General features: G+C 46.2%; 1 protein-coding gene across 1 annotated transcript; it reads right to left on the reverse strand.

Moving 5' to 3' along the window:
* Positions 1–18706: 18706 nt before the first annotated feature.
* Positions 18707–52286, reverse strand: LOC146868686 (zinc finger BED domain-containing protein 5-like). The gene is made up of 2 exons (XM_085624145.1): positions 51408–52286; positions 18707–18790 (listed from the first exon to the last, which is right to left on the reverse strand). Exons 1-2 carry the CDS (start codon positions 52284–52286, stop codon positions 18707–18709), a joined length of 963 nt encoding a protein of 320 aa, XP_085480271.1.
* Between the last annotated feature and the right edge of the window lie 19803 nt (positions 52287–72089).

A 72089-nucleotide genomic window follows, 5' to 3' on the forward strand; every position in this document is an offset into this window, starting at 1 on the left:
CTTGAAGAAATTAATAAGGAAATGAACGAGACAAAAGACTACATTACTAACAACAAAATACAGAAATTAGGCAAAGACCTGAAACGCTTCTCCATGGAGAAGATGCATCCATATAGTAAAGACGATTATGAGATTCCGGACTATCAGTCTGACACCGACAACAGTGGAACTTCAAGTGATAACTCTGATTGGAATACCACTGACACCAGACAACCAAGAAGGAACCGTGGCCCTTATAGACGACAACAACTACGTAGACCCAACTTTTGGCGCACTCCCCAATTCGGGAATCAACATCCAATCCCGTTCCAAACATACACACCAAATTTCCAGGGTTGGATGAATCCCTACACTACAGGGCCCCTACCCATGGGACAATACATGGGACCCTACATGCAACAACCTTCTTTTTTAGGACGTGGCCAAACCAACCAGAGGGGACGACGAAAAGGAGTAACGTGGACAGACCCAGAGAGACAAGTCCAAACAAGGAGCATGTCCAACGTAACCAAGGAAAAGCCGGGAACGAGCATGAGTCGTTACTAATCAATCTGACAGAAACAACCCTCACACAGGCCCAAGAAAGAGTGCTGAACAAAGGATTAGGCTATGTACCAACCCCCAATCTGGATATTTTTAAGACAAAATGCGAAGTCTCAGAATTCTGCAGAAAATTAAAACTGAAAGCCTTTTTTTCTGGAAAAGAGACGGAAAATAAAGAAGGGGATACATCCCTACGCCTAAAGTCCACTTTTTGTCCACTAAACCATCAGGTCCCCATCGAACTTTTGGCCTTCGAACAAGCCATAATGAAAGAGATTGATGATTTAACAGTCTCAAAAAAACCATTCATGAATTTAACCAACACAGAAAAACAAGCTTTGGAGACATTGAAAAACAATGAAGAGATAATAATAAAACCGGCAGACAAGGGAGGAGGCATCGTTCTAATGAGCAGAGAAGGCTATAACCATCAATGCCTTGATCTACTGTCAGATGAGAAATTCTACAGCCCAATCACCACAGATCCAACCAAAAGACTCCAACAGACGATTAAGATTATGGTGGAAGAGGCCGAAACCAACAGATGGATATCACACAATGAAGCTGAGTTTTTGAAAACCATCTCACCCAGAACACCATATTTCTACTCCCTCCCCAAGATACACAAGGAGAAGAGACCACCTCCAGGCCGCCCCATTGTGTCGGGCATAGGATCGGTCCTGGAGCCGCTGTCACAATTTGCTGACCATTTTCTAAAACCGTTAGTCCAACAAACACCGACCTACTTAAAGGACACTCGCGACCTACTGAATCTCTTGCAAAATGTGAACTTCTCTCCTGAAACAATGCTTCTAGTAGGTTTCGATGTAGAGAGTTTATATACCAGCTTACCTCAACAAAAAACTCTCGAAACCTTAGAAACAATACTCTTTGGTCAAAATTGGACATACCAAACCCCCAGACATTTTATCCTACAATGCTGCACTTTGGCTCTCACAGAAAACTACTTCGAATATGAAGGGAGACTCTACCAACAGCGACACGGAACTTCGATGGGTAGTACCTTTGCGCCTAGCGTAGCTGGACTCTACGTTAGCGCATTTGAACAAATGTACATACAAAACCCCATAAACCCATACAATACCAACATCCGTTTCTGGAAACGATACATTGATGATATCATGGTGATTTGGGAAGGTAACCAGGAAAGCCTTAACAACTTTCATCAATGGATGAATGCCCAAGATGAATGTCTCAAATTCACCTACACAGCCAACAATCTACGGCTCGACTTTCTAGATCTAACCATCTATGTTGAAAATGACATCATCAAAACACGAACATTCTTCAAACCAACGGCAAAAAACAGTCTCCTCTCATTCAACAGCTTTCACCCACGCCCCCTGAAAGAAAATCTACCTTACAGCCAGTTCCTACGGCTCAAACGTAACTGCAGCGATCTAGCAGAATACAAAAAACAAGCTGACGACTTAAGCTCCAAACTGCTCAGAAGAGATTATCCGACCAAGATTATCTCCAAATGCAAAAAAAGAGCTAGAAACCAACCTAGAGAATGTCTACTCCAAACTACAACAAGGAACCCAACAGATGATACACCCACTTGTGTCACCACCTATAGCACAGCAAGTAATGCGGTCAAGAAAGTAATTAATAAAAACTGGCGTATCTTGACTTCTGGAAACCTGAAATGGCAGAAACCCAGATTTGCAAATAAGAGGACTAGAAACCTAAAAGACATCTTGGTACACACACGACCTGCGGCTCCACTCAAACTGAAGAACACCCTTTGGGACCTCCAACCAGTTACAGGTCACTATCCATGTGGACAGTGTTCGGTATGTCATCTAACAACACCTACAAAGACTATCCAATTGCTACCCAACCTGAAGTGGACCATAAAACAACACACCAACTGCAACACAGCCTTTGTAATCTATATGATTACCTGTCCGTGTAATCTCAGGTACATCGGAATGTCCTGCAGAAAAATAAAGGTGAGAATCTGTGAACACAGAAGCAATGTTAAGTGCAGACGTGAAACCACCAAAATGAGCCGTCACTATATTGAACAAAAACATTCAGTGGACGATCTCAAATGGATCATAATAGAAACACTAGTAGGGTGCAAGAACAATGCCGAGAAAATTCTCTTCGAAAGAGAACAGAGGTGGGTCCACCGCCTCAGTACAGACACGAAAGGCCTGAATGATAATATACCTTGGCTCAATTTCAAATAAGGCATGACCAATTTGGCCTTATGTTACATAGCACCAAACACGCTGAAAAGAGCCATCCTGATCCGTTCATAAAGCTCCCAGTTCTGAATCATATACATGCAATGACCTCTTTGATTTTTAAACGATCTTTAACCATTTAAAAACACACCAGGTCAATGCTAATTGTATTGAGTGGCTACACCCCCTTTCTAATAATTTTTTAATAATTCATCACCCCCTTTTCAGGAACAATGCGCAAGTCTTTTTTCAGTCTCTCTTCATACACGGAGCTATAAAACCGGCATCACACGGGATCTCGTTCTCCACGAGCCCTGCCCGTCAGCGTCAGCACAAGTCGTGCTCTGCCCGAAACTGAGGTACGGAAGGCTCATCCCGTCGGTGGTCAACAAAACCGCTTCGAAGCTCAACAAACTAACGGTATCTGTAATACCCTATCCCCCCACCTCCCTCCTCCTCCCCCTCGTCCCTCTTTCCTCTGCCCCACCTCCCCTCCCTATCTTCCCCGTTCTTTACCTGCACAGGCAAGATAGTGACGCTGCCACGGCAAAACCGCAACTCGGATGCGTCTCAAGGTAATCTGCCTCTGCCTATCTAACGTTGGGGTCTGCTTGTATTGTGATTGTCCAACTCAAAACACACAGATAACAGAATGACTGTAACGATTGTCCTGTTTATTTATCGAATCTACCGAGACCATCTCGCAACTTTCACGATATATATTTATATTCTTTCCAATGACTCGAGAAACCAAGGGAAACATATCGTAAAAACGTGAACGGCCAATCGTACCGCCCACTAAGATATATCTTTCCTTGGCCACTACAATCCCACAGTATATCAGAGATTTGCCATTATATAAGTTGCTTGACAGTATCAATAAGAATTGCCATTTTTTGCTTGTTCATTGTTTTAACTCACTTGTCTTTTTTAGCCCACTGCCACCCAAAAATTGGGGGTTTCTTTTCATTGATTGTCTCTTAGGTTTCATTTTCATTTCTCCACAGGTAACAATATTTCTGAGACGTAGCTATCTATCACATTGTTTGAAGACAGCATTTTTTCAATTGCTTGAACTGTACAACAACAGCTCACACCACTAACAGGTCCTGAAGAATGCCCCACGACCCCCTCCTGGGGCAATGAATGGGCAGAAACATGTCGACCTTGTGATATGGACACCTACAGTGCTTTGGTTACATAACCTAACCTTCAGCACCACCTCTCTTTTTTTAACAGTCTCCCCACACGCCCACCAGAATAAATCGTTATTTCTTCAAGGCAGTGTGGGTACGACACTTTTAACCTCACTATTATCACTTTTGCACAATTATTACTGATCACTACCAAAAAGCAGTGGTTCCCTCCAGGTGGAGGCAGCATGACAAAAGAGACCCAATGATAATGCTGATGCGTATTTATAAGGCGGAGAATCAAGATAAACCGCCAAGAACCGCCCATACCACTCAAAAAATACGCTATTGAGGGTTCTCATTAACACCTATCTAGGTGTTAATATTTTCAATTTCAGATTTACGAACCTCCACTTTTGGTTACAAGTGATCCATTCCCCCCTGATTTATGACATATGCTTTGGAAGATGAATGGATAACTATCTCTTCTAACTCCCCCCTCTCTTGATTGGATGTCGATTGCAATTATCAATAATAGGAAGAGGGAACATCATTAAGATGAATGTTCTTGCTAAGATCTTATATTTATTTTGGGGTATTCCACTGGAATTCCCATGTAAATATATACAGCAACTTCAGTTTATTTGTGGGAAATTTTTCTGGGCTCCGGGTAAAATTCGACGAGCTATGAAATGGCTGACGCTACCTGAAGAAAGAGGGGGACGTGGTGTACCCGATTTTTAAATTTATTACTATGCTTGTTTTTTACAAAGAATGAAGCTTATGTTGACAGGTGAGCCTCCGGAGGATGAAGCGGATGCCCCTTCAATCTTTTTTTTGTTATTAGGAGAACAGGCAAAAGGATGCTTATTAAAGGAGTTGGAGGGTAATTATTACAAGCACACCCGCTTCAAGGTATTAGCTTCAGCTTTTAAAGTATGGAGAAATGTCAGAAAATTGATCAATTTGGGTAAAATTACATATTATACCCCTTTTGACGCTGATAAAATACTTTCTTCTATTTTTTGGGACAATACTGCAAAGGTCTGGTCTAGAAACGGGGTTTGTAAAATTGGTGATTTATATGATGTTAATGCAATATTGGTTACATATGCAAAATTGGTCGATAAATATCAGTTGCCCCATTCATTGTTTTTCAAATATCTTCAAATTCGAGACTTTTGTTTAAAAAATCAGATTAAGGTTTCTCCTAATACTTTAGTAGAAGGGATTCGCCTTCAAAAAAGGATTGGTCCACTCTACCTGATTTTGATGGAGTTTAGACAGGATGACATTCAAAAATATAATCTTTATTGGCAAAATCAGTTAGGAGACTCTCAAGTCGATATTCTAGAAACCTTGTGTCTGGCTAAGGAGATATGTTTGGCTGCTAACTTAAAAGCTCAAGTTTATAAGTCAGTCTTTAGGTTATATTATACTCCTAAGCGGATGGCAACTTGGGGTGACAAATATGATGGGAAATGTTTTCGATGCGGGGATCCCGAGGCCGATATGGCGCATATTTTTTTTTTACTGTATTAAGTTGTCGCACTTTCTGAATAGCATTGAAGCATTTATAGTAATGGTGTTGCAGTGCCCTTATAAGATTTCTCCTACACTTATGTTATTGGGATTAGGCCAAAAAACATGCAACTATCCTATATTAACTGAGCATAAATAGTTTTTATTTCTTGCAATGACTGTAGCACGTTTATGCATCGCAACGGAATGGTTATCACCTGAGGCTCCGACTTTTGAATTTTGGAGAGCCAAGCTTTATAGTATTTATGAAATAGAATGGAGTTTGTATGCTCTGAAGGGGGTTCGGAAGAAGCGAATTGGATTGTCAATTTGGGGTGCGCTCACAAATTATTTTGAGGCAGGATGAGCTTAGAAGCCTCCGATATATTATTGTAATCGGTTAATGACCGAGGATTATTGAATAAGCATTAATATTTTTCTTTTTCTTATTTGTCTCCTTTATGATTGTCTCAATTGTATGAATTCAGTTGTCATATTCATTGTCTGCTGTAAGGGTATGTATGTAATTGATGCTGCCACTAGAATTGCCGTGGAAATAAAAAGATTTAAAAAAAAAAAAAAAAGAGGAACCAAAATACCAGTCCAATGGTGCACTATGAAAATAACAGAAATCTAGTTTATGTGGCTTATAGGCCACGCCCCTTTATGAGCAACACACACACTTTTTTCATCCCACTGAAAGCCTTCGTTCTTCCTTTGAAGAAAGTACGCCACAGGGAGGTGTATGTGAATTCTTACATGCTCTTTAATGTATATAGTCTTATGGCTCTTCCAGCTTGGGGCATGTGATGGACCTGCATAATACTGCACAACAGACATCTGTGCCTATTTTTAGGTTACGCATGCAGTCAACTCAGAAAGTCTCTGTGTTACGTAGTCAGCACATGAGCTGCAGAAACAGGCAACAGAGGCTGACTGTCCCTGTTGCAGAGCTCTTTCTTTCTAAAGCTCACGCACTTACTTGAAGAATTTCCCGAATAGGCGCGTGCACTGCAGAAAACGCGCCCACGTTCATGATATGGCTCTTGATGCTCATCATAGTGCCCTGATGGGGAGCTGCAGCAGCTGGCACTATGAGACAATATTCAGACTCTGTGCTGCAGTGTAAGTTTATCAGACGTCCATACATTTAATCGTACGTTCCTTCCAGAAGTGGCGTACCCTGTGCTCGGACCACGTTACCACCTGCGGGTAGGTGGGGAGAAAAAAGGGCTGGGATCTCAGTGATTGATAGGCTAAAACTTTGTAGAACAGCGCCTTTATCCACACGAAGCAAACCATACTGATTGAAGATTTAGACAGCACAACTATTTCTCAGGTAATGCATCTTTTAGGGGAGGCACAAGCATTTTTTTTTTGCAGCTTTACATAGTGAGTAATTGAGCCGAAGGTATTGGAGTGCTTTACATGAGCACCAGTTACATTACGCAAGGACACATTCATACATTCAGTTTTAGGTCTCGCCTGAGAGATCGCATGCGCTGTCTGCAAGTCTATTGTTCTTAGAAAAAGAGAAAACCTTAAAAAGGACTTGGAGTCCACCTGTTACTTACCATTGGTTTGCTTGAATGTCAGTCTAATTTCCTGGCTTGTCATTGGTCATTGCCTTCAAGGCACCTCCGGGTTTCACTTTCTCGTCTTTTCTCTTCTCCATGCCCTGGAACATGGCCCAACTACAACTTCCTGTGGTCAGTGTCCTTCTACTGGCCACACACTTCTAAAGGTTTTTCTTTCTACTACTTCATACGAGTGCATGTGTTTTAGTCAATCTGCCCCGTCTGTGTCTTCACCTTCCCAATCCACCCCATCCTGTGTCGTCATGCTATCTCCTCCAGAGTACCACCATCCCACGTCGTTTGCTGCACCCTCTTTCCTCCTGCATCGTTTGCCACCCTGTCCTTGCCCATTTTAATGCTCGTGAAAAAATTATCTAAGTTATAAACGCTACGCTATGGAACTGTTGATCGCAATGGACATAAGATGTCAGGGCAGTCATTGCCTGAATTAATTGCTCTAGGAGATGGAGTCTCACTGACCCCTTCATAAATGCTGGCTGATATGTGACGCCAGACCTTCCGTCAGAGCACTAGATTAGTCTAGCGCTCTGTCGGAAGATCTTGCAGGCGATTTCTATGCGGTGGAATAATTGTCTTACTCGCTTGCCTTAAAAGTCCTGGAGATTTACTCTCACTTGCGACATTTGTGTGGCCTATAGGCCAGTATATCCAGGATTTGTCGTGATTCGGGCATTCACAACACTGAGTCCTGATGATGGTCTTGCGGACCATTCCGGCTGCTAGAGACCAAAACGTCAACGGTTTGTTCTCTTTAACATCCCTCATTGTAGCACATGGTGCATCAGTCCACTTGATTGTTTAAAGGATAAACTGCAGGGGGCTGTGGATTCGTACGCCTACAGGGTTAAGAGGATATTACGCTTCCCCGGATCCTTGAATTGGATACATTCATCTAAGATTGGAGGGATCTTGCTGGGGCGTCAGTGTTGCCTTACTGACTAGTGCTTGGTTTGTACTGCATTCTTTTGATTCCATGTATTGTATTTTGAACAGTTGAATCTAAAAATAACCATGTGTTAAACAGTACGCCTTTTATGTAATTTTCACTGTTCACAGCTGAATCATTGCATTGACCTGCATATTGTTGATTAGAGTATAACTAATTCCTCCGAGAATACTTTCTTTGTACATTGTATTACCAATTTCCGTGGGGGAAGATTAGGTTGGCTTGTTGTGTAAGCTGAATGGATCAAAGGCACTTTTTTCCACAGATAAGGGAAGCAGGCACAGAAGACTTGCCTGAGTTGCCCAGCATCACAAGATGCGTTCCATTTAGTTTGTAAGCCGGGATTCAAACCTTAGGCAGTGTCCCCCTTGTGTGCACTTCTCCTAATAGATAAGAGCACATATATAGTGCTAGATACTGCAGAGGCTAGTAAGGAAGTGGCTGTGCGTGCTTCAGCGCAAATGGAGCTCACAGCACACAGGCTGCCAGAGAAAATAAGGCAGATGTAGCAGCTGAGGAGTGCCACCAGCCGCAGTGAGGCTGCCAGACCCTAGCAGACCAGCAGCCTAGAAATGAAGCATCCTCTTTCCTCTCCAGGCCACATCAGGATCTGTGCCTGTCAGCTCCTCTGCATTTAATACAGCAGTGCAGCAGTTTAATGTTTCTAAAGTTTATACAACAATTGCACCTTACCCACGTCATATTTCTCAAAACAGAGGTCAAGGTCTGTGAGAATCAGTACAGCACTTAAGAGAGGTGCAAGGGTTTCTACGGTTCTAGGCACAGTAATATTTTGCTGTGCCACCTACCCTGGTAATGGGGGTACATTTGCTGCTTTCAAGGGCAATGTAGTTCCAGTCTTGTGGAGGCGTCACAGTCGTGGTCACAAGAATTATGAGGTAGGAGAGAACCAAATTGTGTGTCAGGAATGAAAAAAATTATGGAACAAGAAAAGTTACGTTTATTTGGCACAATGCGGCACATACTGAAACAGCAGTACATCACTATCTTGTCATTTTCACCCATCTTAAAATTAAATGGGCAAATATTTTACCTCACTCATATCAGTTTTTCATTTTCAAAAGTATTTTATTGGTTGTTTCCAAATAAAGCAATACATACAATACATCAAATGAAAGGACTTAAGGAGTAGACATGCGAAAATAAACAAAGCAAAATAGAGACATAAAAACAGCAAATGCATTAAGTAATCAGTATATCACATTTTCATACACAAGTAGGGCTTGGCTTAGTGTCACCAAGCCACTAAGGAGATTAACAATATCATGAAGTGTAACTATATAATCAGCAAGGAGTATCATAGCTCAGGGATCACAACGACTTAGGTATCGGTGTGACTCAAAATTAATCAGTAACTCGCAGGTAGGATTCCTCAAGTATCGTATGTCTAATGACAATACTGGATTATTATGTCATATTCTGGAGAAAGCTAAAATTACTCCTTCCCCCTCTATCTCCATTACCCTTGACGCAGAAAAAGCGTTTGACAGAGTATCATGGTCATTCCTAAAACACTGCATGTTATCCTTTAATCTGGGAGACTCATCTATCAACATGGTGATGGCACTTTATTCAGACCCTACTGCCCGAATAGCAATTAATGGAACCCTCTCGGAGTCATTCCACCTAGAACAAGGCACCAGGCAGGGCTGCCCTCTTTCCCCTGCTCTGTTTCTCCTGGCCCTGGAACCACTAATTCAGGATATCAAATGCAACAATGAAATAAGCGGAGAAACGCATGTGAAATTAGCCGCATACGCGGATGATATCCTCATTGTTACAGAGAACCCGAGGGAATCCATCAAGGCCCTAATGACCAACATAGGAGTATAATCTAGACATTCCGGGTATAAATTAAACCGTGATAAGTCCGAGGTCAAGCCCCTGAACATTCACTGCTCACAGGAAATACTGGGTGACTCCGGCCTAAAATGCCTGGCTCTGTGCAAGATAACGTTGTTAATAACTTTTGAGCCAGAAACATTTTTTGGGGTACAATCTGCAAATTATGCAGGTCATGGATTATGTGGTAAGCACGCTTAACCATAATAGTATGGAAGGGGCTGCAGACACACGATTGTATTTAGTCAACAAACAGAGAGAAAGGGTTCTTTAGGAGGGGAACACTCCCAGTCCCCTTGAGATAAATCAATAAACAAATGAGGGAGTTTACCCCAAACAAAAGTAGATAAACCGAGATGCGCAAAAAAAGGAGAAAAGAGAAGAATTATTCCTTTTTTTAAAAAGACCCCTCACTCACCAACCTAGTTGGTGACATGCTTCATCATTGGGTTCCCACCCGAGCAGCCGAATGCCACTCGGGGGTGCTTCAACGCCTGATTACAGCGGAGCAGGTATTTAGGTGACACTAGTGCAAGTGACTGGAATGTGAAATAGTGGGTTAAAATTGTCTTTATTGTTTGCTACATTTTAATATGGAGCAATAAGGCAAGGTTAAAAACGCAGTGTGATACCTATGCAGGTTAAATTGGCCTAAGGTATCAGGGTTTTGAAAGTGATGATAAAAGAAACAGTCTACATGTTTCAGCCTTTTGATGACATTACTAGGCTTTCTTCAGGACCTATATAGTGACCCGAAGGGTATGCACACGCTAAGGTGCACCCGTCTCTGAGTCAAATATGAACCATGCTGTGTACTTACGGTATGATTGCCTTTCAGCCTTTTATGAAGGGTAAAATGAATTAAAGACTAAAATCTATCTTGTCCCATGGAAACCGTGGGGGGGGGTGTTGGTTGTTGTCAAACAGTCATCAAACCATACTGCCCGCCTTCCCACCTAGGGAAATGTCACATGGATCCTCAGTATACAATTGTATACTTCCTGTGGCACTGACGATAGAGTGCTACCTTGCCTTAACAGTCCCTTGCGCTACAGGACTGGACTATCTAATCAGGCAGGCACCTTTTCCTCAGTGTGTAGCAGGTTAGGGAGCTGCTTCTAGGGTTGGATGAGCAGCACTGGTCTTACTCTAAATGTGCCTACCAATCAATAGTGCAGCTGGTGCAGTTGTACCAAGGCCCTGGGCCAATTGAGACTGTCTTTTACTCCCAAATCATGAGATATGGGTTAGCGTGCATTTCCGATTAAGGTCTTGACAGACAGTGCATGCACTGTCCTTTCTTAGGTCTCACCTGAGACCACACATGCAATTTTGACAAGCTTTTAAAAAAATTAAAATAAAAATCTAAAATTGAGCTTTTAGTTACCATTGCTTACCATTGGTTGGCTTCATTCTCACTCTCATGTCCTTGTTTCTCCATGGTCAGTTCATGCCATTTTCACTTCCTCTTTGTTTGTTTGTTCCTTTGATGGATCATGGACCAAGTACTGATTAATGTATTTATTGATCTCCTTCCAGTGGGTCAAGCTCAAATTGAAGGGCTGTTTTTTCCCCTCCTGCTCTGTTGCTTGTTGCTGTAATTTCTCTCACACCACTCATGCAATATCTATTGGCTTTGTCATTTTTTTTTATATCAATGTTGAAAAATGTGCAGGTTGGTTGAAAGTAAATTTTTAAAAGCTCTATGACAAGGTTAATGCTGACTGCATCATAGTGCTTTTTAAAAAACTTTCAACCATGCTGCTATACAACATGGCTAAAAAAAATGTCAAAGCCAATTGATCTTCTATGGGCAAGACCTATTGGCGTTGCCAATGCTTGTTTTGTTAGCCACAGGGAGATAAACAGATATCCACAATAACCACATCCAGAGTTTACCTCAAATTTAAATCCACATGGGTTAATGATGACATCAAAATAATTAAATCACAATTCAACAAGCTACATCACAAATGGAGTAAATCAGGAGACAAAACAGATTATAGTGTGCTAAGGCACTGTAACAGAGCCTACAAAAGAGCCATCAGAACCACAAAAAGACACCCCTACTCCGTGTGCATAACTGAAGCAGACTGTCCTTCCAAAGATCTCCATATAGAGCAGAACACTGAAGTCCAGAGTGCCATAACACAGAAACACCACAATCAAAATACTTCTGTGACAACACCTCCAATGAATTGATCTTAGAAATAAAAAAGAGAAAAAATTACCTTAAGGAGAACACGGACAACACCACAACAACGCTTGACCTAACCACAACAGAGAGAGACACCAATAGTCATTCCTCAATGCTAACTTTCAATACCCTGTCACAAAAAGATTTCCTCAATATTATTGTTGCAACCAGACCATCAAGATCACCTTCAGACCCAGCACTGCCAAAAATCTATAAAGATATCCTTCACTCAACCTGTGCAGGGGAACTAGGTTAATTTCCACCTGAGCCGAAAACCTCCTAAATTAGACCTATCCTCAAAAAGAAAAACCTCGACCCCTCTGAACCAGCAAACTACAGGCCCATAACAAATAGAATATTCTTTAAAATTGTTTTTGAGGGAGTAGTGTTTACTCAACTCTCTAACTTTATTGAACATTATGGCAGAGGCACAGAGTCAGCCATCATCTCCACCTGGGATGATCTAAAACACAGAGTGGACAAAAACAGAGCAGCAGCTTTGTTACTTCTGGATTTATCAGCTACGTTCGACACTGCCAACCACCACACACTACTGCAAAGACTACGATCTTGGAATCCAAGAAAATGCTCTAAAATGGAATGCTTCTTATCTCACAGACTGACAAAGTTTAATGTACCTACCCCGTTGCACATCACCTCCTCACACCCAACACTGTGGTGTTCCTCAGGGGCCCATCATAATCCCTCTATTATTCAACATCTACCTAATCCCCTTGCCAAATTTGATTAAATCATACAACCTCACCTGTAGCAACTATGCAGAAGACACCTGAATCATTTAAGAAATGGATAGCCCCCAAAGACCTCAACAATTCACAATTCGATGGCTGCCTTCATGCTATAAACACATGAATGATGAATAACCCTCTAAAGATCAGCACTGCAAGGACAGGGATTATGGCCTACAGACAATAGCAGAAGCATCAGCCTATCGCCATACGCCCTAAGGAAATTCAATCCCCTCCAACAATATCAAAAGTAAGTTAAAAACCTAGGAGTAACCATGGATTCAATGTTATCCCTGATACTGCATGCTAACAATGTCACAAATAGTACCTTCTACACAATGAAAACACCATGGGGCTTATTCACAAGAACGTGTGATAACTATCGCAAGAGTAGCTTAACGCAACTCTCAACATCGCAGCCCATCACGGGAAAATAACCCTGTGTCAACGTGGAATTCACAACAAGGCGGTACCATGCGATAGTCCTCCGAAAACGTGGCCTATGTCCGCGATACAACCACGCCGACGGAGATAAAAACACAAACCACAACACCAGAAAACATGCGATAAGCCCATCCGCGATGAGGAAAGCAGGGATAAGCACCGCCAGGACCGCGAAACACACGGCAGGCGGGAATAAGCACTACAAAAGCCTGAAAAGGTAAGACAGACTAAACAGAAAAAAACAGCCAACCACAATGGAGGCAACCCGAGCCAGCAGACAACCCCACCATACCCATTGGCAACAAAACATTGTACATGGCAGGTAAACTTGGACAAGATGAATGCAACCTGAGGGTGGAGGAGGACAATGGCACAAAACCAGAACTCCAGCAATGATGTGAAAGGCACTTACAAGCAGAAACACGCCAACAACAAGAAGGCAGCAATGCACACCGGAGGTGGGAATCCAGCGCCACACCAGGAGCTGGATGACATGGAGGAAATGGGGTCCACCACATCAGTCTGGAGATGGAGGCAGGACTCGGGGACCGCAAACTGCACCAAAGAACAGACACAACAGCAACAGAGAGAGGAACCAGCAGGGACTGGGGGATGGGGGAGATGGGCACAATGGCACACATGCACAACTAAGCACAGCACAACAGCAGACTAACCATGCCCACGAGCAACAACACCAACCAGGTGCACAAGTCATACAACCCAGCAATGTCTCACCACTGAACAGGCACAGAAGTGAACACAACACCGCCTGAAAGGGAGAAGGGTGAGCCAAATCAGAGCTGAAGGGACATCTCACACACAATGCAGCACACACACATAGGAAGCAGAGCACCCCAACATCCAGCACAATGTGGTACAAACACCAACTTGAGCACAACCAAACACAGGACACAAGTGCACCCACCTGTGGCTGGTAAACGGCCATACGCATCTGGCAAAACACAAAACAGGGACATGATAATGCACATGTACAAACACACAGTCCTGATGGGGTAGCAATGCACGGATGGCAGGGAGCCAGAGAGTCCGTGAGACACATTGGCATACAAATCAAGACACTAAACAGTTGGAGACAAGTGAAAGTGCGGAACCTTTATCAACAAGTGCGAGTCAGTACGGACAAAATAAGTGCCACGATATGCAGACCAATGCAGCAGCATGTCTGAATGAGGAACGTAGGAAAGCACCCATGTCCATCTCGGGGGAGTCACTCACCAATAGGCCTGGGCCAAAATTCCATTCCGTTCGCGGAAATTGCGATAATTTGGCATTTTCGCGTTCCGCGGAAAGCGCGAGAATGTCAAAATTTACGCATTCCGCAGCTTAGCGATAATTTGTTTCTTGCTCGTGCTGTAAAATAATACATTCTCGCGTGCGAACGATCGCCTTACCTGAATCCCCGCGTTCACCGACAAGTTTTCCCGATCCGGTCGCGTTCTCCACGAGATGTTGGATTGTTGGTAGCCATTTGCGCTGTTTCGCGACAGTTCACGCCCGCAGTAACGTCATGCGTCGCGCGATTACGTCTTTCTTCTCGCGATCATGCACCGCGAGACAATTGAAAACAAGATGGCCATGCCCACGAGCAACCGCATGGGTAAGTTGGCGAGCCGCGACCAAGCAGAAAATACCGCGAACGGGCGGGAAAAAACTTCTGCATCTTCGCGATATTTCCGCGTGTTTGCGGAGATTTTTAACATTTTCGCGATAATTTGCGAAAGTGAATTTCGCAAATTCCGCCCACCCCTACAGTCACCAACACAAGTCAGTGCCAACCCGCATTGGTTGTCCGCGCCTGGAACATGAGTCCTGGCCAATGTAGCCATGTCCACTGTCATCTCTGGACTTGTGACCATCTCCACAACATGCAACCATGTGTCGTGACAAGTGCAATGGCTCACATCCAGTTGTGGCTGCAGGTACCTTGTCACTCGTCCATGAACGCGAGTGCAGCTGCGTAGGCCAACATCTCCAATGAGCGATCGTCGGCCACCACATCTGACATGTCGTCGACGTAATCCATCAGCTGACCAGGACAGATGTGCTGACTCCAACCAGTGGACCCAATGTGCACCAAAACCCAATCGGGTAGTGGCTCAATGTGCTCACTGCACACGACGATTCGTGCAATCTCCCAGGTCCAGTTTCCAGCCTGCATGCCGAACATCCATGCATGCCATAAGCGGTCATCCTGGTGACACTCCTGGTCGTGGTCAAATAAGGGGTGCACACACACGTCTAAATCCAGGTCAGCTATCGTTATGTTGGAGAGGCAGACATCCATGGACCACTCGAATATGCACGAGTGACAATGCAACACAGGTTGCATGCAGGTGACGTGTGCAAGGCGGAAGCCCACCCGGTAACTGATCCGCAGCACTGCCGACGGCAGTGCCCCCAGTACATGCAGCAGATGTGCACGGTACAGCTCCACGTGACTGGAGTAGACCATGTGTCCAGGATGGTCTGAAGCAGCACTGGCTTGCCCTGAGACAGTCCGGAGGATGAAATGGCATAGCTCGGTGCAATGAGCAGTGTCTGTGTGCAACGGGTGCAGGCCTTGGGTGGGGTGGTAGTATGTGCGAAGGCCATATCACGCACATCAACTATGACCAAGGATCACTGCGTGTGGGATGTGTACACGTTGGTCTCACGCCGGGCAGTGCGTAGTGTGGGATTAGCTCGCAAATACCATCGTACCTGTCAGGGGGTGCTGGGTACATGCAAGTTCCTGCTCGGAGCTGCAGATGTGCTTCCGCCTAATAGTACAGACAAAGGACCTTTCATCCCTACCTTAACTTCGCCAGCTGCATGCATACAGGAGACGTACAGAGGACGGTGGTGGGACGTCTGAGACCCTGGGAATCATGGATGATATGCCCAGCACGATGCACATGAGCGGACTCACTGTGTGTCATGTTGCCACACAGCTGCTCCGCCCTGCCACGGGCACCCACACTTGTGTGTGCTGCACGTTTGCATCACGTGCACTCCTACGGGACACTATTCTAATGCATGTCCGCGCATGTCCAGTGCCATGCCAACAACACCGCGACGCTGGCCTTAGAAGGTGTGCGCCCACTTGGGTATAGGCCAATGGTCCGGACAGGGCGGACACAGGTGTCCAGCCCATGGCTGGCTGGGACCACGCAGCGAATGAGGACAGGCAACAGACTCACGCATCCGCAAGACTGATACACATCACACCTGGCATGCATGTGCCAAGACCCCGAGCATCCTAGCGCTCCTACATGTCCCCGTACCTGCGGGCCCGCCCTCCTGGTACATGCCACATTGCAACATCGTGTACTGTGGCCCTGGTGGTGACAACACCCCAATACAGAGGCACAATTACCGCACTTCCTGCACCGGGCCACATCTGGACCACGCCCTGCCCCCCTGCCGAACCAGCACACGCAGCCTGTGCATGCCGGGGGCAGGTGCGGGGCTACATGTCCAGGGTCACTGCCAACGCTGAGGTGACATGGCAACGTCCGCAGAAGACAGCACACTGTGATGTTGCAGGGCCCGTGCACATCAAGCTGACACAATGAACACACGGACACACTTGCTCAGATGGTGTGAATGGCTACAGGCACGTGCGCACAGCCACATTTATCAGCAGGCACACTTACTGAGTGACACCTGTGTTGGATGTGTGAGGGGTGTGTGCACACCAGCCGGCAAGGGCTGCCTGGTGCAGTCAGAAATCGACAACTATGTACATCGTAAAGGACACAACCATACAACCATAAAAGCCCCATGATTTGTGCTGCGGAGAGTTAGTGGCCCGGATGCACAATGTCCTGCACGGGCCTGCCGCCACGGGCCGCTGACTTGCGGTGCACTCGGGCATGGTCACGGGTGCAGAGCAGGTCCACGGGATGACAAGAGGCCTTGTCGGGGAGTGTCTCTAGGGACAGTGGAAGGTGTACCCCAGGGCAGGATGCAGAGGTCAGGCCCATTCTGATACATTCACTATTGTGGAGATGAATGGAACAGACACATGTCGCACACCAAGTCCGGTCCAGCCAGAAGAAGATGCAGAAAACCACCAGGCCATGGGATCTGACGCCACCAGGGTCCAAACAGATGGTGCCCATGACTCATTCGGCACAGAGTTAGTGGCACCGGTGCAGTTAGGGTATGCCGCCTGCGATGAGGCGTGTCCAGTGGTGTGGATTCCTCTACATCTTACCCAAAACACAGTTCCACATGTGTGACCTAATGGACTGCAGTGTAGTTCCTGAGGTAGCGCCATCCTGGGGACGCTGGTTGCTGATGGACTTTCGGAGGTTGGAGGAATCGTGCACAGTGGCTGGCAATTTGGAGGCGAGATTGGTGGAGGTTCCACGGTGTTCGGTTGTTGTCTGCACATTGCTGTGAGACGTGTGCTTTCTGTTGTGGTGATTGTGTGCTGTGTCGGCAGGGGGCACAGGTATGACATGTGTGCTGTGGATTGCCCCCGACACGTGCGTGCATCCAGCTATGGCGTATGGTCCTTGCTTGGTGTCCAGCGGATCCTGCGCATTGTGTTGGACGTATAGGGACTGGGATGACAGGTTGATGGTGTTGTCGAGGTCAGGTGTGAGGGACTTGGATGTTTCTGGCTGTGTGACTCCTCTGACTGTGGCGGGTGTTGGTCAGGGGGTTCCAGGGGCCAACAGGTGCAGCACAGCCAGCAGCTTTGGGTGGGGTGGGATGTTGGTTGTCCACTGTGTTTGTGCCGTCGGCCTGTTGGGCGTTGTTGGTCAGGATGAGTAGGATGGTAGTCCTTTTGGGCCTGTATTGGGCAATGACATTGTCAGGTGTTGGGTCTGTGAGGTTGGTGCGTTTCCTGGGGGTCCGCTGTCTTTGTCTGCACTGCCTCTGTGGTGGTCCGGGGGGGTGTTCTGGGTGGGGTTTAGGGTCCTGGGGTGGTGGCGGTGGATGTTGTGGCCCTCTTGGGTGTCTGGGCCGCAGTGGCTCCATGGCATCTGTTGCCCTTCCGATGTAGCTGTGGGCTGTGCTCCCTTTTGTGGTGCAGGCTGTGGTCCGACTTAGCACCAGGTCAGAGCAGGTGTTATTTTCCTGCTGCTAACGCGCTTTATCGACGGTTTTGTGTTCTTATCGCAGTTCTGTCTGTTCGTTGTGAATGTTGTGGAGTTGTGTTGTCACGGCTTTTGGCACGGGAACGCCTACTCTGCATCTCCTTAGCGATGGTTGCGGAGGTCATCCTTGGCGATGTTTTTTGCGGCTGCTATTGCGGGTAAACTTGTGCTGTGGGCTGTTAACACCAGCTTGTGAATGGGGCGATAAATTTATCGCAACTTTGGCTGCGATAAAGTGCCGTTAACTCGCCGACAGTTCCTTGTGAATATGCCCCTATGTTGCATCTTCCCATACATTGCACACCAACATGAACTACAAGCTCTCCTCACACTTGGTAGCTCCAAGGTTGACTATGCGCATTCATAGTACACAAAATAAAAGTCGTCAAAAATACTGCTGCAAGGCTTCCTTCCTGCCTTTACCCAAGTGAGAGCATGACTCTAGTCCTGCAATTGCTCCATTGATTACCTAAAAGAGAAATGTTCAAGGCACTCTGCATTGTCAACAGATCATCCCAAGGAAAAGGACCGCAATACTTACAAGTTAAATTCAAGCAATATAAACCAAACAGAACACTGCACTCCAGGCTTGCACCACTTATCATCATACAACCTTTCCTAAAGAAATCCTTAGGAGGCACTGCTTACACAGTGCAAGCCACCAAGCTTTGAAACTCACTACCAGCCAACATTAGAAGCACCCAGGAGCATATACACTTCTGAAGCCATGGATATTTCTTAGAGAACTGACCACCCACATCCACAAGGGAGTCCAGAAAACAGCTGCACCCTCAAGCATAATCCGCAGCTACAGCCCATGACTTGCAAACAACTCAATCATCAAACTACTTTTGATATGCAGGAAAACTTAGAAGGGCTGCCCTATTGTTCCCCATGGTATCATGCAATTATGTATTTGCGTATTTAACCGCAATGGCCCTCAATAATACTAAAACCATTTTATGCAGCAGTTAGCAACAAATTATAACTTATACCTCTTTATTTCCCATAAGATATATCTGCTATGAGGGTTGCCCATCACCAACACTGTACAGCCAAAAAACAGCCATCACCAAAAGTACAGGCATGGACAAACTAAAGCGATCTGTCACACATTGCAGGAGAATTTGGAGGACTTTAATATAATCGACCACTGCAGGTCTCAAATATCTAAATAATCTGACTACATATTTACATGCCACACAGGCACTCAGATGGGATGATTATAAAAATGCCCATCCCAACAGATCTCTTCTCTTCTCTGTTCCTCCAAGCATGCCAGCTCAGGACCACAACTATACACAAAATCGCAGATCGGACTGTGGAAATATGGATTTTCTGGTCAGTTATGTCCCCTATCTTGGACCCCAACGGTTCTATGTGCATGTCACAAGTACATGTATGTTCCCTCCAGTTCCAGTTATGAAGACGCAAATACATGTGCGTCCACCGTCAACATGCCCTCTGTCAGATCTGCCATGACTAGGCCGGATATTCCATTCCTAAATATGAAAGGCCACCGGCTTTATATGGTTCACTTATGCCATTTTACAGTCCAGGCAAGTAGGCCCTGATTCTGTCATCAAACTCCTCTTGCTTTCTGCCTCTGAAAACTCCAGTTCGAGCCTGCATCTGTGACCATGAACTTTGTCTCATTCTCTGCGCGGCTCACGAAGCCTGACATCAGCCTATTCTCTGCCAAGAACTGTATTTCGCCTTCGAGTTATCTGCTTCCCCCTCAGCCGATGCATTCCTGTCTAGTAGTTTAAGTAAACATCCTTCCAGTTACCGAGCAAAAGGCTCGACTTCTCTGCCCTCATGCAAGTAATTCATAGCCCTGTTACCATGGAATATTCCTACCCCCTCGCTTTCAGTGTAGACACTTAGACGCTTGTACACGCACGCACAGTCAGTATAGAATAGATTCTGTTCGAGAGTCCTTCTTTATGGATAACATAGTTCTTTAAACATAGGATGTTAGATATGATTTGGGATTAGGTTGACTTGACCCCCCAGACTTCTTGTCTCCACATGTAGAGCTAAATGTCAAGTCCCCTTCACCCCCTAGTTGCACGTCAATCACACGTCATACTGCTGCGCACGCATCTATGCCAAGTATTATCTTATAGATCCACCTATATATGACATCATAACCAATTATGTTTCTTTTTACTCCTTATTACACCCATTTTTTGGTTACGCAGATATGTCGTCATTTTTCCTTATCAATTGTTACGCCTATTGCATTCGCCTCATTGTAATGTATGATCTATAAAAGTCATTTCATGTCAATAATGTATGTACTTCACTTCCTGAACCTCCGTGGTGATGGAACCTGGAGCAACCGATTATAATCGTTCATTGGAATAAAGCCCATTCCGAACCTCTAATACCACGGATTCTGCCTCTCATTTTACTGAGCTGTTTTAATTATGTTTCTGTATCAAATTCAGTCCCGGTAAAGGAAAATTATTTACCACATGAATGGCGCCCGAACAGGGACACTTTCTCATCTCACGCGCCGGCGGTGAGTTGCAGGCCCGGTCTCCTGCCACAGCTGGACGGACAATAACGCGTACCAGCAGGATTTCCTGTATCTCCCTCCGGTCAAGCGGGGGCGACTGAGACTGCGATCAACACCCAGACGAGGCGGTGAGAAGTGCGAAGTATCCCGACCAGAGCCTAGCTGAGAGAGCAAGATCCGAGGTATACAGAGACCCACCAGTTCAAAGTCAAGCCCAGTGTCCGACGAGTCGAGTCGAGTCCAGTCCGTTTCAAGTTCAAGTTACCGAGGCCTTCCGTTTCCGAAGCTACCCGGTGAGTACCATTGCTGGGGAGGCATTTCTGACGTGCACATAGGTTGTGCCGGTCAAGACGGGTTTGGGTACACAAATCCGGTCTGCACTGTTTTAGCAGTGTATCTGTACTGTTTAGCAGTATATCAAGTATTCCGAAGTATCTAGTTATTGTCAAGAATTAAGCTTGGTGATTAGTTATGCAGACGATCATCATTGTTGGTTATTTTAAAGGTTAAAAATGTTTTAATGTTTAATGTTCAATGTGTTAAACGTCCTGCATATTGTGGTATGAATGGTTGTTCATTACTGTGCTTTTGTATTAAGTGTGTTCAAGATTAAGTATCGGATCAGTTTTCAATATGCCGCTCTTTTCGAAATTAAGACAGATCACTACTAGAAAAGGGGTCCTCGAAGAAGCTGTCCCTATTCCTCCTAGGGACACTCCAGGGCACTTCATGTATCACAAACATGGCTTAGACGCTATATTATTTCTTGATTTATGGGTAGACTACACCAAGGGATTACCAGAAAGTCAGAGGTGGCCCGCAGCGGGAACCTGGGATGCAGAGTGCATCATGAAAGTCGAGGAAGAGTTATGGAAAAGGAAAGTCAGACAGTCACAGAAAGACGCCGTTGAGTTATGGCGTAAAGAATCTCATAGACGCACAGAAAAAGCACGTAGACAGGAAGAAAAGAATAAAGAAAGTTCAAATAAAGTTCGAGAAAATCTATTAATTGAGGAAGGTATCCGGGTGAAATCAGAACAAGTAGACAGACAAAGAAACACCCTTATGAATGGTATGTATCCCCTTCTGGCCGAAGGATTACCTAAGGCTACTCCAGAAATACCGAAAGACTTGCCAACCCCATTGTTCCCAATAAAGGTACATCCTAAGGGGCATCCTAGAACCGCAGAAGATGTTTTTCTTTCCTCATATTTAGATGACGCCGCTCCCGAATATGCTAATTCCGCCCCGCATAGACCGCATACCAGGGAGGTCCAACGCCAAGATCCAGCACCCGTATCCCTGCAGCAACAAATCGAGTCACAAGTTCTGGCAAGCACATCTGTTTCTGCATCCGCTCCTACAGCTACTTCTATAGCTGTGTCCACACCTGTAGTTGCTGTGTCACGTTCGACGAATCCTTTCACACCCGACACCCCAGATGGGGCCACGGGAGGTGCTACCAGTGTCTTTTCTACGCCACCCAGAATAAATAAACTTACTTTTCAAGAGTCAGCACATTCACGTACACCCAAACTCATAAGTGCCCGTACGCTGAAGGAACTTCTTGTAGATTGCAGATATGACCCTGTGCCCGGTAAAGAGGACGAAATGACCCTGGCATCATTGCGTATCAGACGAGCCGCAGTGTATTTAGGAAAGTTACCAGGAATGACTGAGCATCTAGATAAAATATATCATTTTGTCCAAACAGGGCGAGATCCAGAATGTATTAACAGAGCTATGGAATACCAGAAAGTAGAGATACAGGGGGAACTGTTACGTTTCCTCATAAACTGTGTGATCAGAAATCAAGACCGACCGGGGGTAGACCCGGAAGCAATGCAAATTCTTACAAGATGGAGCCATCGGATCAAGCTGCTGCGTATTCATACCAGAAAATTCGCCATCTGTATATAAAGCCATCACTCGCCTTCATAAGATCGTAAACCAGATACACCAGAACCCAGGCACTTGGACTTGGTCCAGTTGGTTTTGGAGTGTGATATCGGCCTGGGGATGGAGAGTTTTATCCTTCCTAGGTATTGGCCTTCTCATACTATTCAGTTGCTGTCTATGTCTGCAATGTGGACCAGCGATTTGTGGTCTGTGTACCACATCGTGTATTCCACCACCAAGATCTCGTTCGTCCCGGAAGAAGAAAGAAGAACAAAAGATGTTATATTAACAGATCAATGGATTGATGAAGATTGATATCTCTTAACGGGCAAGTAGGGGACAAGGAGGGAATGTGGAAATATGGATTTTCTGGTCAGTTATGTCCCCTATCTTGGACCCCAACGGTTCTATGTGCATGTCACAAGTACATGTATGTTCCCTCCAGTTCCAGTTATGAAGACGCAAATACATGTGCGTCCACCGTCAACATGCCCTCTGTCAGATCCGCCATGACTAGGCCGGATATTCCATTCCTAAATATGAAAGGCCACCGGCTTTATATGGTTCACTTATGCCATTTTACAGTCCAGGCAAGTAGGCCCTGATTCTGTCATCAAACTCCTCTTGCTTTCTGCCTCTGAAAACTCCAGTTCGAGCCTGCATCTGTGACCATGAACTTTGTCTCATTCTCTGCGCGGCTCACGAAGCCTGACATCAGCCTATTCTCTGCCAAGAACTGTATTTCGCCTTCGAGTTATCTGCTTCCCCCTCAGCCGATGCATTCCTGTCTAGTAGTTTAAGTAAACATCCTTCCAGTTACCGAGCAAAAGGCTCGACTTCTCTGCCCTCATGCAAGTAATTCATAGCCCTGTTACCATGGAATATTCCTACCCCCTCGCTTTCAGTGTAGACACTTAGACGCTTGTACACGCACGCACAGTCAGTATAGAATAGATTCTGTTCGAGAGTCCTTCTTTATGGATAACATAGTTCTTTAAACATAGGATGTTAGATATGATTTGGGATTAGGTTGACTTGACCCCCCAGACTTCTTGTCTCCACATGTAGAGCTAAATGTCAAGTCCCCTTCACCCCCTAGTTGCACGTCAATCACACGTCATACTGCTGCGCACGCATCTATGCCAAGTATTATCTTATAGATCCACCTATATATGACATCATAACCAATTATGTTTCTTTTTACTCCTTATTACACCCATTTTTTGGTTACGCAGATATGTCGTCATTTTTCCTTATCAATTGTTACGCCTATTGCATTCGCCTCATTGTAATGTATGATCTATAAAAGTCATTTCATGTCAATAATGTATGTACTTCACTTCCTGAACCTCCGTGGTGATGGAACCTGGAGCAACCGATTATAATCGTTCATTGGAATAAAGCCCATTCCGAACCTCTAATACCACGGATTCTGCCTCTCATTTTACTGAGCTGTTTTAATTATGTTTCTGTATCAAATTCAGTCCCGGTAAAGGAAAATTATTTACCACAGGACAACCCAGTGCCGTAACCAGCTAAACAGACTATATCAAAAGAAATACAGAGCTGTTCAAAGCTATCAGCATACTGAAAACCACAAAACTGTGAGTCTGTCTCTTACATTTCACCATCCAATACACTGCTACCTGCTGCATCTCATAACATGATAACTGCACTGCGGTAATCATCACGCACGATATGGAAACTTCCCACATAGGGTTAAAAAAAGAAAATTTTTCCGAACCACACCCAGTGTGGTGTGCTACTCATATAGGCAAGCTCTTCCATGCCCCACATAGGGTAGTAAGCGCTACATTAATGTCGCAATATGCATGGCATAAACGGCATTGCTATGGCAGCCGATATAAACACATTTTTATTAGGTCTTGCCTGGCGTGGGCTGCGCACATGCGCTGTCTCGCTGGCGAGATTTAACGATTTGGGGTATTTTCTGTAAAGGGCATTAAGCCCTGTCCCTCTTTTCCATTGGCTGGCGTCACCGTTTATGCTAAACGGTGCCCAGCCATTGGACAAGAGCTGTTTGTGATGTTTTTGTTTGGCTTTTTGAGCCGTCCCATTTAGACGGGCTCGTCTGCCTTCCGTGCGTCGTGAAAGCTTTCTTATCTTTATGGGGCCATGTGTTTCAAACACATGGCCCCATAAAGACAAGAAAGCTTTCACAACGGACGAAAGTGAAAGCGGACCCTGCTTGTTTTTACATGGCTTGTACTTTTCAGAGGTGTACGAGAGAATACACAAAACACGTACAAGCGTTCTATAAACTGAAGTGTGTGTGTGTTTAAAAAATATATATATTTGTAATGTATAATTACATCATTTACGCTTTGTGCATCTTGTGCGTGTGATCGTTTTGAAACTCTGTAACCCAGGTACACCTAAGGAATGTAAATCCATTTTCAGGTACCCCGTGGCGCATTCCCTAATTAACATGGCTCCCATATTTAGCTCATTTCCTTATCTAATGCCATCGGCACCATATGGCAAGGGCACCTCCAGAATCAGACACAAATGCTGGCTTAAATTGCCCATCCAATATGTTGGCCCCTTGGGGAGGAGGCCTGTGGTGCATCTCCAGCTCTGAAGAGAGCCTCGCATAATCACCTCATTGAGACGACAAAAGCCCTCCTTGGCATCGAAGCTCGGACCTGGGAGGTGGCCACCGCCTGAGCCGTCTCCAGCTGACGCACAGCCCAGGCCTCCGAGGGGACAGGGCGGAACGCATCACGTGTGCGCGTAAAGGGGCGTGCCCTGGCAGAATGACCCAGCGGGGGCAGATTCTGTCTCTCAGGGGGACATAAAATTACCTATAATTTTCCAGGTGGGAGGTCGGGCCTAATGACAGGGCATCTGATATTCACACTAGCAGGGCGTGGAGACAATGCAGACCTGGGAGCACTTGAAAGCAGCCTCCCGGGGAGGGGTGGAAGTGACTTTGACCTCAGAGACCCTCCCATCCCACCTGAGCACTGTCGGGGGTCACGCTTCATCTGTGACAGCGTGGGCTGGGGTGACTTTCAGGTGCTGCAATCAGCTCAGGGAAGCAAAGTAAGCATCATGGAAATCCCACATGATGTGCAAAATGACATAATGTTTCCCCCACAGAGTGGCATGGCTGTCGTTCACCTGTGACAGACGTGGGTTGGTATCTACCAGCGTGACCTTTGATGAAAGTGGCGACTCACAATACGAGCACACATCGGGAATGCCATAGCCTTTCCTTCCATTGCATACCAGACCCCCTTAAAATAATGGTAATGTAGAAGGAGGAAATTACCCCCCCCCTTGACAACCAGTAAATGTGCCACTGCCCCCTCCAGCCACCCAGCCATTCTTCCTCCGATTCCTGTCCTTGCCACTTTCCGAGAAAGACTTATGTTACAACCTCATTTCGTGACACCAGAACAACTTGCTTCCAACGCCAGTGCAATCTGGGAGTTGTAGTCTTAGTCAACATCAATGGCACCAATATACTTGGACAATTATACGTGATAGAAAACCCAGGGACCAGTGTGCCACGGGCACTAATGCCATCAGCCCTAATGCAAGCAAGGAAATGGGCCTCCTGCCCCCAGCTGGGTAATACAATGCAGTCATAGTAGGGATGCAGAAGGCCCCACTGGGCCCTGGTGCTTTTGGTACATATAGCTATGCCCCTTCCAGTATGGCGTTCAGCTAACATAGGCAAGGTGGCAATACTACGAGAGACATCTTCACGAAGGAGCACTAACACAGGCCAGCCCTCTGACACCCGCTGCTAACTGTACAAGTAGGAATAGTGGTTGTGTCACCATATTCTTATTGTACCTGAGGGTTGTGATTTATGGTTTACATTTTGAGGTTGATGCTCCGGATTTCACCCAGTGCTCTGAAAATGGTTCCCGCGCCTTCCCTGGAGCCATAAATGGCCATCATTTCATGGCATATTCTTGTAACACAACAACCTGGTCTTCTACCCTGCCACAGATTTAAAAATGTATATGGAAGTGGAATGGAACAGGGTGGCATTATATGTGTGACAGCTTTGGTCTTCAGAGGTCTTTTATTGACAGAGGCCTTTAGTACTTTCTATCCTTCCTCTGTGGGTCAATATCCTGTGTCAGCCCCAGGTGCAGAACTTTGGCATCACTACGGCTTCTGACCTTCCCTGGTACCACCGATCACCACTTTAATTAAATCCTGCTATTCCATTGAAAAATCTACATTCTATCATGTCCTTTCTTTCTGTAGTGAGTGTCTACAGTGAATGTTTTCTGATCTCCCATCTGGCTATAAAATGCAATGTATATAATTCTTCCAAAGAGAGTCCTTTGATGTCTTCATAGTGTGTAAGGCACTGCTGTTACTGTACTATGTAAATGAAGGCTATCCAATCACATTTTTCCTAACTCTTTTCTCCGCCCGGCCCTGTTTGCTCAAACAAACTTAACTTATTTCCAAGAGGGGCTTTATCGATGTATGACTTTTAGAACAACCAATGAGCATGTAAGTGAGACTCATTTAGAGTCATTGTATGTACATTGTACCATGTGGTTATCTGCAAAACCTTCAGAACATGATTACTCAGAGGGTCATTTAGACGTCATAGAGCCGATTGCTGTATGATTGGGGTTACTGAGGGAGTACCTCCACCACCCCAACCACTGTCATCTTAACGAAATTAGAGAATTCTGTTGATAAGGCGGGCACTTTGGGCCATATGTAGGTAAGACGTGTTTTGCGATTCTCAAATTGCGATTTTTAGGGAATCGCAATTAGAGAATCGCAAAACACAATGTAGGTAGGATTAGCAAAATATTTTGCGATTCCCACCTATTCCTTATTTGCGAATCGCAAATTGAGATTCGCAAATAAGGAATACCTTGCCATTCATTCCTATGGGCTAGAAGGCCCATAGGAATGAATAGGAAGACATTCTCAATTTGCGATTCTCAATTAGAGAATCGCAAATTGAGAATACAATTTCAAGGTTGCAAGGGTGTCAATAGGACACCGTTTTGCACCCCTGAAATAAACATGTGTGCACATGCATGCGCTAAGGGCATGTATGTGCGCCACATGGCACTTTGAAAAATGCAAAAAAGTGCATTTTTCAAAGAAATCGCAAATTACCACCAACCTGAAGTTGGTGGTAATTTGCGATTCCTTAAGCCAAAATCGCACAACTTCGGTGCTTCCTACATTGCATTTAAGGAATCGCAATTTGGGATTCCTTAAATGCATTTGCAAAATAAGGAATCGCAAATTTTGCGATTCCTTATTTTGCGTGTGGGTTTTTGTGTGCTACATAGCACACTGCCCAAATTGCGATCGCAAACATTGAAATTCTGCAAATTTCAGCATTTGCGATCGCAATTTGGCTTCCTACATATGGCCCTTTATCTCTAAAATGGATCCCAAGGCCATGGCAGGAGCTGCCACAGAGAGGCTTAGGAAACTTGATGGTAGGTCCACCAGGCCGTTCCAGCATGGTGGATCTGTCGTCTCAATCCTTATCACTAAGACAGACCTCCTAAGCGAGGTCCATCCTCAAAAATAACATAACTAATGTAAATGAAGCAGCACGTGGGGGATATTTAAGGAATTTTTCCAGTTTGGGACCTCAATGGTGTATATGGACTAAGCCTGGGCGAAGCACTACGCTACGCTCGCGTAGTTTGCGAAGTTCGCGCTACTTCGCACTACGCGAACTGCACGTAGCACAGTGCGAACACGCGTAGCGTAGTGTTGCGTAGTGCTGCGGTCATTTTTTGCTTGCTCGCGGTCCTCAATGTCAAGTTGGCGACCGCGAGCAAGCAAAATGACATCCCGGCGAGACTTTTTCCTTGTTCGCGATCAGCAACATCAAGTTGGCGATCGCGAGCATGGAAAATAAACCTCCCGGCGAGATTCCCAACGCGAAGAGGTCAGGTTTCTCATTGCGAGGGGTCGCGTATGCTCGCGACCGCTCGCGATGAGAAACTACCAGTTCGCGTTGAGAAAGCTGCCGCTCGAGTAAAAATCTACTCGAGCAGCAGAAAACTACAGCTCGCACTGTGCAAGATGCCATTTTCAATGATTGCACAGTGCCGGTTGCTTGTCTGCACTGTGCAATCATTGAAAACAACATCTTGCACAGTGCGAACATGTTACTACGCAGTTCGCGAAGTGCTACGCGTAGCTCGCGTAGTGCGAACTTCACTTTGCGTAGCTTCGCGAAGTGCCACTTCGCGAACTACGCCCACCCTTAATATGGACGACCAAGACAGAAGGGACCTAGGCGGGAATGGTGCAGGAGGTGCCACCCTGAATTATGGGGACCCCATCGCCTCCATTGCTTTCGTGAGTCTGTGGGATAATTTCCCCCCTACTGTCAATAGGGCAATGAAATCAAGAGGAGAGCAGCTGGAACATATGTCTATTTTGACAGATTTCCCAATACTGCCCTCTATAAATGAAGCCCTTAATCCATAGGATTGTTTTTAGATTTTTCTGGTATCTCTAAATTCCACGCACAGTGTGACATATGCTGCTTGACTTGAGTTGCCACCAATCTTCTTGTCAGGACACCATGTTACATACCTATGCTTTTTTTCTACAAATCATTGTTATAGGTGTGTTAGTTCATTGGTTCAGAGGAGGTAAACAAAGATTATTGCTCGATTAAGTTAAAGCCATTTGCTTTGCTAATGGTATTGTATAGCAAAGCAAATGACTTTAACTTAATAAATGCTTGTTATAACCTGAATGCGATTTTTTAGGTCTCGCCTGACCCAGCGCTTGCCCTGGTCTGGCCGAGACTTAAAGTGAGGGCTTCAAAAAATGCTACCGCCAGCTACAGCTTGCAGTGCATGTGCATGGGCGCGCGCTTGAGCAGAGGCGCCATATGGCGTGATTACTGCTGCGCGCGCACCACTCGTGCATATGCTTTGCAAGCTGTGGCCGTCATTGCGATCGCAATCACTTTCGCTTTCAAAGTGATTGCGATGACTACGCCACTGGAGTCAAGCTATCCTGGCTGATGACGGCTGATAGCCAGAAACCGGTCCTAGGATGCTTGATTCCAGTCCAGGGAAGACATGGCTTAGCAGTTCGGGCTGGACTGTTCCCATGAGGCACAGGGTCAAGACTGATTTGCATATGGCCATGTCTAAACTGGGGTGGCGTAGTGGGCAAAAGAACGATGGATTTAACCCAGATCTCTTGACTGGGGGAGAATGTCTGCATTGTCAGCATTCCGTCCATCAATTGTTTGTTGTAACGCTTTTCGCCCTAAGTGGGATGGGTATTCCCAGACGTGGGACCCGTGCTCACTACGCCACTGGAGTCAAGCTATCCTGGCTGATGACGGCTGATAGCCAGAAACCGGTCCTAGGATGCTTGATTCCAGTCCAGGGAAGACATGGCTTAGCAGTTCGGGCTGGACTGTTCCCATGAGGCACAGGGTCAAGACTGATTTGCATATGGCCATGTCTAAACTGGGGTGGCGTAGTGGGCAAAAGAACGATGGATTTAACCCAGATCTCTTGAGTGGGGGAGAATGTCTGCATTGTCAGCATTCCGTCCATCAATTGTTTGTTGTAACGCTTTTCGCCCTAAGTGGGATGGGTATTCCCAGACGTGGGACCCGTGCTCACTACGCCACTGGAGTCAAGCTATCCTGGCTGATGACGGCTGATAGCCAGAAACCGGTCCTAGGATGCTTGATTCCAGTCCAGGGAAGACATGGCTTAGCAGTTCGGGCTGGACTGTTCCCATGAGGCACAGGGTCAAGACTGATTTGCATATGGCCATGTCTAAACTGGGGTGGCGTAGTGGGCAAAAGAACGATGGATTTAACCCAGATCTCTTGACTGGGGGAGAATGTCTGCATTGTCAGCATTCCGTCCATCAATTGTTTGTTGTAACGCTTTTCGCCCTAAGTGGGATGGGTATTCCCAGACGTGGGACCCGTGCTCACTACGCCACTGGAGTCAAGCTATCCTGGCTGATGATGGCTGATAGCCAGAAACCGGTCCTAGGATGCTTGATTCCAGTCCAGGGAAGACATGGCTTAGCAGTTCGGGCTGGACTGTTCCCATGAGGCACAGGGTCAAGACTGATTTGCATATGGCCATGTCTAAACTGGGGTGGCGTAGTGGGCAATAGAACGATGGATTTAACCCAGATCTCTTGACTGGGGGAGAATGTCTGCATTGTCAGCATTCCGTCCATCAATTGTTTGTTGTAACGCTTTTCGCCCTAAGTGGGATGGGTATTCCCAGACGTGGGACCCGTGCTCACTACGCCACTGGAGTCAAGCTATCCTGGCTGATGACGGCTGATAGCCAGAAACCGGTCCTAGGATGCTTGATTCCAGTCCAGGGAAGACATGGCTTAGCAGTTCGGGCTGGACTGTTCCCATGAGGCACAGGGTCAAGACTGATTTGCATATGACCATGTCTAAACTGGGGTGGCGTAGTGGGCAAAAGAACGATGGATTTAACCCAGATCTCTTGACTGGGGGAGAATGTCTGCATTGTCAGCATTCCGTCCATCAATTGTTTGTTGTGTGCTGTGCAGTACACCTGTGCTGCAGCGCCTCACTGCCAGTCACCTTGTCAACAATCACTGTCACCTCTGCATAGCTCGTGTTCACAGTGCTAAGACTTGTGTGAGGGATATCTCACCGGAAGCATCCCAGTCTGAACCTGCACAGAGGGCACTCTTCCGGAAAAAGTCAAGGTTTGTCCTTTAATACAGAGTTGTACCAATGTAGAGTGGCTCCCTGGGACCGAACCACTGCTCAGCAAATCAGAGGGGCTCCAGGTGTGTACGAAGGTCTCCACCACGACCCACAAGCCCAGTGGTACATTTCCCCCCTTCTTTACCATGCACAGTGGATCTCTTTTATGATTGTGTGGTAGTGTAAAGGAAAGGTTCAGGGTGGAGCTCCAGATCCCAGGAAAGCACCATAGCCCTCTATCTCACTACTTTGTCAGCTCAATCTTTACTTTTCTCTCTCTCTCTCTCTCTCTCTCGAAATCTCAACACCCCCCCCTCTGTTTCAACTATCTAACTCTTCCTTTAACTCTGCCTCTCACTCTCTCTACCTCTAGCCTTTTCCCTTTGTTTATCACTGCCTCTCACTATTTTTATCTTTACTTCTCAACCTCACCTTTCTCTTCCTCTCCTCTGTTACCTCTCTATCATTTTCTCTACATCACCTCTCCTCCTGATATCTGTTTAGCCTTTCCACATTTTCCCATCTGTATCTTCCTCTACCCTGCTGCTACTCATCTCCCTCAAGCTTACCTATTTAACTCTTCTTAGTCTGTACTTTGGCTTCCTTTGTACCCCGTCTCTCTCTCTCTTTCCCTCTCTCTCTCTCTCTCTCTCTCTCTCTCTCTCGAAATCTCAACACCTCCACCCCTCTGTTTCAACTATCTAACTCTTCCTTTAACTCTGCCTCTCACTCTCTCTACCTCTAGCCTTTTCCCTTTGTTTATCACTGCCTCTCACTATTTTTATCTTTACTTCTCAACCTCACCTTTCTCTTCCTCTCCTCTGTTACCTCATCTATCTTTTTCTCTACATCACCTCTCCTCCTGATATCTGTTTAGCCCTTCCACATTTTTAGGTCTCGCCTGAGACAGCGCTTTAGCGCTGCTCTGGCGAGACTTATAGTAAGCGAGTTTTGGAAGTGCAAACAGTGGCTTTTCAGGCCTCCAAATACAGTGCATGTGCGTCGGCCGGGCGCGCGCACCATTTGGAGGCCTGAAAGCACTCGTTTGCTTTCACTTTCGCGGGCCGCACGGCCGCTTTGATGTGATCGCGATTACTTTCACACACGCACATCTTATCTGCCCCATCCCTTTTGCTTCTTCTGTCTCACCCTCGTACCCCTATCTGTTTTTTCTCCCGTCTCCCCCACCCCACTTCTTTATGTTTAAGCACTTCAATAGTGCTTCCTACTTTGGTTATGTTCCTATTACAATACCACCAAATGCAACTGACTGTATTTTATGTTGCTTTCCTCAACCCCCCATACCCTCCTTCTCAATTGCGGCGGTTGGTTTCGCTTCGCACTTGAGAGTTCAGCAAGTGGAGACGCTTCAATGCTTTCCAGGCAGAACACAAACTACAGCAAAAATCAAACAGATAGTATATAAAAGCTTTAATCTGATAAGATTTTAAAGCAAAAATGATTTTGAAAATTTGGGCCCACTACCCATGCAAAATGCGCTGTCTACCGGCAACTTATAAAAATACTGCTAGTGTGGCTGAAAGACAATTAACAAGAATTTGCAATGCAATAGGTCTCACATTATTACAGTTTGAGCTATTGCTGTTGCATTATTTAGCAATGCCAATAGCTCAAACTTAAATAATGCGAGACCTATTGCATTGCAAATGCTTGTGTTATGTTGTGTATGCTTACTGTTACTTCATATTAATGAGTTCCTCGTGCTCGCGGCGTTCGGTGAATGTTGTCCCTCGTCGGTTTTCTTAACGGCTTCACTTGCATTTGATTCCATCCTTGGGCAGGCAGTTTGTGGCAGTACAGTGATTTTCTTTCGGAGCGTGTTCCGCCTTGGCGCTTGTTCAAATTTGGCCGGCAGGGGTTTTCCCTGTGTCCCCCACTTCGGAGCTTCACTCCGTTTGCGCCTGTTTCCGTGCCCTCCCAGCTTGCGGCCCGCCTTTTGACACACCCCTGCCTCCGGCAGTCCAAGGCAGTCCAAGCCCCTGCCTCCGGCAGTCCTTTCTTGCAGACTACAGTTAACCCTCTAGCCTCTCAGTTTGCCTGCTGTATTTTGCTGCAGTTTTGTGTCCGTTTTAAAGCCATTTTTGGTAGGTTATATTTTTAGGTCTCGCCTTGCCATGCAATAGGTCTCACATTATTACAGTTTGAGCTATTGCTGTTGCATTATTTAGCAATGCCAATAGCTCAAACTTAAATAATGCGAGACCTATTGCATTGCAAATGCTTGTGTTATGTTGTGTATGCTTACTGTTACTTCATATTAATGAGTTCCTCGTGCTCGCGGCGTTCGGTGAATGTTGTCCCTCGTCGGTTTTCTTAACGGCTTCACTTGCATTTGATTCCATCCTTGGGCAGGCAGTTTGTGGCAGTACAGTGATTTTCTTTCGGAGCGTGTTCCGCCTTGGCGCTTGTTCAAATTTGGCCGGCAGGGGTTTTCCCTGTGTCCCCCACTTCGGAGCTTCACTCCGTTTGCGCCTGTTTCCGTGCCCTCCCAGCTTGCGGCCCGCCTTTTGACACACCCCTGCCTCCGGCAGTCCAAGGCAGTCCAAGCCCCTGCCTCCAGCGGTCCAAGCCCCTGCCTCCGGCAGTCCTTTCTTGCAGACTACAGTTAACCCTCTAGCCTCTCAGTTTGCCTGCTGTATTTTGCTGCAGTTTTGTGTCCGTTTTAAAGCCATTTTTGGTAGGTTATATTTTTAGGTCTCGCCTTGCTATGCAATAGGTCTCACATTATTACAGTTTGAGCTATTGCTGTTGCATTATTTAGCAATGCCAATAGCTCAAACTTAAATAATGCGAGACCTATTGCATTGCAAATGCTTGTTCCATCTGTATCTTCCTCTACCCTGCTGCTACTCATCTCCCTCAAGCTTACCTATTTAACTCTTCTTAGTCTGTACTTTGGCTTCCTTTGTACCCTGTCTCTCTCTCTCTCTCTCTCTCTCTCTCTCTGCCTTCGCATACTATGTTCCGTTACCCTTCTCTTTGTCTTAATTTCCTTCTCACTCTACATCACCTCGCTGTCTCACATCTCTCTTCCTTGCTTTCCTCTAACTGGCCCCTCTCTCTATTTTTCCCTTGTCTCCCAATTTCTACCTCACCGCTTTCCCTTTCTGTTTTTATCTGAGTCCCTTTTTGTGTAAATACTACTTTTTCTCTCACAATCTCTCTGTACCTCGCCTCTCCATCTAATCGACATCCCTGCATATCACATTACCTACTTCGCTCATACTCACATCTCTAAATCTCATACATGTATCTTTCTCTCTCACTCTCGCTCTCTCTCTCTCTCTCTCTCTCTCTATCCCCCTCTCTCTTGCTGCCTTTCCCCTCTCCCTCTATCTATCACACAATCCCTCCTTTCCTGAATCTCTATCTCTCTATTCAGTAGAATTAGAGTCACTCTCTAGCCAGAGAGCTGAACAGCTAGAGAAGGGAGGGGGGTAAAGTTATGGCAGAAACTGTCATATTTTACCGGATGAAATCGTGAACTTTATCAGAGATATGTTTTAATCTTCACTGTTGCACTGAGAGTGGCAGGTGTGAAGAGGGCATTTATGATTATGAAAATCTGGAAATTAAATTATATCTTCAGTTTGAACCCCTGGTTTCACAAATGTCACTTTAAATATTAGACACACCCTAATGTGTCTTTTCTTTAAGAAGAGGAAGGAACAAATAGGCCCTGGGTTCAGAAAATATTTATTTGCAACAAAATAAAAACTACATCCAGTTGCATTGTCAATGGTCGTTTTGTCAGCCTTGCAGTTTTTATAGCACTGTACATTGGTATTTCTATAATCCAACTCAGCAGGAGACAGATGAGTTGATCACAACACAATCTGATCCTTCAATGTTTGCGCTGTACAGTAGGAACATGAACCCACTGAGTTCCTGATAGGATTATGAAGACTGATGCAAAGTGCAAGAGTGGATTTCCTAATCCAAAAATACATGCATTGTATTTTATTTACCACACCCTGCTTAATCGGAAGCCAGTGCAAGGAAATGCGACCCTATATGATGTCTTCACATCGTTTTAGGCAAGGCACCAGATGAACCGCAGAGTTTGGATTGTCTGCATTTGAGACAAGGACACTTCAGGGTGTCCCAAAAAAAACAAGTTGCAATAGTTCTTCCCTGGTGAGATTATAAGAAGAAACTGTGTTAGTATGGTGCTGTAAGAAAGGCTGGATTTTCCTTAATTTTGTGTGCTAGATGAGCAAGGCCGGACTGGCCATAGCGGGCACCGGGCGTTTCCCCGGTAGGCCGCTAGGGTGGGGGCCGGTTTTGGGCCCCTGGGGGCCGTTTTTGGTACCGGGGGTCGGCATTATCGTCCCCGTGTAACAAAATCGGCCCTTGCAAACTGCTCAGCTGCACTCCCCCTCACCCCGGGGGGGGGGAGGGGGGGCAGGTGAGCAGTTTGCCAGGGCCGGTTTCTGTTCCCAGTCCGGCCCTGTTGATGAGGTTTACCGATGACGCTAGGTACAGATTTACTTTTTGGGAGAGGGTAGGGGACAACAGATAAGCTAGTCATAGGGAATGGATAAATCCGAGCTCAAAGGTGGGGGTAATGATGTAGTGATAGGCAGTGCTTAATTTGTAATAAAAGAAGTGCCAGGGTCCAAAGTTTTACACAGGAGCCCACAGCAGGCGCTATTGAATATCAGTCTGCCGAATACCTAGTCTGGGTAGTGTGGAATCCATCTCTTGCATCCACCATCAGACACTCCCTGACCCTTTACCTCACTCTTGCAGGTCCCTGCGCTATCCCTTTGTCATGTTTTTTTCTGTCTTTCTCTTCCTCTTCCTTTGCCCCTTGTGTTTTTTTCACTCTCTTGCACTGGGTCAAAGTCTAATAAAGAACAAGCATTGGCATAGCCAATAGGTCTCACTTTTGGGACCTTCTAAGTATTTCGTTATGCAGCACAATATCCTTGGTGCAACCACATCAACTGTTGCGTGGCTAAACACTTATAAGGTCTCAAAGGCGAGACCTATTGGCTATGCCAATGCTTGTTTATGGTGGAAACTTGTGCAAGTGAGTGGATGAAATGCGACATCCAGCTCTTCTTGGTCACATTCCACACCCCTTCCACAAACCCCCAACTCCTGCATTTGTTTACTCGAAGCCCCAACCTTCTGTTCAGCCATTAACCCCTTCGCTGCTGCGGACATTCCGCTGCAGCGCTGGGGGGGGCAGGGGGGCAGCGCGGCGGGCCTGTGCTCATGACGGAGCCGCTCCGTCATGAGCCACAGTTGAGCTGTGCTCATGACGGAACGGTTCCGTCATGACTCCGCCCATTTGCGTTGTCGCCCCGCACAGGCGGGGAAACAGCGCCGCGCAGGCGGAGCGGCCGCCGGCAGGATTGTCATGACGGAACCGTTCCGTCATGAGCACACGACAACCGTGGCTCATGACGGAACGGTTCCGTCATGAGCAGGGAAGGGGTTAAAACAGTCCCTGACCCTAATTAGGGTCCGGCAGCGGCCAGACCAAAGCCTCAGCTGGGCTATAAATTCACGCGCGTGCCTTAAAAAAAGGTCGTGAAAGAAAAGTAGCACGTGTCAAAGGCCACACGTGGAGGCCTTCAAATAATGCCATAAGAATGGATCAAAGGTCTCAGCTGGACTAACATAAGGGCAGAGAGAGGCAACAAAAGATCGTTAAAAGGAAGCTTGGAACAGTTTAAAAATACAAAAAGGTGTTGCCGTAAAACTCACTGTTTTTTGTAGAACAGGTTCAGTGTTAATAATAAATTAACACAGAAGCATGTATGCAAATGAGAATGGTAATATCACATTAATCAACGTGCATGCTGGGACAGGAGCACGTGATAAGAGACCACCCGGCACGAAGGAAAAGAGGGGTGTAGTCGGTAGCATGAGTTAAATCCCTGCCTTTCCTTTTGACCTAATTGTGTGATTATGGGCAGATCTATTTCTTGTTTCTCTCTTTGCTCATATGCTAAACCGTGATCTTTTGGAGGCACGCGAATAGCCCCTATTTTGTGCAAATCATCTCAGACATACATCAAGCAGAGCTATAGAGTTACAATCACGGACCCTGGAACACACTGGGTGTTGCACGCTGACACCAGTAACTACTGCCATAGATGCTGGTGGACTTATGGGAGGAGACATTCGTGGAAAACCAGAAGGAAGTGTTGAAACTTAAAATAAACATCGAATTTATATGTAAACGTCGGTACTGATTTGGCGTTTGCTAATAGTATTGTCAAATGCATAGTGTGATTTGTTTATGGAAAGAGTTGTATGAATTTTAATACAGAGATCCGATAATTAATGGTTTGGCCTTGTAGTTAGTGAGTTGATTCCCAAATCCCTGCTCTGATGTTTGCGTATTTCTGTTATGAATGACCACATTTATATTTTTACATTGTATTATCTTCTCAATTACCTCAGTGTAAGTCTTTCTACTCTCCTCTGACCTTTACTGTTTAATCTTTGCTGCAATTGTGCCAGAGCCCCTACATATCCCTCTCTATCTGCCCTTTCTATCCTCATCTCCTCTGATACAACATCAGTGTGAAACTCCCTCTCCCTCCTTGCTTGAGTACAGTCAGAACCCCGTCAAAGGGCAATGGGCAAGTGCAAAGGGCAATATGGCAAGCAGGAGCGACTTGCCCAACCGTGGGGGGTGAGGCCTTTTACTCCTGATGTCTCAGAGTCTGACCTATTATGGATCCTGAGCAACTGGACCAAGTACCCCTTCAGCACTGGACTGTTAGTGGTAGCGTAGGCAGTAGCATAACAAAGGCCCCAGCAGTGCAAGGGACCCCTCAGTGCAGTGCCCTGACCTGGGAGCTCCCAAGTAAGTCCAGAAGGGGGCCCCTCCAGGCACTTTGAAGGGGCCCCCCTAAAGTTTCTTTACGCCACTGAGCATAGGTCGAGCCATTCAAGACTTCTTGATGAGAAGGTAGACACAGGGGAGGTCAACACAGACTCACAACTCAAAATATGTTCAGCAGTAGCAATAAATGATTGTCCAGTCAAATACTTGCTTTAATAAATAAAGGAGCTTTTACATACCAACACAAAGTATATTCCGGCATTCACAAACTATACACTCGGGGCATATGTATCAAGCCTTATTCCCGTTCACAAACTGGCCGATTCTCAGAATCGGCCCGTTTGCAAATGGGAAAAAGCCTTTTGGGATGTGTCATCCCAAAAGGCCATCTCAAAATTTGCGATTCCCTATTTTGCAAATGTTTTTAAGGAATTTGCGATTCACAATTATAGAATATGTAGGAATCACAATTATTATTGCAAAACCTACATACATTGCATTTTGCGAGTCCTTAATAGCGATTCACTAAAATTCGCTATTAAGGACTCGCAAAACGGTTTTGTGATACATATGCCCCATAGTCCCTTGAGGTCAGGAATCTAGTCATTTAGCAGAAAGGTTCCTGAGTCCCATTCCCCTCTCACTAGCGGTAGTGGTTATTCCCCACCACTATAGGCGTATTTATGTTAAGCCCTGCTAGTATTCCGAGTCTCAAGAGACCCACTCTAACTCTTATTCAGTCAAAAGTGTTCCGGCGCCGAATCGCTACATGGCAGGCAAGTCCCCCCAGGGTTTTTTGATCCATAAATCAGCCATACCTGCCCTTGCAGGATCTGCACGACTGAAGTCTTCAAGCACGCCCCTATCACAGGCACTGACACTGCAGTGGCTGTCTCCAGTGAGTTCCTCACCTGCAGCCCTGCAGGGGCAGTGGTCAGGTGTCCTTGAGTTCTTGTTGCGTGGTCCTGTGGAGGCCACGGCCAGGGGAGTCCTCGATTCTCTTCTAATGCTGGTGAGTTTCCTTGGATACTCCCAACAGGTGTGGGAGGGATTCAACACTCCTGTTGCTGGCCCTCAGTTGAAGCTTGGACCTACACAGGTCTCTGTGAGGAAGTTTTAAAATGTTTTGCTTTTTCAACTGTTTCAAGCTTCACCAAGTGTGAAACTCACAAAGATTTTTTGAGATAACATGCAATGAAAAAGGGTCACTATGCGACCCCACACCATTTCAGATCAGTTTTCATATAATGAGACCTATTCACAGACTGCATTTTGTAGTAGATGAAGTAGTATTACTTCACTATTCTATCAAGTATTATTCACTAACCTATGAATGGAGACCTTCACCTCCACCACTCTGCAGCGATCTCTGCTACATTGGTGGCAATCTACCCCCTCGTGAGCCTGTATTTTGGCTGGAAACGGGAAAATACTTTAAAGTGGGAGGGGTTTAGGGAAAGGTAAGGGGGGGTTCAGGGAGCGTCAGGTCACTACAAACACCCCAACCCCCCATGAGAGAGTAAGTCCATTGCTATTTACAAACTACACTTCTAAAGTTACTATAGCCATACAAGCATTTTGTAAATATTGTTTAAAGTGAAACAAATATACATATAGCTATTAAAAGATAATTTAAATTAGTTCTACATGTAACTTGTAACAACATATTGTACATCTTAAATTAAATTAAAGATATTACAGTGGAAGGAATCTTTTTTTAAATATTCATTACGAAGTTATTTATAATTATTGTAATTGATTCTTTTATGCACAATTAACTTAATGAGTTGGTGTGCTGTAACATTTTATTTTACTAGTTCTAGGGTTAAAACAAATATTTTGAAATGATTTGAAATTATATTTCATGTTAAAATATCTGTAATATTTTTCAAAGAATAATAAACTTTACTATGTATCCTATGCTTTCCCGCAGGGAGATCTCCATCTACGTATCAAAATATGCCAGCAGTAGCTTTATACTCCTAAATGCTGTTGTGGGCGACTCCACCAGGGTGTGAAGACTTGTAAGTTTACACAGATGGAAATGTACATTCAGAAATGGTGACTAGCAAAAAAGTATAGATTTACACATAGATGCAATAGCAAATTTACATGTGAGTAAATCTGCAAATGTAAATTTATCTTTGTAATTCAGGTTCAATGTTCTTAACATTCGTTGAAGAATCCAATTTCTCTATAAGGTGCTGTTATTTATTTTCTTATTATAAGTGAGCTCTGATGTCAGAACATACTTGAACTTACAATAGAAGTTGCCTGAAACGAGAAAAGAAGCATTGATAATGGCAACAGTTTGGTCTTTTTTTGGTCTCACCTACAGTGTCTGACTGCAACAGTGCTTTGATAACTTGCAGTGGGTTACAGCCCACCCATTGCTTACCACTGGTTGGCTTTGTTGTTATTCTCATTTGATTCTTATTTTGTGGCTTTCATTCCTCTTCTTGTATTTGTCCCTCCTCTGGAGCATTGCCTCTTTATGATCCGTTTGTTTGACTAACCTATATCCTTCACCTGCTCACATTTAGGGAACTACTCTTTTGAAATGAATGAATATAGAATTTCTAAAGCGCAACAATCACCCGGGGGTATCTAGGCGCTAAGCGGAAACGGACAACATGAAGGCTCTGGAAGATGCCAAAGTTATTTATTGATGAGCCAAGTTTTCAGATTCTTCCTGAATTCCAATACGTTTGTCTTAAATTTTAGTTCTTTTGGAAGCGATTTCCACAGCCTTGATGTACATAAAATGAATCCTCTCTCTCCCCAGTTAGTTTTATTAAATCTAGGGATTACAAGATTTCCACTAGTGGATGAGTGAAGGAAGAGTGCCGGGGTTTAGCATTGAAAACGCTGTATCAGATACTCAGGACTAATGCCTTTTTGTGCTCTGAGGCAACGCAGGGTGCCTTAAAATGAATCCTTTTACATATAGGGAGCCAATGTAATTCGATCAGTGCTTGAGATGTAGATTTATATTTTGGAATGCCTAGCAATAACCGTGCTGCAGCGTTCTGCAGTGTTTGTAACTTATGTAAAAATTGTTTTCGAATATTGATGAAAAGCGTATAACAATAGTCTACTTTAGATTAAATAAGAGTAGTCACTACCGTCTTCTGCAGACTTGTTGGAATGAAAGGCAATACTTTCCTTACATTTTTTAAATAAAGAAACACAATGAGGTGATATGATGTATTTGTACTTCAAAGGATAGTTTAGTGTCAATGATTATTCCAAGATTTTTTGCTCAGCACTGGGGATAGGTAGACTCCCCAATTCCTGTGGCCCTCAGTTGTTTTACCAAAAAGAAGGATTATTGCCGTACAACAGGACCTCAGTCTTCGATGAGTTCAGTTAAGGGCAGTTACTGCTCACTCACTTCCCAATGTGCAGCATGCAGTCATGAAACTGGGCTGCCCTGGCTTTCGGATTGTCGGTGACATATACAACAATCTGCGTGTCATCCGCGTACAAAACCAAAGAAAAACCAAATGACCTGATCAGAGCAGCAAGTGGGGTAACATAGAGACTTAATAGAGTGGGATTCAGGGAGGCACCCCACAAGACAGAGTAAAGGCTGGTGAGTTATATTCACCGAGAGAGACCGTCTGGATACGGTCAGCTAAAACGGAGGTGATAAACTGAAGTTCATTATCCTTGATCCAAATTGAGTCCAAGTGATCGATTAGGAGAGCATGATTAACTGTATCAAATGCGGCTGAAAGATCTAAAAGGATCAAAGTCGTATTCCCACCGCTATCTGTCGTCTGGCTAATTTCTACCATAGCTGTGACCAACCCCAGCTCTGTACTATGATGAAGAGGAAATCCGAACTGTGTAAGATCAAGACTCTATGTTTTGTCTAAAAATGTATTTATTTCTTGATTAACGATTTTTTTTACCAATATGGCGAGAAATGGTAGCTGTGTGATTGGGCGATAATTATTAGGGTCAGCGGCATCCAGGTTGATTTTTTTTAACAGTGAAGAATAGACCCCCTCTTCCAGTCTATAGGAAAATATCCAGCTTTGAATAATCTGTTAAACATGGCCGTGAGGTGTGTGGCTATCACCTCTGGGGCTAAATTAATTATTCTGGCTGGACATGGGTCCTCAGGAGAGCCTCATTTAATCTGCATCAGTATCCTTTGGGTCTGATCCACCGTCAGAGTTCAAAAATAGGATAGAGTACTGACGTTGTGGGTCCTCTTCAGCGGTCTGTTGTTTAAATCGACATTTAGATTAATGTCTAAAAAGGAAACATAGACCAGTTTGACTTTATCTTGGCAATGAGATGCTAGTTTGTTGCAAAATTGTTGATTAACATTGGGATTTCCTAGGATCTGGCAGTTTTGATAGTTTAATAACTGTTGCAAATAGTTCCTTAGAGGAGTTCATAGCTCCTTCTATTTTTGCCACAAGGTATGTGATTAAGTAGCCCCAGAATGCGGAAGCAATAAAATGCTGGACCGTCAACCACACAAGATGGCGACCAGCAGAGGAACAGAAGAAGGAGAAAAAGGAACTCTCTCCGCACAAAAGGGTGACCCGCGGTGGACCAGAGAATCTGAAAAATGTAGGAAGGCAAGAGGTAAAAGATTCCCTAATTACAGCGGGAGCACAGTATCTAGATTTACACTCAATCCCCAGGTGATAAATGTAAAAGTTCAATGCAAAAACTTCAATGTCAAAAATTAAATTGTTTTAAAAAATGCGCAGGAATAGGTATAGGCTTCAAGTATCTTTTTAGAACGAAAGCGCGACTTACTAATGGCGGTATCCATTCTATTATTTTTTATTCAGTCCTCCATCAGAGTGCATGTGTGTTTTTTTAGCTCTCTCCTATATGTGCTACTGCCTACCTGCCATATTATGCAGAGTTGCACCATTCCCCTCCCAGCTTTTCTATAAAAGCACAGCAATTGGGATATTTTTGTTTGGGTGTGGCTGAAGAGCAGAATTTAAGGGTTGTTTTGGTTTTATGTCCTGCATTCCACATATGACACTTTTCACACAAAGGCTTTTACGCATTGGGGGAAGGGACATTTGCTGAGCTTAGTTGGCGTCTGAAGTAGAAGGTGGCTTAGCATCACACTTCTCCAGAAGGGACATGAATCAGCTCCCTTAGCTGCTGCAGAGGTTTGAAAAGTATTGAAAAATATACTTTGCCATTTATAAATACTGAAAGCATTGCATTCTACGTGCAGTTGTCTGCTAGCATAACTTATGTGTTGGGTTTTCCTCTAGCATTTTTAAATGTTTTTTTCTTTCAATTTTTTTAAACAATACTCCACAGACAGACATTGGCAAAGCTAACAGCTCTGCATTTTCATTCTAAAGGCAAGACCTGTTGGCTTTGCCAATGCTTTTTTGACATTTTCTTAAGGGAGATAGGGTGAAAGGACTGGATTATAAATGGGTGTGTGATTTGGAGAGTGGGCAGGTGTATGGGTAAGAAGGGAAACGTATGTGAGTAGATATATGACTCAGGGGGTGATAGAATGGATGAATGGACTAGGGAGTAGCGCAGTGGGTGATTGAGTAAATGTATGGATTGATGGATGGGTAAGTGAATAGGCAAGCAAATGAATGGATGGCTGAGTGTTTGTATAGATGTACAAAATGATGTCTGGACGAGTGATGGGGTGAATGAATGCAACTGATCAGCTAATGCAGGGGTTGATTAAACACTAAATCTATAAGGGTAATGCCCAGTGTCTCAACTTCGTGAGAGACTTTAAAATGGTCCTTTGCTTGGTCAGGGCCCATCCCCTGCTCGTCTAGAGCTGCTTCACTGCGTATGACCAAATCTTCCCTTTTAGGAAGAGTGAGGATAAACATGTTGCTAAAGTGGCGTGTTTCAGCACACCTCTGTGCTGCAGCAAATCCCACAAATTATGGGATTGTAGCACAGGTACATCCAGAGCTTAATTTGAGCCAGTGGTTTCCGGTGCTCGACAAGGGCAGTTAATTGTCAACACTGGTACCTGTGACACTCTGCCACAAGGTGGCACCATCTGGCCAATTTAGAAGTTACCACAACAGTTAATTATTAATTCAATATACATTAAAATGACTACTACCTGCTGCCCGAGCCATTCTTATACCTTTGGGAGCCTGAAATAGTTCGGACTATCACACTTCTAGGAGTGTGATGATTAGTAGTTGTGTTATTAATGAGATTGGAAGCTTGGCAGGGACATTGTGCAGTGCAAGTTGCAGTGGCCTCCTGACGTTAGCCCTGGCACTTTTACACATTAGGCACAGGGTACATCCACGCAGCTCTTGTTCATCAGTGAATCGAAGAAGGACATAGAGCCAGTGTAATAATGAAGGATGTCTCATAGACAGGCCGCTTAGAACAAGACGTAGGTTTATTCATCAAGTTACAAAGGTCATATATAAGCTCATTAGATCTCTTGTAGAGCCCCACCAGGAGCAGCCTCCCTGCTGCTCAGCCCATCTCTACCAACTGCCAACTCCTCCAGTCCCACACACTCAACATTCTAAGTGACATCACTCATGGCTGAGCAGCAAGGGACAGAATAGTAATAAGGAAGATGCACACAACACAACAGGTTATAACACATCTCCCTTCCTTACGAAAACAAAGTATGAAGATACAAAAGCACAAAATCAAAATTCCATCGCTTATATAAACAGAAAATTCATTATGCAAGTAAATATACATCAAATCAGAAAATACCTGCAAGAAAAACACTAAAGCAAAAGAATAATGAACCCATCCCCCTCCCTAAGGAAACTAAATAGATGGGTACCAACATAAGGGAAAACACCTCCCTTAAAATCCAAAACAGCGTAATAGAGGAACATAAACCTCCCTATGATACAAATCACAGAAATAGGGGAACAACGTCACCCTATAGGGGAAAAACACCTCCCAAAGACTCTGAAATAGGGAAAATAAACCTCCCTATAATACAAATCACAGAAATAGGGGAACAACGTCACCCTATAGGGGAAAAACACTTCCCAAAAGACTCCGAAATAGGGAAAATAAACCTCCCTATGATACAAATCACAGAAATAGGGGAACAACGTCACCCTATAGGGGAAAAACACCTCCCAAAGACTCTGAAATAGGGAAAATAAACCTCCCTATAATACAAATCACAGAAATAGGGGAACAACGTCACCCTATAGGGGAAAAACACCTCCCAAAAGACTCCGAAATAGGGAAAATAAACCTCCCTATGATACAAATCCCAGAAATAGGGGAACAACGTCACCCTATAGGGGAAAAACACCTCCCAAAGACTCTGAAATAGGGAAAATAAACCTCCCTATGATACACCATAACGCAAATCACAGAAATAGGGGAATAACGTCACCCTATAGGGGAAAAACACCTCCCTTAAACTCAGAAATAGGGAAAATAAACCTCCCTATGATACACCAAAACGCAAATCACAGAAATAGGGGAACAACGTCACCCTATAGGGGAAAAACACCTCCCTAGACTCAGAAATAGGGAAAATAAACCTCCCCATGACACTCCAAAACTCTAATAACTCTAATCACAGTAAAAAGGGAACAACCCCCTATGATCCAGAACTGGACATTTAGCCCCCAAAATGTCGCAAAATTGAACACATCGCTCACACAGCTCCACAACCCTACCAAAGCACTACCCACTAACAACCTCACCATAAAATTGTACACAACACCCTTAACACAACACCCCAGAACCAGAACAGAGACACACACCACCCCCGCAGGATAGAGGCACACACTCACACCCCCATAAAACAGTAATGTAGCAAAGAAAAGAAACAAAAAGGAAATCTCTTACACCGGTGAGCGATCTCTCACCCGAAGTCCTCACCCAAAGTGAAGTCCTTGTCCAAGAGATCCAAGTACTGTAGTACAATATGTCACACATATAGAATAATGTAGGCCAGATCCAGTGTCCACCGTGTACTTGAAAGTACTTGAAACTGCCTTCCACCAATTCGCTGCTGCGCAGCAAGTTCACTCTAGTCAGTGTGAAAAACTGCTCCTCAAATGCGCTAATCTCCCAACCCAAAATGGATGCCAAAAAAAAAATACACTTGAGAAATCTCCCAATCCAAAATGGATGCCAAAAGTACTCATGAGCGTGCTGACGTTTCACAGATGACGAAAGTAGATCACAGTGCAGCGCGCACCGTGCACATCACGTTACTGGGTCCTGGTCGCTGAGTCAGGAAGAGGATTCCATTGCGTCATCATTTTCGCGATGAAAACGAAAGACGAACATCTCCAGCACCAACGAACACGTCTCGCACCAACGGCCCCGACACAGCGCAGCAAGAGAGCATAGCATAGTCTCAACAGGGTGCACCTCCAAGTCAATGTCTCTTCAGTCAGCAATACAATACATAGCAGGAATCACTGCACAAGAGCCGCAACTTTAGACAAGTCACTTGCAGCGGGAGAAAATTAATCCCAAGTCATCCAACTCATCAATTTTGAAACACATCGTTTTTCACACTTGTGCACAGACTAAATCTGTCAAACACCCCATCAATCCTCAGGGTTCTCGTAGGCAGGCAACAGGAACTAGCACTTGAACAATAGGGCGAGCAGTGAAATGGTCACAGGTAGAGCTGACCACGTTCCCTTTTCCTTTTTCTCAATTTCTTTAAAATATACCAGCATTTCCTAAGCTCTTTTAAACATAGTCTCTTTCCTTACGCATACGTTCTTGAAGATAGTCACAAATGACTAGGGGTGTCTGTATAAGAATCTCTTGTTTCATTGCACACGGTACAGAAGAAAGAAACTGACACTTACATATTAGGGCGACCGATGGATAGATCACTGGTGGGGCTCTTGAATGTCAGCTTCCAAAAGTTCACTTGCAATCTCTCTTAAGTTCCTTTTTCAGTTCCAGTTTAAAGCACTTTAGCAAGAGTACAGTTTCCTTCAGCAAATACGCAGCTTGTAATCCACTTTACTCACAGTGCAGTATCTATGTTCCTTTTCACTTGTAAATCCATTAAATTCAAAATCCATAATCCATAAAAGAAGCACACACGTAGATTCTTTTCCAATCGTCGCCAGTGTAATAATGAAGGATGTCTCGTAGACAGGCCGCTTAGAACAAGACGTAGGTTTATTCATCAAGTTACAAAGGTCATATATAAGCTCATTAGATCTCTTGTAGAGCCCCACCAGGAGCAGCCTCCCTGCTGCTCAGCCCATCTCTACCAACTGCCAACTCCTCCAGTCCCACACACTCAACATTCTAAGTGACATCACTCATGGCTGAGCAGCAAGGGACAGAATAGTAATAAGGAAGATGCACACAACACAACAGGTTATAACAGCCAGCCTCACATCTCTGACCGCCTATTGGAGGAACCTCCAATTGTCCACATCTCTCAGAGGCGGTGGCGTGTCGACCCAAACCACTGCAGTGCCACCTCTAGAGGAAGCAAGGTAGAACCATGGGTGAACTGCACAACACCAGCAAAGGAATATATCAGGTTTATTATGCATAGTGATTTGCAAAGAGGTGTGCGCACCTATTTTTACACAATGCCACATACTGGGACTTCTTTTGTTGGTGATTGTTACAGATGCAGTCAAGGGTAAAGGGAACCGCTTTTTTCTCTACACTGTAGAGTTAGCCCCTCCATAAAATGTCTTGTTTGCCAACTCTCTTTACTCCGAGCTTTTTATTCCAAATATTTTCAACTGGAGGATACCTTTCATGAGAAAGCACAGGAGGGTAAGGGCCATATCTATAGTTTGGCAAAAACACGAGGATTTCTTGTCTGCCACACTACACATGCATTTTAGCCTAAGGTACTTGTAAAATGGAAGACTGTCCATCCACCAAGCTTTGACAGAGTATCCCGTCCACCAAACCCTGAAGAAGGCTCTAAGAATTTAAAAGCAGAGATGGGGTAAGGGAATAACCAGAAATTTAAAGTACTCCTCATTTGGAAAAACATATTCAATGACACAGAAGGAAATAGGCAAGTGAGTTTGTGCCTCCTTAAGGGGCATATTATCAAGACAGGCAATAAAATTATCGCCGCTTTAGCGGCAGAAAACTGCCGCTAAAACGGCGATAATGGGCTTGATAATATGCTCTATGGAATTCCAATTGAAGCTCAGGTTAGATGTCCTTCACATCTAACATGGGCTTCAATTGGAATTCCATAGAGCATATTATCAAGCCCATTATCGCTGTTTTAGCGGCAGTTTTCTGCCACTAAAGCGCCAATATGTTTATCGCCTGTCTTGATAATATGCCCCTAAATTCGTTACCTTCATCCTTCCATCCATCCATCCATCTGTGCATGCATCCCTCACTGTTTCATCTACCCATCCCTTCCATTCTTTAACTCTTCCCTCCTTTATCATTTAATTCCTCCATCCCATTCTTTCACAATTGCATCCATCCACTAACCATTCCATCTATTCATCCTTTCACACTGTTATCCTTCTATTCTTTCATCAGTCCATCTGGTCATCAATCCATCCTTTCACCCATCCATCTAGCCTTTCATGTTCCATCGCCTAGGCTTTCATCCAAATATGTGTTCACCATTTCATTCTTGTAGCATCTGCACATCACCTTTATGTTCATCCGTCCACCCATCCACCCATCCATCCATCCATCCATCCATCCATCCATCCATCCATCCATCCATCCATCCATCCATCCATCTATCTTTGCCCCATTATTTCCTTTTTTTTTCCACTCTCGTTCCCTGACTTCATCCTTTCTTCCATCCTTGCTTTCATGCTTCCTTTCTTCTATCCCTCCCCCTCCCCCTCCCCTTTTTCCTTGCACCTTTCTATCCACCCATATTTGTTTCGTTTCACCCCTCATTATTTTTTTGTTTATTACCTTTCTCTCTGCTGCTCGCTCCCTTTCTCTTTCTGTCTTTTTCCATGATTTCATCGTTTGTCTTGTTCTGTATCCTTCACTGAACTTATCTCATTTTGCCGCCCTTGGCCCAGTCATCCTTGACCTAGTATTCCCTTGCACAGCTATTAGTGAAATTTGTTTGCAGTCCTGCAGACTACACATGCTCATAAACTGCTAATCAAAGTTTCAGTGAGACTCAGCTCACCAGCAAATTGGACCCACTGGCACCCCCACTCAACCCTTAGCTGGTAAAGTAAGGGGGTCATAAGGGAACAGGTTCGGGGAAGGGGGATGGCATGACTATTTGTGATAGGGAATACAGCACCTGTGCCATAGAGTTCCTTGAGTTTAAAGAGAAGTTCCACCTCTCAATGAAAGTGGCGGCTGGCAGGGTATCGGGAGCGGGCGGGGGAGGGTTGGGGTGGTAGACTGTTAGAAGGTGGTTCTGACACTATGGGCCGCCCGGATGTTTCGCATTTTGAGCACCTAATCGTTGAGCTTTTACTGTCGGGGAGCCTCATAAGTTGGGACTCACCCACAGTGGACTCAGGATGCAAGAGACTGCATGGGGATTTTACTGGTGTCCCCCTGGCTTGACCAGGCCACTGCTCAGCAGCTGAAGTAAGGGACACCGGGCTGGTTACATGCAGACACGTGTACATGCGTGTGCACACGTGTACGGGCTGCGCAGGGGAGATTCCTAGTGTGCGCAGTCCAGGAGCAGCTACAAAGTGAATGGTGTGGCAGGACTTCTGCAGTATTGGGTGGTGACATGGAATAGGCTTTATACACTGGAATGAAACATGCCAGGGAAAGTCAGTGTGTCTTACTGTTTTTTTGCTTCATTATTCCCCTATGGCAGTGGTTCCCAAACTTTTTTGACCCATGGCTCCCTTAACCTAATTGGCAGTTGGCCGTGGCTCCCCAACATTTTTTTGCGGGTGGGCGGGTGGGGGGGGATGTAAGCCCGGCCTCGGGAGTACTTCCTGTTGTCTTCCTTAATTTAATTGGGATGCAATGAAGGTAGTATAATCATATTTGTAAGAAAATACGAAGATAACAGCTGTTTAATAAAACTTTGTTAAGTGTGAAACGATACAAGATTAATAGCCAAATATGTTTCCATGCAACTTTTATTAACCACACAACAATAGTTCACAAATTTCTATATAATAAAATATCTTTTCAATGAACAGGTAAAACAGAGTCCGAATTTTACCTTACAAATCCTAGTGAGATGGATGTGCTTGTTTTTCCTTGCATAACTCCTGAAATATTGGAGTTATTTTTGAGATCGCAACACGCATTTCTTTTTCAAGGTTAATTTTTGCCCTATATTTAGACTTTATCACTGCAACTGCTGAAAAACCTGCTTCACAAAGGTACGAAGTAGCAAAAGGGATCAAAACATGCAGGGCTCTCTTGCTAATCATTGGATATTCATCTCCAGCTTGGCACCAGAACTCAAGCAGTGACTGAGACTGGAACCTTACTTTCAATGTTGAGTCACTTGACACATCAATAAGCTGTTCTGCTTCCTCATTGTTGAAATGCTGAGGTATCTCAGCATTGAAGGGGTCTCTCACCCATTTTATTGGCTCCACTTCATCCTCTGGAAAATATTTATCAAGGTAAAAACGCAGTTGAGACAAATACAGAACAAAAACTGTCCTCAGTTCCTCCTTTAACGCCATCTCATTCTCCTGCAGGAACTGGTGCAATGAAGGAAAACATTTATAGTCACCTTTGCTTACACTGCTTTTCCAAAGGATCACTTTCTTCTTAAAGCCTGAAACTTTGTCTGACAGTTGCAAGATGTTAGTATTATTGCCTTGCAAGGACTTGTTCAGTGCATTCAGTTTTTCAAATAGATCAGAAAGAAAAGCCATTTGTATTAGAAAGTCTGCATCAATAAACTTGTCAGCAAAACAATGTTCATCACCATGTAGATATGAGTATATTTCATTCCTCAGTTCATACACCCTAAGCAGGGAGTTACCTAGAGACAGCCACCGAGAACTGCTGTAGAACAAGAGACATGAGTGTTCCGCACCCATGTCCTCACACAGTTTAGCAAAAAATCTTGCTTTCAATGGTCTTGTTTTAATATAATTTACCACTCTGATGACAATTTTCAGAATACCATGCAGTTCTTCACTGAGGTTTCCTGCTGCCAGTGCTTCTCTGTGAATTATGCAGTGTGTCCAAACAGCATTAGGAGCTTTAGATCGTATGCGAGCTTGAAGTCCTTGGTAGCATCCTGCCATTGAACGGCCCCCATCTGTACAAACTCCAACACATCTCTCCCAGTCAATTTGATTCTGTTGCATGAAATCATCCACAACCGCATACAAGTCTTGACCTGTGGTTCCACCTTTGATTTCTTTACAGAACAACAAATCCTCAACAATTTGTTTTTCGTATAGAAACCTGACATAGCAAATAAGATGGGTGTCTTTGTGGTTGTCTGTTGCCTCATCCAACTGGAGTGCAAAGTCTTTGCCTCTTAGATTACAGATGAGCTGATCGTTAATATCTTCAGCCATATCATTTATCCTCCGGCTGATAGTATTATTAGAAAGAGGCACTTTCAGCAGCTGTTTACCCGCATCTTCGCCGATCATGATTGTTACCATCTCAACAGCAGCAGGCAAAATCAGCTCTTCTGCAATTGTGTGGGGTTTCTTACTCTGTGCAACTAGATAGGCCACTTTATATGAAGTCAGGAGGGCGTTACTATTAGTTTTGGTTTGTTTTGAGAAAGTGGACTTTTGTAGTTTGGCTTCTGCAACTTTTCTTACAAAAAAATCCCTTGGCTTTCCGACCACATTTGGGTGAAGACTTTCCAGATGTCGCTTAAGTTTACTTGGAAGCATGGATTCCTGAGCCAAAACTTTTAAACAGATTGCACATTGAGGACGTTCCTCGTTATTAACCTGAACACACGTGAAACCATAATCCAAATACCTGTCATCGTACTTTCTGTACTTGGCCTTTCGTTTCCCGTCCTCTTTTTTGTCAGAAGAACCTGCAGAAGAACCTGCAACTTCACTTTGCTCAGATGAACTTGGCATTAGAAATCTCTTCATTGTCAATCAGAAAGATGGGAATCAGTTCCTCTCGTCTTTCAATCTGTAAAGTCCCTGGTTGTCGATTCTTTTCCTTTGCTGAAGTATTTCCAGGTTTCTTCCAGGTCTCCTCCACAGTCTCCACGGAATAATAAGCCTGAAGTACAAAACATCCAGGTAAGACAAGTATAAGTAGAACTAAAGTTATTCTCTGCCTAATGATGGATCTATTATTTCTGTTAGTTTGCAATAGTAGCCCATGATGATGGTGATCATTTGGACTTATTATTCTTATTGGTACCCCGCACAGACAGAAAGAGCATTCAGTTTTCTAATGAAGTCTAAGGTCAAATAAAATGGCAAATTGTAAGTTTGCTGCAATTTAGCCCAGCGGTTGGAACCAACAATAGAAAACATGAGCAGCTCTGACTTAGAACCATTTTGCAGGCTCAAAAATGTATACATCAGTACGCGGGTATAAATAAAACAGCGCTGGATTCCTGGGTGGTCCGGCTTTAGAACTGGTGGTGCCCAGTGCGACAATGTTTTTGGGTGCCCCCCCCCTCCCAATGACCACCTCCGCCACAGATTCCCTCCCTACTACCTTTTAACAGTCTCCATAACCACTCTCTCTCAGATGCATTTAATACATTTTATAGTGTCACTCATAAAAGTGAAGGCAGGGCCGGCTCTAGGGTGGTGCGACTGACAGAGATATTTGTGGGTACTAAAAGCAGAGGTTAGTCTTGCCGATCTTCTGTCCAACCTTCATTTTACACCCGTATCACCAGCATTATTTTTACTGTAAAAACGAAGCACGTTACAAATCAAACATAAAATATAAGCCAAGCCAAGGCCTTCTTCTCTCTGAGAGAAGTCCTTGGCTTGGCTTACATTTTATGCCTGATTTTTAACGTGCGCCGTTTTTACAGTAAAAATAATGCTGGTGAAATGCCGATCACAGTTTGGGAACCACGGCCTTAAAAGTGACAAAAGGGACAAAAGGTGAAGGTGGCGAGAGGAAAAGCCAAAGGCACAGAAAGGCAAAACTGAAAAGAGGTGCAAATCGCAAGAGACAGGGGTGTAAAAGAAGGCTAAAAGAGAGAAGCAGATGTGCGTCTCAGATTTAGTGCAGCAGTGTGTCAGAGCACTGTACATAACTTGAAATTGAAATTGAAATAAATTTATTGAGCGCGGTTGCTGCCCAGGGGCGTCCAAGCGCTGAGGTGAGACAGAGAGACGAGACGGAGCACCGGGATTAGAGCTCGGAGGCTTTGGCAAATAGTAATGTCTTCAGCTCTTTCCAGAACGAGAGCAGGTCTGGGTTGGAACGAAGTGAGCAGGGAAGGGTATTCCAGAGCTTGGCGGTGTTCAGTGAGAACAGCCTACCTCCGGACCTGGCTCTCTTCACTCTAGGAACCACTGCCAAGAAGGCCTTAGTGGAGCGGAGGTTCCTGTTTGGGTGGTAAGGGATGACAAGGTTGTTGTTGATAGCGGGTCCCGTCTTCCAGAAGGCCCGGTGCGCAATACACAGCGCCTTGAATGCCACTCTGAGCTTCACTGGCAACCAGTGAAGACTTTTCAATGCGGGTCTGGCTGACTGGGTTCGCGGAATCTGCAGCAAGGTGCGAGCGGCGCAATTTTGCACCACATGCAGCTTCCGGAGAGTCATCTCAGGAGCCCCTACATATAGGGCATTATTTGAGTCCAGGCGGGACTGGATGAGACCTTGTACTGCCACCTTCTTGGCTTCTAGAGGCAGAAGTGGGAGTACTTTCCTCAAAGTTCTAAGTATGCCAAAGCAGGTGGCGGACAGCTTAGTGGCCTGCGTGGAGAAGGAAAGCTTCTTGTCCAGCCACACTCCTAGGCTTTTAACGCTTTCCTTGGGAGTTGGGGGAACGCCCAGAACTTGGGGCCACAAGGAAATGAAAGGTACTGGCGAAGCTGGGCCTAGAAGCATGAGCTCTGTTTTTTCTCCGTTCAGTTTGAGGGAGGAGTTGGTCATCCACTCCTTGACGTCCTCTAGGCAATTCAGCAAACCTCCCTGGGGTTGCCTGATGTTTTCTTGGGCCAATGAAACCACTAACTGAGTATCGTCGGCGTACGACACGATTTTGATGCCGTACGGTTCGACGATCCCAGCCAGTGGTTTCATATAAACATTAAATAGTACAGGGCTCAAAGAAGAGCCCTGTGGTACTCCGCAGCTAAGAGGTTTGCTGGTTGATACTGTGTCACCGTCGAAGATCTGGAAAGATCTGTCGGACAGGAAAGAGTCGAACCACCTTAGAGCGTCGCCTGAGACTCCGATGTCCTGGAGACGGTTCAGCAGAGTGGCATAGCTGACGTGTCGAAGGCGGCGCTTAGATCAAGGAGGATCACTGCCACTGATCCTCCCCGATCCAGAACCCTTCGAGATTCTTCGGTGACCGCTAATAAGGCGGTTTCGGTGCCGTGCTTCGGTCTAAAACCTGTCTGGGACGTATCCAAAAGGGAGTGGTTTTCAATAAACTGGACCAGCTGGGCATTTATGTATTTTTCCAGCACCTTGCTAGCCCAAGGGAGGAGTGAGATGGGGCGATAATTGGAGTGGTCGTCGGGGTCCAGGTTGGGTTTCTTCAACAGCGCCCGCACCATAGCTTGCTTCCACGCTGTGGGGACAGAGCATGCGGATATGGACGTGTTTAGAAGTTCCAGGAATACAGGCAGAGTGGCTTCGTGTGCCTGTATCAGAACTTCTGGTGGGGCTGGATCACGTGGGGAGCCCGATTTAACTTGGCATGCTATTTTGGCCAGAGTGTCGAGGTCCAGAGGGGGAAAGTGCTCAAGGGTTGGCTGGTCTGGGAAGGGTGGGGTTCTCGAAGAGGGTAGATCGGTTGCCTCCGAAGATGTAGCTACTGTTGGAAAGGTGGAGTAGATTTTCAGGACTTTATTGTGGAAGAATTCCGCAAGCTCATTACATTGGTCCTGAGTTTTAATCGGAGGGGGGGCAGTAGTAACACTGATACAGTGTTTTATTATTTGAAAAATTTCCCTGGGCTTTGATTTGGCCTCCAGGATTTTGTCAGAGTAGTAGGTGGCCTTCGCCGTCCTAACCCCTTCTCTGTAAGCTTTTATCGCCTCTTTGTAGGATGCCTTTTTTTCCGGGAGAAAGTCTAGTCGCCAGGCTCTCTCTCGTTGCCTACAACAGCGTTTTAGGTCTCTTAGAGAGTCAGAAAACCAGGGCGCTGATTTCTGCATTCTCTTAGAGGAGGATCTGCGGAGAGGGAGGATCGAATCTAATGAGTTTGTGATCCAGCTAACATAGTTTCTGTCTGCTACACCGGGGTCTGGGCATGGGGGTGGGCGGGTAGAGTCCAGGCTATGCATCCAGGATTCCAGATGGAGTTTTATCCAGTTCCTCCTAGTTGTGATCCGGGGGGGTAACTGGGGGACTTTGTGGGTAACCCAGGTGAACGGAATCAGGAAATGATCTGACCATGGAAGGGGGATAGGATGGTCGACAATCAGCTCGCTACAGTTGCTGAAGATAGGATCGAGCAAATTGCCCTTCTCATGGGTTGGGGCTGTAACCAGCTGGGACAGTTGAAGGGCTCCAAGGTCGTCAATTAGTTCCTTGGCAGTGTTAACTGAAGGGGAGTTAAAATGGAGATTAAGGTCCCCTAAAACTGTGTGATTAGCAGAGGATAGAATTCTTTTCGCTATAATCTCTGGGAGCGACCTATGGAACTATTTTGTTGGCTCAGGGGGGCGATAAATCAAGGTGCCAGAGAAGGAGCTATTAGTGTTGAACTCTATGCAGAATTCTACACTCTCGCACTCGGGAATGATTTCTGCTGTGGTGCGGCAGCGGTAGTGGTCCTTGAGTATGATAGCCAGACCACCGCCTCTCCCTACCGGTCTGTCCAATCTAAAGATATGGTAGCCAGTGGGTAAGACTGAGACTATGTCTGGGTCGGATTGAGTAGAGAGCCAGGTCTCTGTTAAAAAGATCGCATCTGGTTTGCGTTCTTCGAGCAGCATGGCAATTTGAGTGCTATGCTTTGGCAGTGATCGGCAGTTTAGCGCAAACATGCAATATTTCTGTACCGAGGGCCACGAGGGGGTATTGCGGAAAGAGTGTTTGCAGTCAGAGCAACGAGAAGGGAGGTCCGTAGGTGCATAGATGTGGGTGCACCGAACAGTAGCTCTGCTTCCTATGCAGCGTAAGACAGCGGAGCTATATGTCCTGTCCAGGAGAGCGGAGGAGCCGGGGTATGTGGCCCCTGGTCCCGTCTGGTCGCGGACGGGCGCAGACGGGCTTGCCTTAGGCGCGCCCATTACACACACATTACACAGACATTACACAGAGACTATCAATCATAGGTGTGCAAATCAGTGTATAGGACATGTTACATAAAACAAGGGAGAACAAGGGGTGAATTCACATGTCATCCATATTGGTAGGCAGTGTAGTTGAAGGTTACTTGGTCTGGAGAAGCACAAACTCAGAATTTAAAACGTAACACAATGGATTGGGGCTCTCTTTAATGACAACAGATTTGTACACAAGTGAACCATTTGCGCAACATTTGAATAATGAAAATCTGGGGGGAAAACCCATATGTTCTAATCCAGTCTATACCTTGAAGTCTGCCAGCAGTTCTTTGATGACAGTTAGTAGCTCACTGTAAACTGCAACTAACAAAAGGGAATCTCTGACAAACGCAGTAACCCACGGACCCGTTTACGTTACAATCAAGAGACCTCTGCACATTCTCCGGAGCTAAGACGCACAGACATATGGCAACACTGAACCGAAGTTCCCTAAAGCTGTCCTGTACTTTCTGCAGTCAGCTGTTCACATAAACAGGGCCGGCTTTAGCACTGGTGGTGCCCTGTGCGTCAATGTTTGTTGGTGCCCCTCATGGGCGCCCCCCACAGATTCCATCACTACCACCCTTTTAGCAGTGCCCCCCTCAAGTCTCCATGACCAGTGTTGAAGCAGGTGATACCCAACATGTGATGGATGAAAACGCAATGGATCACCCCTTAAGATGCAGAGTAAACTCTTCTGGTGGGACATGGCACTTGTAGTGAAGTCGAGGACATGTTTGTTTCCAGATGCACAGAAGAAGAGAGTCTGTCGCGGGGGTCCTTTTTTGTGGCTAAGATAGAGTAGGAAAGGTGAAATCTAGGTATGGCTTTTCTTGTAATGTCTGCATGCCATTAAAAACCAGCTGGCTTCAGTGTCCGAAACGCTGCCTGAAATGTATTCTACATGTACTATTATTTGTATATTATGCAGCTGCTATATGTAAGGAAAAGTAGAGTGCTTGTTTACACAGTTAAATGCCATCACACACAGGCTACTGAGGCAGAAAGGGACATTTACTTGTGATCCAGTGCTATATAAACCCGAAGTCATCTGCACCACTTAGAAATTAAGTTAATTTTACGGTACTTGAAACAAACCCAACATAGACAGCAGCCCTTGGGAGTTACTAGGTTAGCTTACAAGACACTTCCACAGACCCACAAGTCAGATGTCTTCTCTGCACTACACTGACTTTGACATAAACACTGCTTGGAGGTATCCCCATGAGATAACCTTCGCCCTCGTGTGCAGGATCTCATGTAATCTAAAACTATCGTTCATCAAGGCACTTGAACCCCACTTGTTCAACAACTCCAGCCTCTGCTGCAAAGTGCCTAGATTTGACTGGATTTGGATGCTGCGCTTCAACCCGGCTTTGCAACCATCACAGCTACCTCAAATATGCTTTACCAAAGTAACTTACTGCTTATTAATTATTAGCCTTATTAACTGGACCTACCCCGACCATATGCCACCTGTCTGTCAATGCTGCCATCAACCCTGAGGCCCCTACCCCCAGCCGCCAGGGCCAAGAACACACGCTTCTCCCGAACACCCCCTTGAAAGAGCCCCCTAACACCTGAAGGCGGCTGTTTAGGTGTTGAGAACCCTGCACTCATCTTGCCCCCCCATCTCTCGCCAGCCCCCTGTGTGCGCGCGAGAAGTCCCCCAGCTGCTACAGAGCCGCATAGTTGAGTGTCAGGTGAGCAATAAATATGTAAAACGAGAGGGTTAAAGGCGCTTTCTAAGGAGAGGCCCTGCAGGTGCTGGAGGGACAGAGAGGCATAGATTCCTGACGACCACCGGACGTCTAGGGGTCCCCGGTCACCCACGCGGACCTTCATTCGGATGTGCGGTTTGTAGAACATCCACAGGGCACGAGATTAGCATTAGAATTATTTGATAAAATGTTGCTTTCGTCATAACGATGTTTAATCCAGCTCCCTGCCTTTTTACGCAGAGTACAGCACCGGGCTCTGATTGGCTGGTTTGAAATGCTGCCACGCCGTGTACCCCCAACACCAGTCCTTCAGGTGCATGACAGAGACATAATTCACCTCGTCGGTGATAATCATTCTAACTTACCTTATCTGTCAGATCTTATGTGCGAACGGCAGAAGACGGCCGGCGGTAGAAGACGGCGGGCGGCAGAAGACGGCGGGCGGCAGAAGACGGCAGCAGTATCTCCCCTCTATCGCCAGAGCTGCGTATGGCATGCGTATGCCAGTAATGGAGACTACCTCCGACGCCTGTGAATGCGCGTATACGTACGTACGCACGTATCGCGGCAGTGCGCCTCTGGGAACAGACCATGTCCCCAGTTTTAGCAGGTGACATGGTCTGTTCCTAGAGGCGGCCTGCCGCGATATGTGCGTACGTACGTATATGCGCGTTCACAGGCGTCGGAGGTAGTCTCCATTACTGCCATACGCATGCCATACGCAGCTCGGCTCCCTTCACTACGCATGCCATACGCAGCTCGGCTCCCTTTTCAACATTGTGGTCGCGGCGCCCCTGGCTCCTCATTACGGCGCACCGGGGTGCCGCGGCGCACAGTTTGGGAACCACCGCCCTATGGGAATGTGGAGCCAGGGGCTAGATTAACTTCCATTAGGCCTACAGATTCCAGACACGCACTTAAGTCCACTGTAGCGGATGTGAAAAGAAGTATTCTGCAGAGTTCAAAGTCATATTTGTACTGCTTTTGGGTCATCCAGAACTGTCATATTTCTCTGAGCCAGCCATGACCAGACACAGGCTGAGGGCTGACATCAGCTGGATGGATTGATAACCTTTCTTCCACAAGCTAGGGCCTCCTCTCCACGAAGAGAAAATGGGTGGGGCTACAGGCTCATCCATTAGCAGCTGTCACTGGGTGCCAGGCACCAGGCTGCACCAAGGAGGGAAGGCAGCGTGGGGGGAAGGGGCTTCAGAGACATGTGGCCAGAGAACCTGGACGACGCCATTTTGAACAAGCCCAGAGGCTGGACAAGAAGGAGGGAGCAGGGGTAGGGAGGTGATGTGTCGCTGTTTGAAAGGACCAACAGAGACTTCCTGCCAGCCCCCTACTCAACTTTTAAAAAGTGCTGGCAGAGGAAGAGAAGGTCTCTGGGGTGTGGTCTGCTGAGGCTGAAGGTGCTGGAGCCTGGTGCAATGGGCAGTTGGAAGGAGAGATCCCCTGACTGCCCCCAGGACCCTATCAGCACCAGAAGAAAAGCCCAGGACAGGTGCGCAGAAGCAGTGGCCTCTGCGCAGGGAGAAGAGAGGCCAAGGAGGAGAGCAAGGCGAAAGGCTGGCGCAGGGAGCCAGTGAAGACCGCTCCCTGCAGAATGCCCCCTCTTGGAGACCCGGTGGGCGAAGGAGAGTGCTCCCAGTGGCTGAGGGGCGCCACCAGGAGCAAGAAGACGGGAAAATGGAGAAGATCGGACCCCTGGGGGCTGAGATATGCCCCCCAGAAGGTACGCGACCTTTGACCTCCAAGAAGACCGACGACGAAGCACGTGGGGCTCCGCCGCCGGTCTCAGAGATGCCCCCGGGGTGGGTCAGGTCCCGGGGGCTGCCCCCAGAAGAAGGGAAACTGGGGAGCGACGTCGCGCTCCCCGTGGAAGTGCCCAAGAGGGGGCCAGGAGCCCACCCTGGCCCCCACCGAAGATGGAGGCGGGGGAGCGCCGTCGCGCCCCCCCCCCGAGAAGGTGGAAGCCAGGGAGCGGCGTCGGGCTTCCCGTGAAGGTGCCCCGTGGTGTGCAGGAGCTCACCCTGGCCCCCACCGAAGATCAAGTCGGGGAGCGCCGTCACACTCCCCGTAAAGATGTGCGGGTAAGGGGACCGGGACCCCATCCCAGGGCCCTGAAGACCAAGAAGAGGCTCGCGCGGGGTGCCAGGAGCCCACCCCGGCCCCCGCAGAAGAGGCGAGTCGGGGAGCACCGTAGTGCTCCTCGTGAAGCTGCCCAAGGGGCCCGGGACCGAGGCGGAAGAGGGGGGAGTGCCGTTGCACCTGACCCACGGCCAGGAAGGCCGCCTCCGTGTCTGCTCGCTCCGGCGGCAAAGAAGTCTCCGGCTCCCGCGGATGCACCAGAGGGTGCGGGCCGTGCGGGGAGTCGGCGGGGGCAGCCGGGATGGGCTCCCCGAGCTGCCCTCCACCAGGAAGGCATATGGGGGTCCCGGGTGGGACCGGACCCCGAAAGAAGAGGAAAGGGGCCCGGGTGGGGCCAGGCCCCCCAACGAGGCCTGATGATGCCGTTGCTCTCCCCGGCACAGCAGGAGAGCCGCTCATCAAATATTCATAAAGCGGAGCACGAGGCACCCCACAATGCCTTGCAAGGCATCTGGAAATGCAGTGTTTTTGGTGCCTGGTGGCCCCCAGAGGAGGGGGTTCACCCTCAATGGTGAAAAGGTGCTGGAGGGCGCTGCTGGAGAAGCGCAGTCTCCCCCCCCCCCCCCCCCCCCCCAGCATGAAGAGACAAGTCACACTAGGTGTCCTGGGGATTCAAAAGGAATAACCCCTCCAGGGCTCAGCCACCAATTAATACTTTCTGGGCTGGGACCACTTGTTCTTCAGCTGAGAGTGTTTTGATAATTGCATCAAGGAGTGAAGGGCTCAGGTGCGGTTGTCTGGAGAAGGGCATCCCCTTGAAGGTGAAGAGGTGTAGTTGCACTGAAATGCATTTACTAATGGATATTTCTTTTAGAGGGACTGAAGTTCACCTGTTCAATGTGAAGTACTGGTGTAAGGTGATGTCATAAGCAAAGTGGGGTTATGTGGCCAGACTTTCCTGCTAGGGTGTCTGGCTGTACATGTAATCCTCTGATTTCATCTGTGATGTCTTTAGGGCTGTAATTGCAATACATTCTAATGATCCACAAATGTGCTGAGTACTGTCATTCTAAAGGGTGCTTAAACATGTATTCTTGCTGCTGCACTTAGGTGAAGATCCCAGACTGCTAGCCCTTAAGATATAGAGGTGCATATTTTATGGTCAGTAGAGGATGCTCAGTCAAGGTCATGTGTCATCAAGGCAGGTGTACCCATTTTTAATGCTTGTTGAGGTAATGGGGTGGGTCGCCACTGGGATGGTGCCAGTGCGCAGGGCCCACGCCCCAGGTTATGTTCAACTAATGGCATTGGGGGCAAGATGATGTGCATACATGGGAGTGGTGGTATTAGACCCCACCCCCCACGGGAGGGGTGGAGATGTTATGCGATGTCACAAAGTAATTCCAACAGCTTATGTATATTTGTAAATTGGTGCATAGTATTGAGTAGTGTGTGTGTTTAATAAATGTACTCTTACTTTTATAAAGCAAAGTACAGACTGGACAATCAATTATTGAGTGTTATTTTTGCACACCCGCAAATGGCGATTACTAGCCCACACCACCTCCCTTGAGTAAGCTTCAGACTGCTCTGCAACGCTACCCTCTGAGAGTCAGGTGCTACAAATGGGTGTTTGGTTCCCAGTGAAGGACAAATGTAGTCATGTTATTTGTGCAGGCCTCACAGATGCTGCCTCGTTTTCCAACATTAGTGTCTAGCGGCGGGAAACATAGTATCCCATTCTGGTGCGCATTTATAGCATTTGATAAGTCCAGTTTTGCCACACATTACCTATGCAGCAATGAGCAAATGGAAGAGTGCAAGGCTCTGAGAAGGGTTCAACGTTTTGGTTATGTGAACTAAAGGTATGGGAAAGGAAAGCCCTGCACCCATATGTGTCATGTGAAGTTATTATGGTTTAAATGTAAACTGTATTGATATGACCACGCTATGTTGATTATCATGTGCTAGCGGGATGGTGCTTTCCAGGAAATGATTGCATACAAATGTTCTAAGCCATATTGTACACCTTTGAACCCTAACACTACATACACTTCACCTGCATGAGGAGGGTGTCTCCTCAAGAAATAGGGACAGCAACTGATACCTACATCACAGTGGGAAGAGGGTGTGGTAGAGTTGGGTGTCCGGCAGGTCCCCCAGGTTAACTGATGGGGAGGTGAGCAACCAAGGGGTGGCCCCTGGTAGTGGGTGGCACCCAAGGAGGGTAGTTCTTGAGTGATGGTGTGTAGTGGTAGCCCCTAGGTACCCTAGGTGGGCTAGGTAACTGCCCCAGTGGAGATCTGAGTGGGGGCGATGTGCTCCCTAGTTCCAGGTGAAGGGTTAGTGGTGGACCCTGAGGTGTCAGGGTTGGGTGGCTGGTGACCAGTCAGGTAGGCCCTTTGGGACTTGAACCCCAGGACCAGGAGCATGGGGGTGATCCCCTAGCTCGAGGCAGGAGGTGGACTTCTGCCAGGTAGTACCACCCTGAACACAGGTGGGGCCTATCTTAAGTGAAGGGACCCTGTGTTTCGCGAAGGGGTTGTGCAGGCCTAGCCGGGATCTTTAGGGTCCCGGGTTGAGAGTGATAGTACTACCCTGAAGGCAGGTGGGGCCTATCCTAAGTGAAGGGACCCTGCTCTTTAGAAGGGGTGGTGCAGGCCATCCAGGGACCATGTAGGTCCCTGGGTGGTCTCCAAAGGCACTGCAGGGAGACCGGGGAGAGCCATGAGAGGTGGGCCTGGGTCTAGCTAACTCGGGGCCCACAGGCTCTCTAAGGGTACTCTGGGAGGAGAGCGCGCCTCTCGGAGGGAAGGGTGCATAGGCCCTGTTCTCGCAGCTGAAGGGGTCAGGTTCCCGGGGTAGTTTCCGTGTGGAGCTACTGACGGGGGGAATGAGCTGTAGGATGTCTGATGAGGCACCCTCTGTGTTACTTCCTGGCACTGCCAGTGTGCTGTGAGGCCGGTCTGAGGTCCTATCAGGGAGCCAGGCCAGTGGCCAAAGGGTGCTTTTCTGTGTGGGGAAGCACAAGTGGCTGTGCTTTCTTTAGGGAAGCCAGTCATCCCGAAAGGGTGGTGGCAGCAGAATGACCTCAGCGGCAGGCTGAGGGTGAGGGTCCAGAGAGGTTGCATTTTTGGGGTGCAAGGACCAAACGGAGAGAGGGTACTGGTTGGAACAAACTCTGGAAGGGAGACCAGCTAGTGACCCAAGGGGTGGGATGTAGACCTATCCCAGAAGACCGCATCGGTGCTGAGGCACTGTACCCTTGTCCAGAGAAGTGGTAGGCATAGTGTTGCATGCCCAAGGGCAAAGGTGGGCCTAGTTAGGCTGAGTCCATGTAGACAATGAGTGACCTAGAGGTATCTAACCTAGAGCCCGGAGGGTTCTTAGGGTAGTCTGGGATCCCTGTGATGGGTGGAGATTTCATGGATGGGAGGAGTAGGTGGTCGGAGCAGATAACTGGTCAGTAAGGGGGGTCTGGTCAGAGCCCCTTATAACTAGTCATCGCTGACTACGGGAAGTGTATCCATGTAGAGTGGCTACTTCTTCCCGGTAGGAATCAGCTGGGCGCGGCGTATGTTAGAAGGTGGTTCTGACACTATGGGCCGCCCAGATTGAGCTTTTACTGTGGGGGAGCCTCATAAGTTGGGACTCACCCACAGTGAACTCAGGATGTAAGAGACTGCATGGGGATTTTACTGGTGTCCCCCTGGCTTGACCAGGCCACTGCGCAGCAGCTGGAGTAAGGAACACCGGGCTGGTTACATGCAGACACATGTGTACATGCGTATGCACACATGTACGGGCTGCGCAGAGGAGATTCCTAGCGTGCGCTGTCCAGGAGCAGCTTCAAAGTGAATGGTGTGGCAGGACTTCTGCAGTATTGGGTGGTGACATGGAATAGGCTTTATACACTGGAAAGAAACATGCCAGGGAAAGTCAGTGTGTCTTACTGTTTTATTACTTCATTATTCTCCTATGGGAATGTGGAGCCCATGGGCTAGATTAACTTCCATTAGGCCTACAGATTCCAGACACGCACTTAAGTCCACTGTAGCGGATGTGAAAAGAAGTATTCTGCAGAGTCCAAAGTCATATTTGTACTGCTTTTGGGTCATCCAGAACTGCACCAGACACAGGCTGAGGGCTGACCTCAGCTGCATGGATTGATAACCTTTCTTCCACAAGCTAGGGCCTCCTCTCCACGAAGAGAAAATGGGTGGGGCTACAGGCTCATCCATTAGCAGCTGTCACTGGGTGTCAGGCACCAGGCTGCACCAAGGAGGGAAGGCAGCGTGGGGGGAAGGGGCTTCAGAGACATGTGGCCAGAGACCCTGGACGACGCCATTTTGAACAAGCCTAGAGGCTGGACAAGAAGGAGGGAGCAGGGGCAGGGAAGTGATGTGTCGCTGTTTGATAGGACCAACAGAGACTTCCTGCCAGCCCCCTACTCAACTTTTAAAAAGTGCTGGCACAGGAAGAGAAGCTCTCTGGCGTGTGGTCTGCTGAGGCTGGAGGTGCTGGAGCCTGGCGCAATGGGCAGTTGGATGGAGAGACCCCCTGACTGCCCCAGGACCCTATCAGCACCAGAAGAAGAACCCAAGACCGGTGCGCAGAAGCAGTGGCCTCTGCGCAGGGAGAAGAGAGGCCAAGAAGGAGAGCAAGGCGAAAGGCTGGCGCAGGCAGCCAGTGAAGACCGCTCCCTGCAGAATGCACCATCTTGGAGACCCGGAGGGCGAAGGAGAGTGCTCCCAGTGGCTGAGGGGCACCACCAGGAGCAAGAAGACGGGAAAATGGAGAAGATCGGACCCCTGGGGGCTGAGATATGCCCCCCAGAAGGTACGCGACCTTTGACCTCCAAGAAGACCGACAAAGCGCGTGAGGCTCCGCCGCCGGTCTCAGAGGTGCCCCCGGGGTGGGTCAGCTCCCGGGGGCTGCCCCCAGAAGAAGGGAAACTGGGGAGCACCGTCGCGCTCCCCATGGAAGTGCCCAAGAGGGGGCCAGGAGCTCACCCTGGCCCCCACCGAAGATGGAGGCGGGTGAGCGCCGTTGCGCCCCCGCGAAGATGGAAGCCAGGGAGCGCCGTCGCACTCCCCATGAAGGTGCCCCGTGGGGTGCCAGGACCCCACCCTGGCCCCCACCGAAGATCAAGTCGGGGAGCGCCGTCACACTCCCCGTGAAGATGTGCAGGAAGGACCCCATCCCCGGGCCCCGAAGACCAAGAAGAGGCTCACACGCGGTGCCAGGAGCCCACCCTGGCCCCTGCAGAAGAGGCGAGTTGGGGAGCACCGGAGCGCTCCCCGTGAAGCTGCCCAAGGGGCCCGGGACCCCATTCCCGGCAAAGAGGCGTAAGAGGGGGGAGTGCCGTCGCACCCAACCCGCGGCCATGGAGGGAGCCTCCGTGTCTGCCCGCTCCGGCGGCAAAGAAGTCTCCGGCTCCCGCGGATGCACCAGGAAGGCATGCGGGGGTCCCGGGTGGGACCGGGACCCCGAAAGAAGAGGTAAGGGGCCCGGGTGGGACCAGGCCCCCGAAAATGGGCAAGGCGGCCAGGGGTGGGATCCCCGAGCCGTAGAATTTACCTGGGGGTCCAGGTGGGACCGGGCCCCCCAACGAGGCCTGATGATGCCGCGAAGCCGCAGGCAGCACACCGCTGCTCTCCCCGGCACAGCGGGAGAGCCGCTCATCAAATATTCATAAAGCGGAGCAAGAAGCACCCCACAATGCCTTGCAAGGCATCTGGAAATGCAGCGTTTTTGGTGCCTGGTGACCCCCAGAAGGGGGGGGTCACCCTCAATGGTGAAAAGGTGCTGGGGGGCGCTGCTGAGAAGCGCAGTCTCCCCCCCCAGCATGGAGAGACAAGTCACCCTAGGTGTCCTGGGGATTCGAAAGGAATAACCCCTCCAGGGCTCAGCCACCAATTAATACTCGCTGGGCTGGGACTACTTGTTCTTCAGCTGAGGGTGTTTTGATAATTGCGTCAAGGAGTGAAGGGCTCAGGTGCGGTTGTCTGGAGAAGGGCATCCCCTTGAAGGTGAAGAGGTGTAGTTGCACTGAAATGCATTTACTAATGGATATTTCTTTTAGAGGGACTGAAGTTCACCTGTTCAATGTGAAGTACTGGTGTAAGGTGATGTCATAAGCAAAGTGGGGTTATGTGGCCAGACTTTCCTGCTAGGGTGTCTGGCTGTACATGTAATCCTTTGATTTCATCTGTGATGTCTTTAGGGCTGTAATTGCAATACATTCTAATGATCCATAAATGTGCTGAATACTGTCATTCTAAAGGGTGCTTAAACATGTATTCTTGCTGCTGCACTTAGGTGAAGATCCCAGACTGCTAGCCCTTAAGATATAGAGGTGCATATTTTATGGTCAGTAGGGGATGCCCAGTCAAGGTCATGTGTCATCAAGGCAGGTGTACCCATTTTTAATGCTTGTTGAGGTAATGGGGTGGGTCGCCACTGGGATGGTGCCAGTGCGCAGGGCCCATGCCCCAGGTTATGTTCAACTAATGGCATTGGGGGCAAGATGATGTGCATACATGGGAGTGGTGGTACTAGACCCCACCCCCCATGGGAGGGGTGGAGATGTTATGCAATGTCACAAAGTAATTCCAACAGCTTATGTATATTTGTAATTTTGTGCATAGTATTGAGTAGTGTGTGTGTTTAATAAATGTACTCTTACTTTCATAAAGCAAAGTCACCTATGGACATATTCACCTGCTATATGCTGTTTTATATGAAAACGAAATGTCACCACTAATAAACCCTTTGATCTCTTCTCTCCTTTTTGAACTATCATCTCTCCTCTATCGTTTCTTTCCTTTCCTTCCCAACGTGTTCTCCATGTTTACTTCCCTTTCCCCCTGTGTTTCTCTTCCCTCCATCTCTCTCTCTCTATCCCTCACTTTGAAATTTTTGACCTTTGGTAAATCCACCATACTTTTTCGTTTTCTCTTTCTCCTTCACTTTTTTCACCCAACTTTGCACTTAACTTATCTTTATCTTGTGATTGTCAAATCATTTTAGCCTTGAAAAAGCCCAAGGCCAATGGGCCACTAGGGCGAAACACGTGTCGGCTTGTTTGCTCTCTTTTCGCAATTTATATTTGCAATGTCAACTAGTAATAAAAACATCACAAGTATTTTCATTTTGAACCAAGTTTTTGACGTGGATTCTTCACTGATGTGGACCAATTAAGAAGGCACTACCCTCCACCATTTCTCAACCTTACCCTTTCAATGGCTCTTGGGTGTAGCCATTCATGAGGATTGTGCCACATGTAAATTTGGGCTCTGACAATTGTAGCGCGGCTTAAGTCCAGAACTTTCCACCCACACAGCGCTTTCAAATAAAGCAAAGTACAGACTGGACAATAAATTATTGAGTGTTATTTTTGCGCACCCGCAAATGGTGTTTACTAGCCTACACCACCTCCCTTGAGTAAGCCTCAGACTGCTCTGCAACGCTACCCTCTGAGAGTCAGGTGCTACAAATGGGTGTTTGGTTCCCAGTGAAGGACAAATGTAGTCATGTTATTTGTGCAGGCCTCACAGATGCTGCCTCGTTTTCCAACATGGACAAAATATAGAAATTAAAAAAAACACTTACCTTCTGGCATCTTCCTCTGTCTCTCCTCCATTGTTGCTTGTTGACGAGTCCCGGAAGCACACAGGCTCCCCTAAGCCAATCACAATGCAGTGTTGTGATTGGTCTAAGCGTCGTGGTTCGGCGCTCAGACGGGGACTGGGAGCCTGGGCATGTTCTTCATCCAAGCTGTGTATTACAGCCCGGTGGAGAACATGCTAAGTGTGCATGACTGTTAGGCCAGCCCAAGACAGCTGGCCAAACCATCATGCGCACTTAAGTGCATGAACCACTCCTCTCTCTGTGACACCAGCCCCGTTCTAACCCAGCCCTGTAGCTCGGAAAAGTAAAATGATAATAACAATGTAATTATCATTTTACTTTTTTTTCCGGCTCTGAGATCAGTGGGGCGATGCTCCTCCGCCTCAACGGAGGAGCCATCCCTGCTAATATTTTGTAAAATTAATGGAGTAGACATAAAACAATAACCACAACTTTTAATAGACATAACATTTTAAAAAATGTGCCTAACAATATCCTTATTAATTTGGACATTAAGTGAGCTAACATGTATGTGGGCTTGTGTATTAAATAACCAATGGATATAATACATTGGCTCAGATTAAAACCTTAGAGCAATTATTTTAAATTACAATGTATTTGGAAATTTGGACTGGTTTTAATGTTAGATCAAATAAACAAATGTTCAGCTCAAGAAGGAGCTAATGGTTGACAAAAGCCCATTTACATGTGTTGCTAAATAGACAGTGGCTTAAATAAAGAACATTTAAAAAATATAAAATAAACATTATGAGTCACACTTATATACATTGAATCAGAAAACAAACCTATTTTAACTGAATATCATTTTATTTTTGGTTCACTTATAATGTAACTTTTCTATTATTAATTCCAAATAATTGTCACAAAACCGAACAATAAAGGTCATAACTCAAATTTTGACTACAAATTAAATCACAAAGTAAATAATGAAATTATATAAAGATTCAAATTACCATATCTAAGAAGGAGGCTTCATGTAAGCAATAGATTGACAACATAAACACAGTAACAAGACAGAACTAATGGTAGAATACTAAAATATAGCATAAATACAATTTCAGTACTAAGGTAACAAGTGTACAAGAAAACCTCACCGAGGTATATTTTGCTACCTTGCGACACTAGATAGTGATGCTTACGTCTTCTTCCTTTGACGAGTGCTCACGCTCCTCATGCTGTCTTGGCGGAATAGGCTAAGTAAGAAGTGTGTGCATTGACGATCTACTTGAGGAAGAAGATGTAGGCCTGTGGTAGCAATGACATCAATGCTTGCTGTGAAGGCCACACTGAAATCCCTGGTAAAGGTTTGCAGTGATTTTAAGACAGTGACAAAGTCCTCATTAAAGGCACTCATAACACAGATGAAGGAGTCCATCTTGTGCTCCAGGCCATGGTATAATAAATTGATAGATGCAATAATATTCTCTAGCTGCTTAATGATTTCTCCACTATGAGAAGGTTGTGGCTCTTACGTCTTCTCCTTCATTGCTTCTGCTATGGCAGCTAGAGACTCATCAATTCTCTGGAGCCAAGAATAGGTGTCTTTGACAGTCTGAGACAAGTTCTTGTTTGGGCTCAGAACTGAACCCACAAGAGGGTCATGTGGGAGCAGTGACACACCAGAACTGCGTGTCTCCCAGATAACAATTCAAAGCACCAAAGATGCAATTGTCCAATCTCTTTGGACGGGTCACTTGTGTCTGTCTCAATTGAATGTGACAAATCCCCCTGAGTAGTACAGAGTGCTAAAGTGAAGGGAGATGCTATAAAATTAACTCTGGATGGACTAACAAGACAACTTATTGTGTGTCTTCAAGGAATAAGTAAAACTAAGAGGGGAGAAAGACCTTTAACCCAATTGTGATAAGAGGGGTCAACATTTTTCTGCCTCATTCAAGACCCTACAATAAGGTGTACGGCATTGTTCAGGACCGTTTATAAAAGTCACTTTGCCACTAAATGAGAAGAAGTGTAATTTAAAAGCATTGGAAAAGCATATGTCTGTTTCCACTGTAGTCTTCACCCACATTTTTGGGTGTTTAGCCTCAGCTCAGACAAACTCAGGCAGATACGCACAGGGCTACTAAGTCCACAGCTTCTTTGTGTGGGTCCCCTGCTCGGGAAGTAAACTGTCCTGAAGAAAGCGTTACACCTCATTGCAGGGTCTTGAATGAGGCAGAAGGAGGTAATGTTATCCCCTTTACTTTCAATTTAGTACGCTGTACCACTCACCCACGCATATGGCTCAAATTGAGATCCCACTCCAAACCATCCTATTAAGTGCTCCTTCCCCAGGACGGACGTTGTAGTCCACATCACAAATTTCAGAGGAACCCTGTGATGAAGCATGCCACCTAAGGGTGGATGTGAGTTTTCATCTTTAAACAAAAGGAGCTGTCACATTCAATTGAGACAAACAAAAGGCCCAACCAATGTGACTGGGCCTTGCTTTGCGTTACTTTGCACCAAGAAAGTGTTCAATGGGTGGAACCACCCAAGGGTTTTGACACAAATTCCTATCTACAGGACATTATTGATAGGGATTTGCACCAAAGTCATACACCTCCTAAAGGCAGGTGCACTGAGGAGAATCATTTTTCTTTAAAGGTGTTAAAGCTTTACTTTTATATGGCTTACAATGAAAGGAAAGAAACATACTTTTGTTGTCACAATAAACGCATAGGAAATACATGCCTTTAAATCATAGACAACAATGTTGATGTATTTTGACAGGCAATATAATGCAGAATATAAAACCTCAAATGGACTAAACAACCACAGTTATTGAAATTCTATTTCATATACCTCTAGCCCATGCTCTAGGTACTAGGAAGAACTATCGGGCTTGTAGAAAATAATGAGCCAAAAATTATCAACATAAAACTGCATTTACACTTACCTGAGACATAGGAAAGGTCTCATGATTGGCAGTGTCTGTGCCCTCTATGCCAGCAACCATCTCAGGTCATAGATGTCTGGACCTCTTCCAGTACTCGTTTTAGCCTTCACATGTCTTGCCAGTTATTCCTTAGTCCTGCTGTTGTAATCATGCCACATTTCACTGCATTCTGTATGTCATGTGTATTGGTGCTACTGCTGTGTATTTTGTAACTATTGCTCTCCATAAAGCTTCTTTCTTTCATAATGGTAATTTTGAGAGTAAAAACAGATTTTTCTCTTGTTTTGTTACTGCAGAAATCAAAATGTCATTGTCCTCATCAGTGAAATTCACCTTCCTCTTTCTGCTACCCTCCTGGACAGAGTCTTCTTCTTGGAAAATGCCCTCCTGAGTGGCAGCATCTTACTGCTTTGCCATGGTCAAAGTCTAGACCTGTTGCATCAGATTTGTGCCGTTTTTTAAGGAAAATGCAACACAGATGCCTCTTATCGGAGGCAGCACTGTCTTGCAACTTGCAGGTCTGGTTTACGGTATACAAGGATGAGTTGGTTTACGGCATGTTATACTGCGACTCATAGCTTTGCATTGAAGTGTGTTTCTTTGCAAACATGGCGCATCCATGGGGACAAAAAAAGTTGCATAACACAGCCCAAGGTGGAGCACATGCACTTTATAACTGGCTAACTATACACAGAGTTCTAAAGCTAGGAAGAATATAGGGTCTAGCAAAAGGAGAAAACTCTGGGGTGAGCAGAAAAAGAATGTGATTTCCTACAAATTTCTTTACTATATTCATCACCGCAAGCTTATATTTTTTTCAATAGTCTCATCTCTGCCCCTTCAAATTAAATAGATGTATAAGAAAAGGTTGCCTACTTCGTCCCTTACCATCAACATCCACTTTAAGGCCCTTTTTTATCTAGGATAAAACTTAATAATCTCATACAATGTTTTTAATATGGCATGAAGCAAGTTGAGGTATCTATTTAATTTAAACTTTTATCCATTTTAAATCCATTGTCCTCTATTTCAGCCTTTTTCGAAGAGGGTACAAATTCCTTTGTATCTGATCTAAACTCTGTAAACTTTATAAACACTGTT

The sequence above is a fragment of the Triturus cristatus genome, chromosome 1_2 (assembly GCF_964204655.1).
Source record: "Triturus cristatus chromosome 1_2, aTriCri1.1, whole genome shotgun sequence".
Classification (NCBI taxonomy): domain Eukaryota; kingdom Metazoa; phylum Chordata; class Amphibia; order Caudata; family Salamandridae; genus Triturus; species Triturus cristatus.

Coding starts and splice junctions, on each gene's coding strand:
- LOC146868686 (XM_085624145.1), bottom strand. CDS start 52,286: ATGAAGAGATTTCTAATGCCAAGTTCATCTGAGCAAAGTGAAGTTGCA. Junction 18,791..51,407: donor GATCTAAAGCTCCTAATGCT/GTTTGGACACAC, acceptor TTTCTCTTTTAG/GTAATCAATGGAGCAATTGC.